The sequence below is a fragment of the Capricornis sumatraensis genome, chromosome 12 (assembly GCF_032405125.1).
Source record: "Capricornis sumatraensis isolate serow.1 chromosome 12, serow.2, whole genome shotgun sequence".
Lineage (NCBI taxonomy): Eukaryota > Metazoa > Chordata > Mammalia > Artiodactyla > Bovidae > Capricornis > Capricornis sumatraensis.
Window position 1 is genome coordinate 87,126,405 of NC_091080.1, and position 59,836 is coordinate 87,186,240.

At 42.6% G+C, this 59,836-nt stretch overlaps 3 protein-coding genes across 5 annotated transcripts; 1 reads left to right on the forward strand and 2 right to left on the reverse strand.

Annotated features, from left to right (window-relative positions):
- Window positions 1-1,007: 1,007 nt before the first annotated feature.
- Window positions 1,008-7,509, reverse strand: TEX30 (testis expressed 30). The gene is made up of 6 exons (XM_068984598.1): window positions 7,474-7,509; window positions 4,392-4,465; window positions 3,684-3,914; window positions 2,752-2,803; window positions 2,039-2,244; window positions 1,008-1,391 (listed from the first exon to the last, which is right to left on the reverse strand). Exons 2-6 carry the CDS (start codon window positions 4,404-4,406, stop codon window positions 1,218-1,220), a joined length of 678 nt encoding a protein of 225 aa, XP_068840699.1. The 5' UTR covers window positions 4,407-4,465; window positions 7,474-7,509; the 3' UTR covers window positions 1,008-1,217.
- Window positions 7,510-9,083: 1,574 nt separating this feature from the next.
- POGLUT2 (protein O-glucosyltransferase 2) lies at window positions 9,084-24,435 on the reverse strand. 2 transcript variants are annotated; one of them, XM_068984572.1, is made up of 10 exons: window positions 21,514-21,931; window positions 19,719-19,924; window positions 17,464-17,669; window positions 17,216-17,293; window positions 16,686-16,858; window positions 16,327-16,564; window positions 13,725-13,934; window positions 12,947-13,036; window positions 11,432-11,539; window positions 9,084-9,181 (listed from the first exon to the last, which is right to left on the reverse strand). In XM_068984572.1, the coding sequence occupies exons 1-10, from the start codon at window positions 21,693-21,695 to the stop codon at window positions 9,164-9,166; spliced, it is 1,509 nt and encodes a 502-aa protein (XP_068840673.1). In that variant the 5' UTR covers window positions 21,696-21,931; the 3' UTR covers window positions 9,084-9,163. The 2 variants fall into 2 exon arrangements, with proteins under 2 accessions (XP_068840673.1, XP_068840674.1); XM_068984573.1 differs by lacking the exons at window positions 17,216-17,293; window positions 17,464-17,669; window positions 19,719-19,924; window positions 21,514-21,931 and adding an exon at window positions 24,421-24,435.
- A 10,355-nt stretch (window positions 24,436-34,790) lies between these two features.
- Window positions 34,791-57,105, forward strand: BIVM (basic, immunoglobulin-like variable motif containing). Of its 2 annotated transcripts, none has more exons than XM_068984659.1 (9): window positions 34,791-35,265; window positions 38,935-39,061; window positions 42,728-42,823; window positions 43,359-43,463; window positions 43,682-43,776; window positions 51,595-51,727; window positions 52,351-52,437; window positions 53,386-53,482; window positions 55,250-57,105. In XM_068984659.1, the coding sequence occupies exons 1-9, from the start codon at window positions 34,791-34,793 to the stop codon at window positions 55,541-55,543; spliced, it is 1,509 nt and encodes a 502-aa protein (XP_068840760.1). In that variant the 3' UTR covers window positions 55,544-57,105. The 2 variants fall into 2 exon arrangements, with proteins under 2 accessions (XP_068840760.1, XP_068840761.1); XM_068984660.1 differs by having other exon boundaries at window positions 52,354-52,437.
- Window positions 57,106-59,836: the final 2,731 nt, after the last annotated feature.

Genomic DNA, 59,836 nt, shown 5'->3' on the forward strand with positions numbered 1-59,836 from the left:
TATTTTTTATGTTAATATTTTATTCAATCTTGTTTTAAAAGTATTAATTATACACTTTTTAAAAATTAAGGCATCATTCAAGAAATTTAGTCAAAAAGTAACTATTATACACTGAGTGACATGGAAATTTTGATTTTGTAATAGTACATTTGATTCTAATATTCACATTATATCTAATATACACATTAGATAGTTATCTAGATTTTTGTTCTTTATGCACTATTTAGAAAAATTAAAATCCATTGACTTCATCAGGGTAGGAGAAACAAGGGACCTGAAAACTCTGAAAGCTTCCTAGGCTGCCCTGGCTGTCGGAACGGCCTAACCTGAGGTCAGTAGAGAACTCAGGGAGTTAATTTCCTACTGTAGAGAAACCACTGCTCACTACAAATTTATACGATAGATCATCAGCCTCATCACATTTTTTGCATTTTTTATAGGAAATATAGAAACTAAAATTTTCATATCTAACTAATACCATTCAAGTCTAGTCCAAGTGATACCTGCACTTCTCAAAGCAAAATTAAGAGCCCTAACTCTGTCTAGATACAACACAGATGTTAGTTCCACTATTTACTCATTTCATTCTCTCCTTAATCAGAGAGCTTTAGACATCAAGTTCCCCTACTATATTAAACTCCAAATGTTTACTCACTGTTGTAAACCTAATGAAGCTTTTCCTGTAAACTTCAGTAAACATTTATTCAATAAAAGTTACTTTATTCTAAAAACAATGTTCAGAGTCCTCATATTTGAAAATGTATCTTCATCTATCCCTTGAGATTTAGCAAAACATTAGGTGACTTAGATGTATACATTGTATAAAACTGACTACATTTACTAAAGCATTGTTTTTCCTTCATAAAGACTACACTGCTCTGCACAATTAAGAGCACTTTGAGTTGCACTGCAATAAGACAAAAGTTCTGTTGTAACAAAATTCAACGTTTAATTTTTCAAAACTTATTAAAGAAAATAAATTATATTTAGACCACCTTCAATATTTGTACATCATCTTTATACAACTATAACAGTACTTTCAAGAGACATTTTATAAAGAACATTAATTTCACAATTAAAATGTTTTAAAAACAGGGGAACATGAAAGAACATTAAATTAGTCTGAAATATATCTCATAATGCCGAGAAGTATGCTCTTCTTTAACAAATTAACTGTATTTGTATTCAAAATAACATAGCCTTTAACTTATAGACAATTATTTCTTGTCCGTTTCAGTAATTTCCTGGATCCAAAACAAAATCTGTGTATTTATTTCTTTGAAAACATCATTTGTTGATCGTCCTTTCACTGCCATGGAATGATTTGCCTTCTCAATCCAGTGGATTTTATGAGGAGCTTGCATTTTCTGTGCCACTTTCTCCAACAAGTTCTAAAAGGAAAAAAGAAGATGATACTAGACTAATACCCTATTGGTGTTTCATAAAGATTTACTCTCTCCTACCCTGCCTATACTTGGCATCCATTCACTAAATATTAAAACCTACTCTACAGATAACTTCTGAGGCAATGGATTGTGCAAGAAGTAACAATACAGACTTCTTACATATAGCAACACCATAGAACAGATCAAGCATTCATTCTTGACAAGTCAAAAAATTCTTATAAGAAGTATTTTTCCCAAGAAAATTATATATTCTGGGAAAGACACTAAAATTTAGTAATATGTACAAGTTACTTTTCTTCAAGGGTCAATTTTATAACAAATTTGAAGAATCTGATTAAATGTTGAAATGATAAAACAAATATACAGTCTAGTAATCCCAAATTCACAAGATGCAGATATTAATCCTTCATTTGCTAAGTAACAGTTTGTAATTTATACCTAATTACAAGGGTTGAATATTGTCAGTATGCTCATAGTTTTAGATTCCCCTCAGTAACAGGGTACCAAAGACACAAAAGCAGCATAGTAAAATCAGCATCTTTTTAAAGAGACTGAATGTTGCAGGTAGCATCTTGTTCCCAAGATGTTTCTTTCATTCTGTTTCATTCACACAAATAGCAAGTCATAATCACCTTTTCACACATTTCATCTGCTGAGCCTGACACAAATAGTACAGGATCTTTTATACGAAAGAGATCTTCATCTCTAAGTTTATGCTGCTGTTTTGGATGGTGCAGTGGATAGGAAATACAAATGAGACCTCGAACAAAATCATCAGCATCATCAGGCTCAATATGACACAGTACAGAGGCAGCTGCTCTTGAGCCCATTGAACGACCTAAAATCAATTAAAATCAAGTTCAGTTTGAAATACAGACATTCACATAAGTAGTAGTGATGATAATGGCAGATTTAATTTACTATGCATCCATCATATTGCTTATCTATACTTAACCAACAGAAGGTGGCAATTAACAAGCCACAATACCCAGACTTGTGAAGAGCTAAAAACTGATCCTAAATCAAATCTTAAAAAAATAATAATAATTATTTATTGAAAGAATACTTAAAGAGGTAAAGACAAACCTTGTGAAGGGATCAGTTCAGAGGATGATTCAAGAATATAATAAAAGGAGACGTCTTTGGGTTATAATACATGTGTATTTGGCTTAAATTCAATTTAAGTATTAAAGTACCTTGATGTTATTATACCTGGAAGTGACTTACCAAAACAAAAAAAAAATCCTTAACTCTATTCCTGTCATTAATTTTAATTCTTGATTACCTATTCCTGTATTAATGTGAGTAGATTTTAAAACAAGTATTCACAAGTATTGCAACTTACCTCCAAGGAAAACACCTGTAAGTTTGTATTCTCCTGAGGTCTTTAGGTAATTCTAAAAAAATCAACCAAAAAACCATCAATTCTTCTCCTATGAAATATTCCACTGGAAAAACCAACACATATTTCTCATCATTACTAAAGTGTATAAAAACTTTTACAAAGACAACCACAACATTTTAAGCGATTCTACTTGGAAGAGGTAACCAGTTCTTTGCTCTTGTGGTCATGCCTTCACCATCAAGTCATATATTGGGTAATACACGCAAATATGTGGGGAAAACAAAAACACTGTCTAAAAAATTCAAGTACTAAAACATTTTTAAAGAAAAAATTTGGAGGGAAAAAAAAGAGCCAGTTAAAAGCTTCCAACTTCGATGGACACGAGTCTGAGTGAACTCGTTGGTGATGGACAGGGAGGCCTGGAGTGCTGCGATTCATGGGGTCACAAAGAGTCGGACACGACTGAGCGACTGAACTGAAGGCAAAATCTGATAATGCTACAACTAACATCTGATTTAAAGCTCTGAAAAACTTAGCACGCTTGAAGTAATTTGGATTAAAAGAAATTTCGGGTTTCATCCAGGGATTTCAGTTTCCAACATGGAAATCATGCTATTTGTACACTCACAGCATATGAGGCTGTCTAGAACTGTATATGCTTAAGTTATATAATTCCAAGAAGGAAATTACATCATAAGTAGATGCCTTGGCAGTATCATGGAGAAACATCTATGACGTGAGCACTCATCCCTATAGAAATTGATGGCAAAAAAGAGCAATCTGACCACTACCCAGCCTTCACACACTATTGAGTTTCTAAGACTATTCATTAGTGTTTTTAAAATTAAACCAAATGACTAATAAAATTTGTCAATTTACTGTGCATTTAAAAAATAGAATTGTTTTAAGTAAATATAAAGAAATTTTCTTACCAAAACTGATTTATATGCCTTAATTCTATGTACAATATTAAGGCCTTTACAGGTAAACCTCAGGCAAAAAAACCCATGAGAGGCAAGATGGGATGCCAGTGACGTCAAATGAGGGAGATTCATATCTCCTGATGCTCCATGTGTAAGAATGACTCCATATGTTAAGCTCTTGTTAGGTACCAAACAAACAGCATCTAGCAATTTATTTCCAAAAGGTATTTTTAATTTTACCTGGAATTGAAGAGAATAAAGGGGTCAAAAATTACTTCCATGCCTATTCAGACAAATGAATAACTATATAGGTTTGTTCTGTAATACAAATGATTCAAATAGCCTCAAAATAAAAAGCAATATTAATAATTTATATTTAAGTACTTATTGTGTGTCAGATATTATCATAACTGCTCTTTATGTATTAACTCATTTAACCTTTCTAAGAATTCTGTGGTAAGTACTGTTACAATTTCCATTTTAGAGATGAGAAAACTGAGGCACAGTACGTTATATCATGTGCCCAAGGTTATATATCCACTAGCCAAGATCCAAATTCAGGCAGTCTGCTCCAAAGTTCTCACTCCTAATCACTAATGCTATATTGTCTCTCACAGTACAAGCTGAAAATAAAATTATTCTGGAGCCACATGACTACAAAAAGAAAAAAAAAAAAAGGAATCCTGAAGATGCAGAATGTATGAAAATATGTATTACCTCTGTATGACTCATTTTCACTGTTGAATAACAAACTTTAAGTGCATTACATCTGAGAAGCAAAGGACATCTCCCTGAAAAGAAGATTCTATTGTGAAAGGTGGGTTGGCAGACATGGATATGATACAAGAACTATTAATGAACGCATTTAGTAGCTAAAATAAAGACATTTATAACTACTTTAAGAACTGATACCTTTACATGTACCTTATTTATTTTCATTCCTATGGTCATTCAGAATTGGTTATAGGGCCAGGAGTGGGGCTGGCAGATGTTATCTAAGATAAAGTCAATGTGATACCATAATATGCATTCTGTAAGAAGACTCGTATCAAAGTTGGATGCTATATCTTGGTACATATAAATATGTATTTTTCCTAAGCATCTTTATTCTCAACCAACTATCTTCAACCTAATTTCACAGCATCTTTCTACTAACCCACTTCCTTCGTCTTTACTGGTCCCAATTCTTCCTTCTACCCTGCAATGGAAGCATTCATCCACATTCTTTGTCCTGAGACTGCGGAAACCTCCCAATAGACAGAATGTATATCTCCACACTATTACCTTTGGGCTTGACTATGTGACTTGCTTTAACCAAAAGATGTTTCAGTGCCACTTCTGAGCTGAAGCATGGCAAATTTTCCAGAAGTGCTCTTAAACTCTCACCTTCAGCCCCAAGAAAAGTACGCTCCATGTATTTTTGCTTTTTCAGCCCAGGTTCCACAGTGAAGATACATGGAGCAGATCTGAACTCAAAACTGAAGTCTGGAGTCCAGCCTAGTCCAATCAACATCTAAACCACTGAAGAACCATGAAATGTCTACCTGAAGAATCAAGGGCATGAAATGCTGTGAGCCACTAAGATTTCAGGGTTGTTACACAGTATTCTTTCTTGTAGTAAGAGATCTTTTATTGTTGAGGATATGCTTAACATCAGGATCATTAATTTTTTTCCTATTAACATTTACTAATTTATTCAATGAATAACATGTTCAAAATGTACAAAAATATACAGTGAAAAGTCTCTCCCTAATTCCACTTTTGCCTTACCATCCAGATCTCCTCTTCAAAGGCAATCAATATTCTGCTTATCTTTCAGGTATTTTATATACATATATACATACACACATCTTTTTATAAAACTAGTAATTATATTTTTCTGAACCCCCTCCCCAACATACATCTTTGTGATTACTCTTTTTTATACAATGAGCTTATTTCACTGTTTTTTTATGACTACAAAATATTTCAAAGGAGGGTTGTACAAAATTTATTTTACCAACCATCTATTAATGAAAATTGAGACTGTTTCCAATCTTTTGCTAAAGCAATATTGCAATGAGTGGCACCGTACTTAACATTATTTTACACGTGTGTAGACATATCTATAAATTCCTGTGTCAAGGGGTGTATTTATTTGCATTTAAGAAACATTTCATTTTTGAATAGGCAATATATGCACATGGTACATTATTTTAAGAGAGTAAAATGTGTGAATAGTTAAGTCTCTTCACATTTTTTCCCCCCAGCCACGAAGTTCCTCTTCCTTCCAAGAAGCCATCACTGTGACTAATTTATTGTACAGATCCTTCCCTTTACGTGTATGTGTGTGTAGAATTTTCATACAGAGCCTGAAAGGTATTAGACCAGCTGCAAAAAGTTCTGGGATTTAAACTGGAGGAGGAGGATGAAGGGTTTCAGCCTTCACTGTCTGTTTTCACAAATGTAGCCTCGTAATTGCGCCTGGGGTCCCCAGGTTCAAAGATCCTGTTTTATGTTCTCAAGAGAAGAGCCTCCAGTCTCCTGGTGGGAGAGAAGCAGTATCCTACCAGTGTGAAACGGGGAAGGAGAGCTTGCTATCTAATTACTTCTCAGACAGACCTCACCCAAGTGGTCTTTATTTGAGCCATCCACACCCATCCCCAGCATCATTCATTGCCAGCTCCCAAAGTGTCCCCGTGCTGCCAGTTTCTGCACATTTTGAAGATTTTGTTTCTTATATATTGTACGACGCTTGCTTTCTGGAGCCCAGTATTTTACTGCTATTGTTTCTTTCCCATTTTCTTCAGCTCTGTGGGTTTGTGTCTTTTTGAAAATCCCTGTACTGTACTTTCAGTGAGATTTCAGGGAGTAAAATTAGATACACATCCTCAACCCACTCTCTTAACCTAGAATGTTCTACTATTCCTCGACAAGTAGGGTGTTCGTGGTTTTTTTTTTTCTGGCAAACGCCACTCTCTTGCGTGATGGACAGTCCTTGCCAACAGTGCACACACGTGCTGGACTATAGGGGCAATAGTGAGCCGGCACTAGGATCTAATTCCGACCTGCTCTAGCTAATAAATCTCGGGTTTAGCGGGTCAGAAGGGGCGGCGGGGTTGGAGCCTGGCTGCGCCTCGGTGTCTTCAAAGGCAGCAAACGCCACCAACTTCGGAGAGAGGCTGCGACGGTTCACCGTCTGGACCCGCGTGCCCACGCTTGTGGGCGTTTTCAAGAGTGATTTGTGTGACTACTGTCGTCAGGACGCGACAGAGACCACATCCGAAGCCGGATGATCGGATGCCACCACCCCTTAACTTTCAGTTGGAAAAAAACGTTCGGGCGTTATCCGCCTTGTCCGGGCGGAACGTTGGAAATCGCTAGGCAAACGCAACGGCAACTGTCAGACTTCAAGTTCTTCAGGGGGGGTCGCGGGTCCGGGCTGCGTCGACAACAAGCGGAACAAGGGCAGAAACTCGAGGCCAGGCTTCCCGCGTTGGGGACCCAAAGGCGCCCGAGGACCGTCCGATTCCGCCCGTCGGGGCCGCACGGTGGCCGGCGCGCGGGAGACCCTCCTCGCTCGCCCCGCCCGCACCGTCCCTTCTCGGAGCCTCCCTACCGGCCGGCCGAAGCCCCAGCGGCCGCGGCCCGCGGGACCTAACCGACGCCTCACGCCTCACGGAGCCGCCCAACAGCCCCTGAGGGGCAGCGGCCGCGAGCCCGAAACGCCTCTGGAGGGACCGCGGAAAGCCCTCGGAAGCCGTTCCCAAGTAGCAGCCCCGACCGCTGCCGCCGCCGCCGCCACAGCCGCCGCACTTACCAGGGACGGGAAAGTGGCCGGCAGCACCTAACCGTCCTCACTCCCTTCTGGGAGCGAACTACCACACTCGAAGGGACCGCCTCGCCGCGCTCGCCAGCGCGTTCCGCTACAGCGCAGGCGCACGCAGGCCCCGCCCCCAGGCGCGCGAGCCGGCGCGCGGGGCACGCTGGGAGCGGGAGTTTTCCCGCCCCTGCCGCCTCTGCTCTGGCGGTGTCTGCTGCTCAAACCCAGGGGGCGCTGCCGGGCCGCCTCCCCTCGCTGCTCACCCCCGGCTTCCTCAGGATCCTTCGGCGTCCCAGCCATATCTTCCAGCAGTTGCACCGGTCATAAAACTAAGACACCGCATGCCGCGTGATCAGAAGAAGATTCCATCCATATTGTATCTTATCTAATAGTACTTTGTTCCTTATAACTCGTTTCTTTTCATTGCTGAGTAGTATTCAAGTTTACGGATAAATCCACATTTCGTTTATCCATTCACTGGTGGATGGCTATTTGGATGGTTTCCACTGTTTGACTTGTTATAAAGAACAGTGCTGCATCACTCAGAGAGAGAAGGCAGTGTGATGACAAACAGATTTGAAGATGCTGAGCTGCTGGCTGGGAAAATGAAGGGGCCACAAGAACCAGACAAGGCATTCTGCCCTCAGAGCCTCAGGAAGAGACCAGCCCTCCAAATACATCGCCATTGTCCCAGAAACACTGATTCCTGACTCTCAAATCCAACCCTGAGATTGAATTCCTCTTGTTTTAAACCACTAAATTTGTGGTATTAATACTTTGTCACAGCAGCAATAGGAAACTAATACGAAACTATGGACACCAAAACTTCCATTTAAGATAAATTTTGCATGTCATTATTATTACTCTTTTATTTTTTTCCAACCATTTAAAAGTTTTAAAATCATCCTTAACTTGCAGGCTGTCCAAAAATTAGTGGTGGGCCAGATTTAGCCAAATATTAGCATGATTAATCCATCCATGGATTAAAACAATACATAATTGGATGTACTAGTTTTTATAATGTTCTATGTTTCAAAATAAGAATAGCAATAATGTAGTTCATCATGGATTAATGGAACAGAATAAATCACCATAAAACATGAACATGTAAATAGATGCCTGAAAAGCATTTAATAAAATTTTAATGTGCTTCCTTTTTAATAATTGGAAATTTCATATTTTAGTAGTGGTTGTTAAATACTTGTTAAATAAAATCCATTTGTAATGGACACAGGAAGAGGCCAGATTACAAAAAACCTTGGAAGGTATATTAATTAGTATTCAGTTTGGCTGTGAGTGACTGATTATCTAAAATAATAGTGTAAACAAGTCAGAAGTTTACTGCTTTGTCCTGTAAACTGTGTATCTAGGTAGGTGATGGCTTTTGACATACTTCAGACTGAGTTCAGGACTCAGACACCCATTTTTTTTTTTTTTTTTTACTGCTCCATGGTCCAAACACAGCTAATGATGAGCACAACACAGGCCTTTAAAATAAAAGTGATTTTATTATAAAATTCTAAAAATGTACTTCCAATGACCATCGTGGAAATACTGCATAAGAAGAAACAGACCTTCATAATCCAGACAATCATAGAGCACGGAATTAGTATTTAGAAGACATTCTTCTTTTCACTTAAGAAGAGTCTTCAGAGCACCACTATTTGAAGGAAAGGTATTTTGCATATCACAGTTCATCTTTGGTCTGCAGTTAAGAAACAAAATATTTAGAGCCATCAAGAAGTGTTCCATGAGTAAGAAGGCTTACATTTAGTCTATTAATTACTTTCCCCTAAAGACAAAAGAGGCTTCCCTGGTGGCTCAGATCTGCCTGCCAATGCAGGAGATGCGGGTTTGATCCCTGCGTGGGGAAGATGCCCTGGAGGAGGAAATGGCAACCCATTCCAGTATTCTTGCCTGGAAAATCTCATGGACAGAGGAGCCTGGTGGGCTACAGTCCACAGGGTCACAAAGAGTCGGACACGATTTAGCAACTGAGCACACAAGCACACAAAGATGAAAGAAGGGATAAACAAAGCAGAGTCATCACTAGAGGACTTTAGGACTTTATTATTTGAATTTTAGGATTCAAATAAAATTTTAGGATTTTATTATATGAAATCATCTAAGGGTAAAGTCTCATTGGTGGGAACCTGAACATCTAAGGGTCTGTATTATGGTAAAGGCTTGTGTTCTGAACAGTATCAGTGAATGGCCAGAGTAGACCACGAGGGGTGGGAAAATCAATAAAGCTATCATTCTAGTCGTAAGTTCTACCAATCAGGGGAATCATTTGGCACGCCTGGAAGTCACTTAAGAGATAAAAATAAATTTAAAAAAAGAGGAGTGGTGTAAGGCAGTCACCCAGTTCCATTTGGAGCCAACAGACTCATTCTGATACCAAATCAAACTCCATGTGGGAGCACCTTCCAATTTTGGCCATTTCTGTTTTGAAACTGGTTTTCAGTGATTCTGTGGCCTTGTAGCACTGAGAGGAGTTATCACTGATGCTGTACCACTTCTGAAGGCTGCTGCTGCTGCTAAGCACTTCAGTCGTGTCCGACTCTGGGTGACCCCATAGACGGCAGCCCACCAGGCTCCCCCGTCCCTGGGATTCTCCAGGCAAGAACACTGGAGTGGGTTGCCATTTCCTTCTCCAATGCATGAAAGTAAAAAGTCAAAGTGAAGTCGCTCAGTCTTAGCGACCCCATGGACTGCAGCCCATCAGTTTCCTCCATCCCTGGTGTTTTCCAGGCAAGAGTACTGGAGTGGGGTGCCATTGCCTTCTCCTCTGAAGGCTAGCTAGGGGCAAATCCAAAACAAAACCAAATGAAGCAAAATAACACTAATTTCAGCAGGTGCTGGTTTCATGGTGTAAATACTGCAACCAGGTGTATTCCGAACTACCAAAGGTTAACCGCCATGCAGAATTCCAAAATATTTAACAATCAGTGAGCTTGTATGTAAATCCCATGGACTGAGGAGCCTGGAAGGCTGCAGTCCATGAGGTCGCTGAGGGTCGGGCACGACTGAGTGACTTCACTTTCACTTTTCACTTTCCTGCACTGGAGAAGGCAATGGCAACCCACTCCAGTGTTCTTGCCTGGAGAATCCCAGGAATGGGGGAGCCTGGTGGGCTGCCCTCTATGGGGTTGCACAGAGTCGGACACGACTGAAGTGACTTAGCAGCAGAGCTTGTATGTGACTTGCCCGGTGGCTCAGCAGTAAAGAATCCACCTGCAATGCAGGAGACAGTGGAGATGCAGGTTTGAACCCTGGGTTGGGAAGGTGCCCTGGAGGAGGGCATGGCAACCCACTCCAGTACTCTTGCCTGGAGGATCCCATGGACTGGACCAGCCAAGAGTACTGGAGTGGGTTGCCATTTCCTTCTCCAGGGGATCTTCCCGACCCAAGGATCGAACCCGGGTCTCCCTCATTGCAGGCAGACGCTTTACAATCTGAGCCACCAGGGAAGCCCAGTAACGTAGTGGTACTAACAGAGATCACGTTTAAATGCATAATCTATTAACATGAATAATCATGGTTATATATTTTTTCATCTCTAAACTGGGATGATAAACTTTGCAGAAACTATCTCACAGGGAGATGAGGCTATTAGATGATACATGTGAAAATACTTTGCAAACTGCAAATATCTATTCAAATGCCATGTGATCTGTAATTCTCACAATAAAAAAGGCCTCCCTCCACTTTGCTGGGGGCTCCTATGTATCTTCGCTTCACTGCATCTTAGCACCTGGTTTTTTTTTTCTTTTTTTCTTTTTTGCCTTTTGTTGGTAACTGTTTTTTCTGCCTCTGCTAGAATGAGTTGCTTAGAGGCTCCAGGAGGAGTTTGAGTAGTTGCTGCCTGACTGAATGAGTAAAGGGGAGAATGAGGACTCGGATCACGGTTAGTTCTTCCTGTGATATTGGCTAGGAGGTCAGTTCCGGTTACCTTCTTCCTGTGGCACGTGCAAGGAAAGAGGTCATCCTCGGTCTCTGGCTCTACCCTCATCATGCCCTCTCGGATCTGGGGCTCACTCACTTGTAAACTGGCATATTCCTGTACAGGCAACAATACGAAAGCATGTTTTATTTAGCATTTAAGATGCTGAAACAGAATGTCCAATACTCTGGCCACCTGATGCAAAAAGCTGACTCATTGCAAAAGACCCTGATGCTGGGAAAGATTGAGGGCAGGAGGAAAAGGGGGTGACAGAGGATGAGATGATTGGGTGGCACCACTGACTCAATGGACGTGAGTTTGAGCAAACTCTGGGAGACAGTGAAGGACAGGGAAGCCTGGCGTGCTGCGTTCACGGGGTCGCGAAGAGTCAGACACAATTCAGTGACTGAACAACAACGTAAGGCGCACTTACCAAATTAGATACACTGGAGTTTGCTAGAACTCGGTCTGTTTAATTCACCTGCGCCCAGTTACGAAATGCAAGGCCCTCCTTAAAACCCCACAACAGAGCTTCTGAGAGGTGACTGTCCTATTGCTAATGGTCCACTCCTAACTCTACCCTTCATTTATGACTCTTTTATGGTATTTATTTTCATCTTCTGCCACGTAGTAAAAATGACTGTGTTCCCATCTTCCCTTAACTGAGAATCTGAGGACAGACTATTTCTGCCTGACCCACCACAGCTGGTACAGCCTCAGTCACGTCTTCATTCATCATGGGCTTCCTTGTCCTAAGTTCTGGGCGAGGTGCTTATGCTCTAGTACATGTGAGTTGAATGAATGAACTCTAATAACCTGTGGCTCTTTAGGAATTCAGATTAGCAAATCCCCCCCAGTTCTTTCTATAGTTTACATATCACTCTTTAGGAAAGGTTACAAAGGGGGAGGGGATCAGCAATGACCAGCTTTGTTCTGTAGCAGAGCCTGAGACACTGGGCTCAATATCTAGAATTCTGCAACTCTATTAAAAGAGTCTAACTTAGAGCTAGAACTATTTATTAGCGAATTACATGCTTAAGACTGCATTTTTTAAAAAACAGAACCTTTCAAATTGTCAGATAGGCTTTGGCTACAATCCCTACATGGGTAAGTCCATAAAGGCAAATTGCAAGAAAAGTTATGGCCCATATGGGGTAAGCACAACAGGTCCAAACATAGCTTGCACTGTATAGAGAAAGAGACCGTAACACAGTAGCAGTTTTGTACAAAAAACAAATGAGAATCCTCGCACAATAACTTTCTAGGCTCAGAGACCACTTTTCTAACCACATGCCACACAGTTCTAACATTAACACCTTTCCCTTAAGGTTGTGGCATTCTCCATTAGCTATTCCTTGGCATCCTTCATTTTCACTATAATTTAATATTTATCCCTGACTTTCACTTACAGAGGTATATATGTATCTCCTTCATGAAAATACTTTTAGAAATTGTTCAGTGAAACATTACTTGCTACTAACATGAACAATTACAAATATTTCTATTTTCTTAGAAAATACTGACCTGGAAAAGTTTAAAATAATAACAGAATATGTCATCGCCCATGAGATTATTTCTTGCAAATTCTTGTCCTGTTTTGGCTATCTTCTTTGCCTATGGGAACAAGAATAATATCCTTTAATGAAAATATTTGTCCCCATGCAGACATATGCTAAGTGATCTTCCAAGCACATTTTGGTGGGAAAATAGTGGCTACAGTATCTTTGAAGTCTTGTGTGTAAAGGGAACATTTAATAGAGGAAGTGTGTTCAAATCAAAGTGAGATTTTTAAGACTTGATAGTTTAAGAAGTCATATTGGGCCTTCTAGAATGGGCCTCTCTGGGACAGAAAGGGGAGAGAAAATGAAGTAACAATGACTTTGCAAAGTCAATGCAAGATGAAGCTTAATGCACTGCCTGAATAAATTTTAGCAATTAGTTTGAAGCTTCTCTCATGCAATCCTTCATTTTAATCCACGGCACAGTTAGTTCTTCCCCTGCCAGGCTGACCATCTTTATCTTCATGTTGCTAGTGGAGGTGAGGCAGTGCTTGGAGCTCAGATCTAACTGAGTGAGACAGCAAAATCGAGGCCAAGGTTTAGGTTTTCGTGTCATGTGCAGAGTGCGCAGTTAATCCAAGCCACTATGCCTGGCTTTACCCTGAAGAGATCCGTGCTATGCATGGGGAGGTGGCTTCCCACTTACAGGAAAGGGTCTACATGTAAGCATGTTGAATGCTTTCCAGGCACAAAACATGGAAATGACCCCATGATACCTGGGGGAACAAAGAGACTGACCTTACCTCTTCATCGTGATCTTTTGCCCACTGAAGTTTCTCTAGGAGATCGCTCAGGTTGCTTTTAATTGGAATGTAGTGTTTCCAGGGCTGCAGTTCGTTATAGAAGTGTTCATAGTAGATGGAGTCCTGCTTCAGCACCACACTGTCACCAACCAGCAGATACGGCAGGCGGTAGGCTGCCACCGTGCCATCGACGTTGATCTGATATTTATGCTGCAAACAGCGGCACAGCAGAAAGAACCTCCACTGAACTCCCTTTTTCCCACTCTTCTTTATTCTCTTCCTCTTTCCACACATCAAACCACACCATCCTCAGATACAAACTGGCTAGATTTTGTCCTTGGCCCCTGCCACTTGGGAAGTGCTATTAATTATTTATATGTATACATAACACACAAGACCTAGATCTAGGGCCAATTTCGATGTTCCCCCAAATTTCAAGAAAGGGCGCCAAGTCTAACGCTGGAGCAGCCAATAAAATGATACAACTGTTGTCCAAAGCCTGCCAGCGAAGGAAATTAGATTTATTACGACTACTTCCCAGGTGGCAGTCACGGTGAAGAATCAAGCTGCTGATGCAGGAGACGTAAGAGACATGGATTCGATCCCTGGGTTGGGGAGATCTCCTGGAGGAGGAAGTGGTAACCCACTCCAGTATTCTTGCCTGGAGAATCCCCATAGACAGAGGAGCCTGGTGGGCTACAGCCCACAGGGTCACAGAGTCAGACACAATTGAAGTGACTTCGCATGCATGTGACTACTTTATCGATGGCATGATAGTACCTACTGAGGGCACATTCTAAACTGTGTTAACCACACCTTTGAAACATCAGGTGGCCACACCCAGGTCTTAAAGAAATTAACAAGCTCTGGGGCAAGAACATCTATGGAATCAAAATATTTCTAGCATGGCAGAGGTCAATAAGTATTTATCTGTTTATTTAACTGGGTCTTAGTTGAGGCACATGTGATTTTCATGCAGGCTGTCTAGTTGGGGCACACGGGCTTAGTTGCTCCCCAGCATATGGGATCCCAGATCAGGGATCGAAACTGCATCCCCTACCTTGCAAGGCAGACTCTTGACCACTGGACCACCAGGGATGTCCCAGTCAATAGTTTTAAGCTGTACAAATCACAACAGGTACAACAGAAAGAAAGCAAAGGTCTGACAGGACACTCTCAGAGGAGGAATGGCTGCCATCAGCTCTCTTTGGTTATAACCATTTCTTTCCAAAATTTCTGTGACATGCATATGGAAGAAAAACTGATTATTCAGCTAATGGCCATCTTTAAGTCTTCTTGCGCTCCATGCAGTAAGTCGCTTCAGCCACATCTGATTCTTGCGACCCTGTGGACTGTAGCCCACCAGGCTCCTCTGTACAGAGCTCATCAATCACTGACCTTCCCACCTGCAGGAGATGGCAGACTAGGCTTCAAAACCCCTTGGGGGGTCTAGAGATCAGGGTGGTATACCTCACTGCTTGAGAAAGGGGAGTTGTCAGAAAAAGGATCAACCCTGGGAAAATAGAAACAGCCCACATTCTAGACACGGAGAGAGTGTAGAATCCCCAGAGTTTTTGAGCAGAACAGCTGGATGGATTCCAAGTCATTTCCCTACAGAAGGGAAGAGACACCTGCTCTATATTCCTTCTTTAATCTATTGTGATTCTATGGCTCAGGGGAGAAATATTTATAAAATCACTTACATGTATTTTTTAATAAAAAAAGGGTTTGGAGTGAAAATATGCTTCTCTTGAAGGTCAGTTGGGAGGAAAAATTACCCAGATCCCAAACTCCCTTGGTGCATATTTCATGTCAGGTCTAGATACTGAGTCAAGGCTTCCCTGGTGGCTTAGACAGTGAAGAATCCGCCTGCATTGTGGGAGACCCACATTTGATCCCTGGGTTAGGAAGATCTCCTGGAGAAGGGAATGGCAACCCATTCCCATATGCTTGCCTGGAAAATCCCAAGGACAGAGGAGCCTGCAGGCTACGGTCCATGAGATCACAGAGAGTTGGACAGGACTGAGCGACTAACACTTTCACTTTTCTAGGTACTGAGTACAATCCAGGTTGCCTGCTAGGGGCTGGTTAGTCCCTGGAGCCCCATGCCTGGATGTTCCTAAAATTTTGTGCTCACCTTTCATCTTCTGTTGGAGAAGGGAATGGCAACCCACTCCGGTATTCCTGCCTGGAGAATTCTATAAACAGAGGAGCCTGGTGGGCTCCAGTCCATAGGGTTGCAAAGAGTCGGACACCACTGAGCAACAACTATCACTCACTCACTCATCTCCTGTAATTTACCTTGATTTCCCACCACTCAAATGCAGGTGGGACTTGCCAGGTGGCACTAGTGGTAAAGAACTTGCCTGCCAATGCAGGAGACATTAAAGACATGGGTTCGATCCCTGGGTCGGGAAGATCCCCTGGAGAAGGTAATGGCAACCCACTCCAGTACTCTTGCCTGGAGAATCCTCATGGACAGAGGAGCCTGGTGGGTTACAGTCCATAGGGTCACGAAGAGTCCGACACGACTGAAGTGACCTAGCACGAAAATGCAGGTATTTGGAAAATCACAGAGCATTGGCTCTGGATGATGTCATACCTTGAAGAAATCGAAAAATGAAATGTGCTTCACGATGGGACCATACAGGCTTTCGTCGTGTTTAAAGAAGAAGAAGTTGGTGAAAGCAGCGTCTATGAGCTCCGGGTGCTTCCTGCTCAGCTTAACCAGCTCCAGTCTCTCTTTCCGGCTGTCTCGCCCTCTCCACACAGCGGTAGAGTTTTTGCTTTCCCAGGGAGGACCAGTGTTGGCCTGCACGGACATCATATCCAGACTGACTCTGGAAGACAGACAGTGCAACAGGTGTTTCCCCCAAACCATCGCCTCGCAAGGGGTGTTGGGAAAAAACTCATCAAGGAAAGAAAACCAAGACTCTGGGTTGTCTGCGACCCATCTCTCACCGGCCCATGGTTTCTAAGACAGAGTCTGTCAAGTCGTAGGTGGGCATCACAATATCCTTGGAGTCTGTGGAGCCACACCAAGAAAAGATCGGATGGATGTGGGGACTGGATTTCTTTTTTTCCAAAGGCCAGTCTCCCAAATTAACAAAAAACTCCACATCAGGCATCTTCACCTAGGACAAAGAAGCCGAAGTGTTAAAATGATGGTATCATTTTTCGTATCAGCCATTTCACTATCACTGTCCAAACCCCACTGCGGTTGTCATTGTTTAGTAGCTCAGTCATGTCTGACTCTTTAGCGACCCCATGGACTATAGTCCGCCAGGCTCCTCTGTCCACGGAATTCTCCATGGCAAGAATATTGGAGTGGGTTGCCACTTCCTTCTCCGGGGTATCTTCCCAACCCAGGGATTGAACCCAGGTCTCCTGCACTGCGGGCAGATTCTTTACCACTGTGCCAGCTGGGAAGACTATGATGTAAAACCTGGATTTAAATTGTCCATTATACACAAGAGAAAAGAAATACTTACTTTTCTAGTCAAAGAAAGTAGTATGGCATCCATGAAAATTCTAAAACCTACATGTTCACCGTGAGTCTTGATATAAACCTGGAAGACAATTCCATGTTTATTCCGTTAGTCTAAAAGTACACTTTGGCTTCACTGAGAGCAAGCTTATCACAATGATAGGCAGGATATTTTTTAATAAAACTAGGTAGCTAGTTGTAGCCACATGGCCAAAACAAAAATTAATCACCAAGACAAACAAGCAACTGCACCTTGTTATCCTTCAAGGTATAATGACACAAGCTCTGTCTTTGTCCAAATCTTTTTGGGATTTCCGTTGCAATCTTTTCCGGGTCAACGGTAGGGAAATGCACCAGATCTCTGTGAATCTGAGCAAAGGTTTCTGGGCAGTTCATCTCCCGCAGCCAGGCTGCACTGTCTTCCAAGGGACAGTCACAGCTCTCGTGGTACACCGGCCCTGATGACACACGGAGCAAAGGGTACAGGCACAATCTCACTCAGTGTGTGAAACGTGTAACAGATATTTGTAGCACGACTTCAGATCCTGCCTAGTTAGATGGGGAGGGCAATTTGATGGAAAACCTATTTTAAAAAGAGAAACCTTTCTATTACACTGGGGTATCGTGAGTACATCTGTTCTGACGGCTCTTTACGGTTGGGTCTTAAGATCTTTTCACAGTAAAGTCCACTTGGCATGACTTCAAAAGAAAGCTAATGGTACTACATTTTGCTCTAAGTGGCTTCCACAGTCCCTCCATTACTCTTTTTTTTTCCCCACATGGCATGTAGGGTCTTAGTTGCCCAACCAGGGATGGACCCCATGTGAGTCTTAACCACTGGATGGCCAGGTAAGTCCCCATAGTCCATTATTCTTTTTTTTTAAATTAAATTTTATTGGAGTATAGTTGCTTTACAATGTTGTATTAGTTTCTGTTGCACCGCAAAGCATTACTCTTTATGTTTTGTGTACTTAAGAATAACCAAGCATTGGTAAAAGGATATCAGAGGCATATCCCTGTTTTAATGAAAGACAAAAGTGATAAGAAATTAATATTTCAATGGTCTGTTATACAAACCAGTTCTTAAAATGTCTAAGATACTTTTCTCAATGGGTAAATCATCCTAAGGATCAATACAAGTGGGAATTTCCTGATGGTCCAGTGGTTAGGATTCTGTGCTTCTGATGCTGGGGCCTGGGTTCGATCCCTGGTGGGGAAACTAAGATACTGCAAGCCTTGACATTGACACTGAAGTCGCTCAGTCGTGTCCGACTCTTTGAGACCCCATGGACTGTAGCCTACCAGGCTCCTCCGTCCATGGAATTTTCCAGGCAAGAGTGCTGGAGTGGATTGCTATTTCCTTCTCCAGGAGATCTTCCCGATGCAGGGATCGAACCCGGGTCTCCTGCGTTGTAGGCAGACGCTTTACCGTCTGAGCCACCAGGGAAGTCCAAAAAAAAAAAAAAAAAAAAAGCCTTGAGGTGAGGCCAAAAAAAAAAACAATACAAGTAAATAAAGCACCCCTACTATGGTTAGTAGGTTTTTAAGGATAATATAAAGAAGCAAAGTAATCCTCAAAACACCCATTTCACTAATACTATAATGAATTAATTACATGTAGAAATAATACATAACATAGAATCTGAATTGAGATTTCACTGTCATTTATTTCTATAATTCTCAGATTGTCACTTGACCCAGCAGGAGGAGACAATGGGACATCTTTTTAAGGTTTCACAGCTTATATGGTACCATGTGGTTCTAGTGGAGTGAGGGGAAGGAACCTAGACACTTTCTAGAAAAACGTTTGCCTTTCTTGGAGCAGTGGGTCAAGAAAGATTTGTGTGTCTGTATTCTCCTTGCTTCTCTAATATCTTAGGATATATGTCTGCTGAGATGGAATGATATGGCTTTAGGGAAGAAAGCTGTACGCTTATCCCATATAAGAAAACATTGGAGAATTTCTCTGGAAAAATAGCATTGAAACAAAACCAAAAAAACTACAGTCAACTTTCAAGTCAACTTGTCTCTGTCAAGCCCTTTCTTCCTGAAGTGACTGACCAAATTTCAGTGACACTCATCAGCTACTTAAGTCATATGTCTCTAACTAAGAAAGTGCCATCTATGACCATATATAGATAGATAGATAGATAGATAGATAGCTTGACTGTTCCTGCTAATGTTGCATCATCTGGAAGCAAATTCTCTATTACTAGAACTTAATACTATTAAGTTCATATTAAAGAACATATTAAGTTCTTTCCTCTTTAGTGAATTATAATTTCCATTCAAATCTTGCATTTCTTTCTTCTACCAGGATTCTCAACTTAGCTTTCAACTTCAGTCCATAGGGTCACTAAGAGTCTGACCTGATTTAGCAACTGAAACACAGTAACAAAATTTTTTTTCTTCCAGTGAAAAATATCAGGCTGACCTGCTTTTACTGACTGAATGACAGGTAATATTGTATTCAAACACTGTTGTTTTGAAATTATATTCCACATTACCTTTTAAAATATATGGAGATTTGGCCACATGTTGACCTTGGAATTTGACTTCTATCTTCAGGTTTTTGTAGCTGGCGTACATTCTGTATCTTACTATGTAGGACCCATCTTTTCGGTCTAAAACCTGGACCCCAACTCTAGTAAATTGCTCATCTGGGGCTGAGACTTTAATCTGGAACACTTTTTCACCTGGAGAAGATGTGAATCTGTGATGGGAAGAACAGTGAAACATAAAGCTTATTTTAAGAAACAAACGTACAAAGACTATGGTCTCCAGTCTGTGAACCTGACTGTTCTCTATATCCTCCCCCTAATATGTGCTTGTTTCCTTTTCCTTATACTTTCAGTACCGAAATGAATAGGATGGATCGGAGATTAAAAAAAAAAAAAGAAGAGGATGACAATGGTCAAGATAAGTTAAAACAGTTTCATTAGAAAATTACAAGGAGGTATTTTAAGACTACTAATCTCTGTAAACATAGAACATCCTTATGCATTTCATATATAAAAATAGTCCTATTAACCTACTATTTATTTCGTGTCCATCACATCTGGAAATCTGTGATCAAATGATGCCTCTAATGGTTTTCTGAAACATCGCTTTCAATGATTCTTTAAAAAAAAAAATCACTATTATAAATTGTACTCAGCCATGGAAAAAGCTAGTAGTTAGCATATTATCCAAGTGATGTTGTATAAAAGGTTTTTTATACAAAAGGGCATGCTCTTGGTGTTAAGATTAAGATGGTACTTAGTTTCCCAACCATACTATTTATAAACAAGTGACAAAATTTATAAGCTTCCTTTTCTTTGGAAAACTTATTCCCAAAATTTTTTTGCCAACAAAATATACACAGACAGCTTCAATATAAAAAGACAATCATGTCAGAGGTATGTGAATTCTACAAATAAGTTTCAAGTAAAGTGGAATAGTTGAATGCAGTAGGATGAAATAAAGTTGTAACAAACACATAGGAGATTCATATTTTGATACTTTCTGCCTCAACCATAAAGTTATGAATCCTGTTGTATTTTTCATTTTGAGTTTCAAAACACACTTATGTGCAGAGGTCTACCTGAAAACACAGCAGCACCGGAAAAAGGTGAAGCCAACTAGTTTCTAACAGCTGAGTTCAAATTCCTTATAACGATTTATGCAAAAATTAGAAAAGAGTTCCTTGTGCTAGGTTTTCATTAGTTATCTCTTTCATACCTACTGCTATTGGGATTGACTGTATCTATGTCAACCCCAATCTATGTAGTGCTCTGTGGTGACCCAAATGGGAAGGAAATCCAAAATAGAGGGGATATAAGTATATATATAGCTGATTCATTTTGCTGTACTAGCAGAAACACACAACATCGTAAAGCAACTATACTCCAATAAAAATTAATAAAAAAGGTATAGATCTAACTGAACCACTTTGTTATACAGCAGAAATGAACACACCGTAAATCTACTATACTTCCATAAAATAAATAAATAATAAATTAATTTAAATAGAAAAAAATTTAGAATAGCTTAAGCAAAGTACAGGGGTTTGTTTGCTCAGCACTCATGTAGGACTCCCCTTCAAAAGGGCCAGGAGAAGAGCTAATTGGAAACGATTTCTAAAGCTACAGAGAAAAATTGAGTAGGAGGGGGATAAACTTCCAAGGAGATGTGAATAGCCCCCAAGTGTCCTGAATTTTAAACTGCTGTGGAGAAACGAGTTCTGGGAGGACAGAACGCGAGGAGAGAAGCAGAAAGCTTGAACTGCCTTCCCAAATCGTCATGGAGCCATTGCGGACTTACTTCTCGCCAGATGTGTCCACCGCCTGAATGTAGAAATAGCGCGCGGGAAGGACCACGGCTGCCTTGAGTCCGGGACCCCATACTTCGCTCTTCTCGGGGCTCAGTCGCCTCTCTCCGCCGCTCTCGGCCAGTGCTGGAACGGTCCCCAGAAAGAAGCAGTAAAGTAGCAAAATGCTAAACATTTACAAGCTGGACTCAAGATGATCCACGGATAAATGAAGTGCAAGAGGTGGACGCAGCCAGCCGCGGCTCGGGCGGGGGCGCGTCGGCCGATCGCAACAGCAGGCGAGATTCTCGGAGGGGGTCTCTGGCTGTGCTGTTCGCGCGCGGAGGTCTCCCCCAGAAGGTCACAACCGGGGCGCAGGCTTGTCCAGCTGAAGGATGCCAGCAGTTCTGCTGAAACGGACAAGAAGCACGCCGCTCCTCTTTCTTGGGACAATGACAAACCGGCGTGACTTCTGTAACTGTAGCATCATTGGGGGCGAGCCCGTCTCAGGTTCCAGCCCAAGGTGCAGGGCGAGGGGATTGGCCCGCGCGTCGGCCGGGGCTCAGTAAGGCCTCCTCCGAGTGGATGGCCGAGTGGACACGCGTCCTGGCGCCGGAGCTTCCTGGGACGTGTAGTTCGCGGCTGGGCTAGCGGAAATCCTGCCAGGTTTTTTGTTGTTTTTTTTAACCTTCTCTCCCTCGTTTATTTACTTTGCGGTAGCTGCTTTCAGGGGACAGATAAACAGTAGATGCCCAATTAAGGGGCACGCGCCTCTTGGAGGAGCAGCTAAGATTAAAAAACAAAAACAAAAACTGCCACCATATCCTCCGCACGTGCAGAGGACAGGTGTAAAACAACATGAAAGGAAGGTGTTGCCCATGACATCGGACGATCGGTCGCCCGGCACGGCCGTCTGGGCGCTGGCCCCGCGCGCTCCGATGGGACGCGAGACGCCGGCCCCAGGCTAACCCGAGGCGCATCGCGGGCGGCGCGCTGGAAGCTGTGATCCCGGACCGGGGCTGGGCTCCGCCGCGACCGCCGCGGCCCGACTCCACCGGACAGGCCAGAGGTACCTCGGGCGGTGGGCGGGGGTTGAGGTGGCCGCCGACGACCCTGCGCCTTGCTCGCTGGGCCCGAGGCGGGGGGCAACTGAGCGCCGCTGGGCCGGGCCTGCTGCCTCCCACTTGCTCTCCGCGGGGCCCGGTGGTCATCCGAGCGGACGCCCCTGCATGGGGACCGGTCCTCCCGGGAAGAAGTGGGCGAAGACTTGGGCCGCAGGGTGGAAGGAAGCGTCCGAGAGAGAAAGGACACGTCTTCTCGGGAACAAAGCCCGGTTTGGAGGGGCGGCGGGGACACCGATGGCCCCCCGGCCGGCGCGGCGCGAGCCTCCGCGCCACGCTTGGCTGGGCCCGGGCCCGGAGAGCGCGGTGGCCGGGCCCCCACCCTGCACGGCCCGCGCGGTCGCCGGAGGGGTCCGGGCCAGCTCCGACCTCGTACCGGGAGCCTCCTCCTCTCCCTCTTCCGCCCTTCTCTCGGCCTAGTCGGCTACCCCACAAACTCTGATGAGCCGGTGGCCCCGCCAGCCAAAGCCGGGGCCCGGGCAGGGGTCAAGGCGAGGGTTTTCTGTACTGTTTTCTTCGGGGGGCAGTTAACATTAGTAATCATATCAACTTGTGCATTCAGAAACGCCAATCGGGGGCTTTCTCTTAGCCCGGGGACGGGACTGCCTTGCGCCCCAACCCGCTCCGCGCCCCCGGGCCCCCGCGCGGGCTGGAGGCCGACTGCGCGCGGGTGAAGGGCGGGAGGAGGGCGCGGAGGCCCCGCTGCCGGGCCCGGGGGCGCGCGGCGCCTGGGGATGCGCGGGGATGTCCGGCGGCGCGGGCTGGGGTTGCCCCGCTCTATTTCCTGCGGGCGGGCGCCGCCTCCGTCTCTGCTGGCGCCGGCTGCAAGCGGCAGGCCTGCGCCACTGTCGTGTTCATCCCGGGGGCCTCCGAGCCCGCCGGCGCCGCCAGCTTCGCAGAGAAGGGCGGTGGGGCTTCCGATTGCCTGCCCAGGAGCCGGGGCTCGCCGCTGGCTGGAGCGCGCGGAGAACCCCCCTCTCCACCCCACCCGCTGCCCGGCATCCTTCGGAGGCGGGCGCCTCTGCCTGGGCAGGGGCTCAGGTCTGAGCGAGGAAGGGGCCTGAAGGGCGTGCGGAGGGGGCTGGCAGGGGGCGGAGGGGGGAGACGGAGATTTGACCCCCTGGGCTTAGCGCGTCTGGCCCTCCAGCGTCTATTTCATTCCATCTTGTTAAGTCCTTCGCTGCCCTTGGTCTCAGCGACCTTGGGCAGAATATATAGATCACAATAGTGGTCCTACGTGGAAGTCTTTATTGGAAGAATTTTAAAGATACTTCGTTCTCTAAGCAAACCTGGTGCTTAAAAACAAGGATTTAAAATACAACCAGAAAAGAGTGTAACTGAGGCCATGAATAGTGTATTTCCAAATGTTTATTTTACCTAGCAGTTCCTTCCAGTGACAAAAATCTTTCCTCCAGCGGTGCATTTGAAGCTGGCCATTTGATGAGATTTTTTTCTACACGGAGCTAAAGAGTACTTTTGTTGCTTCTCATAGGATTTTATGAATAAATCATTAAGTCCTGAAGCTTAGGCCCTGCAATCAGTCTTACTAGTAAATCATCATAGAGCATGGCCTCCTTTACTGGATGAGGGAACCTCAGTTCTCACCGATGAGAGCCTGGGAGGAGGAGTCCTTTTGCCTAGAACTCCAGGTCCTGGTTGCCAAGGCCACTCCTGGTAAGCCCTCCTGGAATCTGGGCTCCTAATCTCGGGCTTTATTTTTTGGGGCTCCAAAATCACTGCACATGGCGACTGCAGCCATGAAATTAAAAGATGCTTACTCCTTGGAAGAAAAGTTATGACCAACCTAGATAGCATATTCAAAAGCAGAGACATTACTTTGCCGACTAAGGTCCGTCTAGTCAAGGCTATGGTTTTTCCAGTGGTCATGTATGGATGAGGGAGTTGGACTGTGAAGAAGGCTGAGCGCCGAAGAATTGATGCTTTTGAACTGTGGTGTTGGAGAAGACTCTTGAGAGTCCCTTGGACTGCAAGGAGATCAGCCCTGGGATTTCTTTGGAAGGAATGATGCTAAAGCTGAAGCTCCAGTACTTTGGCCACCTCATGGGAAGAGCTGACTCATTGGAAAAGACTCTGATGCTGGGAGAGATTGGGGGCAGGAGGAGAAGGGGACGATAGAGGATGAGATGGCTGGATGGCATCACTGACTTGATGGATATGAATCTGAGTGAACTCCGGGAGTTGGTGATGGACAGGGAGGCCTGGTGTGCTGTGATTCATGGGGTCGCAAAGAGTCGGACATGACTGAGTGACTGAACTGAACTGAATCCCGGGCTTACGATAATGCCTAGGATGCTGCAGGGGCTTAAATATATATCTATTAATGAGACTTTTACAAATCACCCTGGGGATAGAGTAGTCAGGAAAACCAGATTTGCAGGAGACAGACATTCATCATATAAACAAACACACGATCTAGAATTGCACCCTGGTAAGACCTGTGAAGTCTCAGGGTACAAATCTGCCTGCCAGCGCAGGAGACTCCTGTTCCATCCCTGGGTGGGGAAGATCCCCTAGAGAAGGAAATGGCCACCCACTCCAGTATTCTGGCCTGGAAAATACCGTGGACAGAGGAACCTCATGGGCTACAGACCAAGGGGTGGCAACTTAGCAACTAAACAACGAAAGACTTGTGAAGGGGAGGCACTGAGCTTGTACACGGTCGCCTGGTCTCATTGAAGGAAGGAAGCATCTGGCAGAAAGTGACATTTGACTGACATCCAGATGTGGCCTTCCCAGGTGGCTCTAGTGGTGAAGCACCCACCTGCTAATGCAGAGGACGTAAGAGACTCAGGTTCCGTCCCTGGCTTGGGAAGATCCCCTGGAGTAGGAAAGGGCAACCCACTCCAGTATTGCCTGAAGAACCCATGGACGGAGGAGCCTGCAGGGCTACAGTCCATGGGGTCACAAAGCGGTGGATACCACTGAAGCAACTTAGCGCCTAGCACACGGAGGATAAGGGGAATTAAGTAAATAAAGGAGAAAAGGGAGGAGACAACATTCAGAGAAGGGAAACATGATCCACAGGCAGACGAGAGTGAGGTGGAGGTAAAGAGAGAGAGAGAGAGCCAGTTTGGCTCTTTGTTTTCATAGCAGAGGGTTTTAGGCAGGGGAGTTACATGATCACATATGTGTACACGATTTACTTTCCATTATCTGTGCACAGGTCAGGTTAGAAATGTCAATGCATGGGAATGGGCAGGGACCTAGGAGCAGAAATAAATGGTTTATAAGAATAAGGGCAAAAGAGGATGTGATGATATCATGAGAGGTGAAGGCCATTCAGTGGAGGGACAGCCTGCCCCTCTGTACCTAGGCATTTCCTGAGGCTGTGATTACAATCTAATATATTAATTGACCTCCATCATGAGTCTATAATGAGTAATAATTTGTGTTTAGTTCATGTCTAAGAAACTCCGAGGATGCAATAACACCAGCGCCCTGGGCTTTATGGAGCTTTCACTGTCATGAGGAGAAGAGACACCGGTCAGACAGAGAAGCCGGGTGGGCTGAAGTTCATGGGGTCCCAAAGAGTCAGACATGACTGAGTTGCAAGCACAGGTAAATAACGAGGAAATCAACAGCAGCAGGGTTGTGGTCAAGGGGTTTGGATAATCTTCCTCTTTGGTGTGAAATCTTTTGGTAGTTTGCAACATTTTTCTCTAATTTGGTTTACTTAGGTGATAAAATTTATAAATATGACAACTTTTCAAAGAGAAATTTCTTTCTTTTTTTTAAAAAATATATTTACTTGGCTCTTCTGAGTCTTAGTTGTGGCATGTGGGATCTAGTTCCCTGGCCAGGGATTGAACCTGAAACCTGGGCCTCCTGCCTTGGTAGCGTGGAGTCTTACACTAGGCCACCAGGGAAGTCCCTCAAAGAGAAATTTCCATCTATAGCGATTCAGGTGAGAAAGTGTTCATACCACTCCCAAGTTTTACTCTTCGCTTGGTTGACAATCAATAGAAAAACATGTCATTTTGTTGATGATCTTTGTTGTTGTTGTTGTTGTTGTTTTGGTGAAAGTGCAACTAAAAAGATAATTCTTGTCAGTGACCATTATTTAAAAGCAAACAAACTCCAAACAAAACAAACCAGATTGTTACACTTTTATTAATCAAGTGTTACGTTCTTTCTGGTCTATAGCTTCCAGGAAGCTCAGCTCTACCTTTTATACACAAATGCAGCGATTTCCCTTTCTCTATGTTTCTTGTTTTTAAATAAATTTATATTAGAGTATGATTGCTTTACAATGCTGTGTTAGTTTCTAATGTACAGCAAAGTGAGTCACCCATACATAAACATATGTGCTCAGTCTTGTCCAACTCTTTGTGACCCCATGGACTGTAGCACCCCAGGATCCTCTGCCTGTGGAATTTATTTTCCAGGCAAGAATATTGGAGTGGGATGCCGATTCCTACACCAGGAGGTCTTCCAGACCCAGGGATCGAACCCAAGTCTCTTGTGTCTCCTGCATTGGCAGGTGGATTCTTTACCGCTAGCACCCACCTGGAAAGCCTATCAGTTCAGTTCAGTCGCTCAGTCGTGTCCGACTCTTTGTGACCTATGAATCCCAGCACAGCAGGCCTCCCTGTCCACCACCAACTCCTGGGGTTTACCCAAACTCATGTGCATTGAGTCAGTGATGCCATCCAGCCATCTCATCCTCTCTCGTCCCCTTCTCCTCCTGCCCCCAATCCCTCCCAGTATCAGGGTCTTTCCCAATGAGTTAACTCTTCGCATGAAGTGGCTAAAGTATTGGAATTTCAGCTTCAGCATCAGTCCTTCCAATGAACACCCAGGACTGATCTCCTTTAGGATGGACTTGCTGGATCTCCTTGCAGTCCAAGGGACTCTCAAGAGTCTTCTCCAACACCACAGTTCAAAAGCATCAATTCTTCAGCGCTTAGCTTTTTTTTATAGTCCAACTCTCACATCCATACATGACCACTTGAAAAACCATAGCCTTGACTAGATGGACCTTTGTTGGCAAAGTAATGTCTCTGCTTTTTAATATGCTATCTAGGTCGGTCATAACTTTCCTTCGAAGGAGTAAGCGTCATGGGAAGCCCATACATAGACATAAATGGCCTCCCTTTTAGATTTCATTCCCGTTCATTCTGATGTTTCTGATAAGAATATTCTCCTATTCTGTTGCTGTTCAGCTGCTGTCCTGTCTGACTTTTTGTGGCCTCATGAACTGCAGCACGCATATATATTCTCTTATATATGTTCCAGATTAGCTTTGTTCAGACATCGCCACCTTGCTGCACAGAGAGCTGGTCCCAAAGGCAAAACTCCATTTAATCTGAGGAAGGAAGCTCTGTCTAGTTCAGTTCAGTTCAGTTCAGTTCAGTCGCTCAGTTGTGTCTGACTCTTTGCGACCCCATGAATCGCAGCATGCCAGGCCTCCCTGTTCATCACCATCTCCCGGAGTTCACTCAGACTCATGTCCATCGAGTCCGTGATGCCATCCAGCCATCTCATCCTCAGTCATCCCCTTCTCTTCCTGCCCCCAATCCCTCCCAGTATCAGACAGAGTGTTTTCCAATGAATCAACTCTTCGCATGAGGTGGCCAAACTACTGGAGCTTCAGCTTTAGCATCATTCCTTCCAAAGAAATCCCAGGGCTGATCTCCTTCAGAATGGACTGGTTGGATCTCCTTGCAGTCCAAGGGACTCTCAAGAGTCTTCTCCAACACCACAGTTCAAAAGCATCAATTCTTCGGCGCTCAGCCTTCTTCACAGTCCAACTCTCTCATCCATACATGACCACAGGAAAAACCATAGCCTTGACTAGACGGACCTTAGTCAGCAAAATAATGACTCTGCTTTTGAATAGACTATCTAGGTTGGTCATAACTTTTCTTCCAAGGAGTAAGGGTCTTTTAATTTCATGGCTGCAGTCACCATCTGCAGTGATTTTGGAGCCCCCAAAATAAAGTCTGACACTGTTTCCACTGTTTCCCCATCTATTTCCCATGAAGTGATGGGACTGGATGCCATGATCTTCATTTTCTGAATGTTGAGCTTTAAGCCAACTTTTTCGCTCTCCTCTTTCACTTTCATCAAGAGGCTTTTTAGCTCCTCTTCAGTTTCTGCCATAAGGATGGTGCCATCTGCATATCTGAGGTTATTGATATTTCTCCCAGCAATCTTGATTCCAGCTTGTGTTTCTTCCAGTCCAATATTTCTCATGAGGTACTCTGCATAGAAGTTAAATAAGCAGGGTGACAATATACAGCCTTGATGTACTCCTTTCCCTATTTGGAACCAGTCTGTTGTTCCATGTCCAGTTCTAACTGTTGCTTCCTGACCTGCATACAGATTTCTCAAGAGGCAGGTCAGGTGGTCTGGTATTCCCATCTCTCTCAGAATTTTCCACAGTTTATTGTGATCCACACAGTCAAAGGGTTTGGCATAGTCAATAAAGCAGAAATAGATGTTTTTCTGGAACTCTCTTGCTTTTTCCATGATCCAGCAGATGTTGGCAATTTGATCTCTGGTTCCTCTGCCTTTTCTAAAACCAGCTTGAACATCAGGGAATTCACGGTTCACGTATTGCTGAAGCCTGGCTTGGAGAATGTTGAGCATTACTTTACTAGCATGTGAGATGAGTGCAATTGTGCGGTAGTTTGAGCATTCTTTGGCATTGCCTTTCTTTGGGATTGGAATGAAAACTGCCCTTTTCCAATCCTGTGGCCACTGCTGAGTTTTCTAAATTTGCTGGCATATTGAGTGCAGCACTTTCACAGCATCATCTTTCAGGATTTGAAAGAGCTCCACTGGAATTCCATTACCCCCTTTGCTTTGTTCATAGTGATGCTTTCTAAGCCCCCCTTGACTTCACTTTCCAAGATGTCTGGCTCTAGATTAGTGATCACATCATGATTATCTGGGTCGTGAAGATCTTTTTTGTACAGTTCTTCTGTGTATTCTTGCCACCTCTTCTTAATATCTTCTGCTTCTGTTAGGTCCAGACCATTTCTGTCCTTTATGGAGCCCATCTTTGCATGAAATGTTCCCTTGGTATCTCTAATTTTCTTGAAGCTCTGTCTAAGCAGAAGCTAAGTCTGAGATGAAGAGATAACAGGACAGGGCCTGGAACATTTCTGTCTATCCTGACCCACCCGGCCAGCCCCCTAAACCTTTGTTCACTGCCCCTCACCATGGCCTCATGCTCTGTTTCATGTCCCACCCTCCTGGAACCCACCCACACAAGCCCAACCCAGAAATTAGACCTCCCTCTATTCTCCACTGTGGCTTTTAGTGAAACACAGGAGAAAAACAGAAAAGAAGTAGGAAATACTTTGCTCGCAGGGAGCTATATTCCATATCTTGTGATGAACCATACTGGAAAAGGATATGTGTGTGTGTGTGTGTGTGTGTGTGTATACGTATATGTGTATATATATGTGTGTGTGAGCATAGCTCAGTCACTATTCTGTACAGCAGAAATTAATGCAACTTTGTAGATCAACTGTACTTCAACAAAATTTTTTAAAAAAGAAAATGCTTTGCTAGGGCATCTGCTAAGAGAGTAGCTTAGAGTTTGGCCTGTACAACCTCAGATACACAGAGCTTCTTCTCTCTCTTTTTTTTTTTCCATCAATTTTATTTATTTATTTTATTTTTGACTGCGCTGGGTCTTTATTGCTGCGTGAGGTTTTCTCTAGTTGTGGAGAGTGGGGGTGTTCTCTAGTTGTGGTGCATGGCCTGCTCGTTGCGGTGGCATCTCTTGTTGGGGAGCAAGGGCTCTCAGCCTGCAGGCTCGGTAGCTGTGGCTCGCGGGCTCTAGAGCTCAGGCTCGGTAGCTGTGGCTCACGGGCTCTAGAGAGCAGGCTCGGTAGCTGTGGCTCGCGGGCTCTAGAGCGCAGGCTCGGTAGCTGTGGCTCGCGGGCTCTAGAGAGCAGGCTCGGTAGCTGTGGCTCCCGCGCTCTAGAGCGCAGGCTCAGTACTTGTGGCCCACGGGCTTAGTTGCTCCCCGGCCTGTGGGATCTCTCTGGTTCAGAGATCGGTGTCTCCTGCAGGCAGCTTCTTTACCGTTGAGCCACCAGGGAAGCCCTACCCAGAGCTTCTTTTTGAATCTTCGTCCATCATCACATCAGGAGAAGAGGAAGAAGAAAAAACCGTCAAGGCGTCCTGTCGAGAGATCCGCTGCTCCTAGGATTTCTTGACCAAAAAGCAAAAAAAACGTGGAGGTTCCGCCTTTGGCAATGAAGCTCCCGCCAAACCAGCCCTCCTCCTGCAAATAACTGAACTCTGCATAAAGTACTAAAAAAAAAAAAAATCGCTGTCCGAAAGGTATGACTAGGGAGGAAGCATTCCTTCAAAAGAAAGAAAATAAAATCTTCCCTGGGATATGTGGGGGCTTTCCTGGTGGCTCAGACAGTAAAGAATCTGCCTGCAATGCAGGAGACCTGGGTTCAATCCCTGGGTTGGGAAGATCCAGGGGAGGAGGGCATGGCAACCCACTCCAGTATTCTGGCCTGGAGAATCCCGTAGACAGAGGAGCCTGGTGGGCTACAGTCCATGGGGTTGCAAAGAGTTGGACAGGACTGAGCGACTAAGCACAGCACACAGGATGTGTGGGGTCCTCTTTGTGTGGAGCTCTGTTCCGTAAATTCCACAAAGGACATGCAGTAGCTGTGCCGGTTTCTCCTCACAGACTCCAGGGCTCTTGTGGGAACCATCTTCTATGATTGCTTATCGCTTCCGTTGTTCAGTTGCTCAGTCCTGTCTGGTTCTTTGTGAATCCATGGACTGCAGCACTCAAGGCTTCCCTGTCCTTCACTATCTCCGAGTTCAGTTCAGTCGCTCAGTAGTGTCCGACTCTGCGACCCCGTGAATCGCAGCACGCCAGGCTTCCCTGTTCATCACCATCTCCCGGAGTTCACCCAGACTCACGTCCGTCGAGTCCGTGATGCCATGCAGCCATCCCATCCTTGGTCGTCCCCTTCTCCTCCTGCCCCCAATCTCTCCCAGCATCAGAGTCTTTTCCAATGAGTCAGCTCTTCGCATGAGGTGGCCAAAGTACTGGAGTTTCAGCTTTACCATCATTCCTTCCAAAGAAATCCCAGGGCTGATCTCCTTCAGAATGGACTGGTTGAATCTCCTTGCAGTCCAAGGGACTCTCAAGAGTCTTCTCCAACACCACAGTTCAAAAGCATCAATTTTTGGGCGCTCAGCCTTCTTCACAGTCCAACTCTCTCATCCATACATGACCACAGGAAAAACCATAGCCTTGACTAGACGGACCTTAGTTGGCAAAGTAATGTCTCTGCTTTTGAATATGCTATCTAGATTGGTCATAACTTTTCTTCCAAGGAGTAAGCGTCTTATAATTTCATGGCTGCAGTCACCATCTGCAGTGATTTTGGGGCCCCGAAAATAAAGTCTGACACTGTTTCCACTGTTTCCCCATCTATTTCCCATGAAGCGATGGGACCGGATGCCATGATCTTTGTTTTCTGAATGTTGAGATTTAAGCCAACTTTTTCGCTCTCCTCTTTCACTTTCATCAAGAGGCTTTTTAGCTCCTCTTCACTTTCTGCCATAAGGGTGGTGTCATCTGCATATCTGAGGTTATTGATATTTTTCCTGGCAATCTTGATTCCACCTTGTGTTTCTTCCAGCCCAGCGTTTCTCATGATGTACTCTGCATAGAAGTTTAATAAGCAAGGTGACAATATACAGCCTTGACATACTCCTTTTTCTATTTGGAACCAGTCTGTTGTTCCATGTCCAGGTCTAACTGTTGCTTCCTTCCCTGCATACAGATTTCTCAAGAGGCAGGTCAGGTGGTCTGGTATTCCCATCTCTCTCAGAATTTTCCACAGTTTATGGTGACCCACACAGTCAAAATCTTTGGCATAGTCAAGAAAGCAGAAATAGATGTTGTGCTCAAACTCATGTCCATGGAGTTGGTGATGCCATCCAAACATCTCATCTTCTGTTGCCCCCTTCTCCTCCTGCCTTCAGTCTTTCCTGGCATCAGGTCCTTTCCAATGTATATTTTTAATTTATTTTTTAATTGAAGGATAATTGCTTTACAGATTCCAGTGTCTTAATCATCAGTTTTTGTTATTCAGTATTTGAGGATGGGTTTTATATAATCATTTTCCTGTAACCTGGGAAAACTATTCTCATTTCTAGTTTTGCACGTAAGTGAAGGGGCAGAGACAATAACTGGTCACATTCCAGCTGGCGACCCGGGGTGGGTTTTATCTCTGACGCGGTCCCTTGGGAGGTGGGCTTACTCTGCTTGGGCACTTGCTTCAGGGGATCTGCCATATCACCTGGAATGGTTTGATTCACCAAGGTCTTCCTTTTGTTTAAATCTTCAACGTCCTCAGATAACCCTCGGTTGTTATTAAACTTTGTTTCCTTCCCCAAAGGCTAGGTGTGCGCCTGAAACTCAGTTTTTTCCTGAGACTGATCAGAAGTTAGTTACTATGGGCTATAATTCATTGTGGTGATGCCTGCAGAGTTTTGAGATATGTATACACCATGCGTGTGTGCGTGCTAAGTTGCTTCAGTCATGTCTGACTCTTTGTGACCCTATGGACTGTAGCCCGCCAGGCTCCTCTGTCCATGGGATTCTCCAGGCAAGAACACTGAAATAGGTTGCCCTGCCCTCCTCCAGGGGATCTTCCTGACCCAGGGATCCAACCCCAATCTTCTACGGCTCCTGCCTTGCAGGCAGATTCTTTACCACTGAGCCACCAGGGAAGCGTATATACCATACAATTCACTTACTTATTTATATCTATCTTTTTATATTTATTTCTTATTACTTATTTTGGGAGAGCACACAGAGAAAAAGTTGGTTTATTTAAGACAGAAACAAGACAGAGATACACGCCCAGAGAGAAAGGGGCATGGGGGTCTTCCCTAAAGAGGAGGAGCCCCTTGCACGTATTTAAAGTGTACAGTTCAGTGGCTCTTACTACATTCACAAAGTTGTGCATTCATCATCACAATCGGGGAATATTTTCATTCCTCCAGGAAGAAACCCCATCACTGCCAATCTCCTTTCCCCTCACAAGCCCTTAGGTAATCCCTAATCTAATTTCTGTTAGTGTAGCTTTTCCCAATCTGAGCATTTCATGTAAAAGGAGTTGCACTCTCTCTGGTCCTTTGTTACTGGCTTCTCTTACTTAGCATAATGCTTTCAGGGTTCACCCATGTTGTAACATGGATCAGTATTCCGTTTCTTCTTATTGTCCAATAGTATTTCATCGTTTGGATAGAATTGAGTAGTTTCCTTTTTCTTTTTTCAGCTATTATGAGTAGTACTGCTCTGAACATTTGTGTGGACAGACGTCTCCAGTTCTCTTCGATATATTCTGAGGAGTGAAATTGCTGGATCATATGCTAACTTCCTGTATAACATTTAGGGAGCTGTTTTCCAAAGTCACTGGAGCATTTTGCATTTCCACCAGCATTGTATGAGGGTTCCAGTTTCTCCACTTCCTTCTTGATCCTTATGATTATCTGTCTTTTTGATTCAAGCCGCTTGGATCAATATGAGGTGGTATCTCACTGTGGTTTTGATCTGCATTTCCATGAAGGCTAGTGATGCACATCTTTTTATGTGCTTATTGATCGTTGCTACATCATCTTTGGAGAAATGACTGTGCAGATATTTTGCCCATCTTTAAATGGAGTCATTGGTCTTTTTATTATCCTATTTGTTGTTCAGTTGCTAAGTCATCTCCGACTCTTTGTGACCCCATGGACTGCAACCTGCCAGGCCTCCTTGTCCCTTACTATCTCCTAGAGCTTTCCTAAGTTCATGTCCACTGAATCAGTGATACTGTCCAACCATCTCATCCTTTATTATCCTAAAGCATCATTTAAAAATAATTTTTAACCAGACAGATGGTCAGTGATCACAACTTAAGTGTACAGTAGTTGTGAAACAAATATTTATCGAACGAAGGCCTGTGAAACACTTAGAATATGTGTTTGCATTTTGCAGTGTCTAGTGGGTTGTTGATCTTTCTGTCTCCTCCGTCTTTCCTTAGGAGCCCATTTTTGCAGCTCTCACGTTTTTGCAGAATGCTGTAAACGATTGTCACAGCTGTTTCTCAAGAAATAGAAAGTGTGGCACCCTCTTCCTCACAACAGAACTTTCACAGTTGCATTCAATGCCTAACGTTGCAGAAGCAGAAGGGGCAGATGATTCTGGAAATGGTGAGCACAAATCCGAGAGAAGGTCTCCCGAAGAGAGCCTGCAAGGTGCCGTTCAATCTTTCTGCACCCGCGCCTCTGGAGAACCCCTGGGTCCCAGAGGGGATGGTCATTATCCGTGGAGCTGTCCAGTGACCCACACTCGGGAGAAGATTTACGCCATCTGTTCAGACTATGCCTTTCTCAACCAGGCCACCTCAATCTATAAAACTCCAAATCCAGCTCGTTCTTGCCTCTCCGATAGTACCTCTTTATCTGCGGCAAATAATTCCTCAAGGTACATTGGCATCTCAGCCAGTACGTCGGACATCATCTACAATGAAGAAAACAGCTTGGAGAACTTATCCAACAGCCTGGGCAAGCTACCTCTCGCGTGGGAAATTGATAAATCTGAATTTGATGGAGTGACCACGAATTTGAAACACAAATCAGGTGAGGAAGGAGCCTGGATGTTTTCAAGTGAAAATAAGGAGAAAACAAGCAATATCACTTGTTTAAACTGGCAATTAGGCATATTTTCTTGCAATACAGGAGACCCAGTTCTGGAAGATCCTCTGGAGAATGGAATGGCAACCCACTCCAGTATTCTTGCCTGGAGAATCCCCATGGACAGAGGAGCCTGGTGAGCTACAGTCTGTGGAGTCACAAAAAGATGGACACAACTGAGTGATTAACACTTTCACTGTGCTGTTTTTCATTATCACTTCAGGTCAGTTGCTCAGTCGTATCCAGCTTTTTGCAGCCATGTGGACTGCAGCATGCCAGGCTTCCCTGTCCATCACCAACTCGGAGCTTGCTCAAACTCATGTCCATTGAGTCGGTATTTCATTATAGTTTAAAAAAATAACCTTGGGTGTAAGACACTTAGTTGATTAATGTGTTGCCATTGGAAATTTCAAACTTAACCCTTGTGTTTTGAGAGCTTGGGCCAAATCTAAGAGTGCTGTTAAACGGAAGTATTACAGCTAAGTACACAGTAGTTTAGAAGTGGGTAATGAGGTGGCTAGAATAACATAGTATTTCTGTTTTGCAGCGATGTGAATTCATATTTCCCAATTAAGCATCTAGTTTTCTTTGTTACTATATAACAGTCTGACTTTTCTGTTGTTAAAAAGTTTTGAGCATTCAGCAGGGTCTCCAGGTGCCACCGAGTAGGTTGCCCACTGCACAATGTAAGGGGGTGCAGTGCAGTCTTCACTATCGCAACGTGGTAGTTCTGGAGCACATACTAATGCCCTTCATGTCTTTCTTTGGAACGCACAGTAAGACTGTAATTTTGTGAGGTAGGTCCTGTTGTCTTCATTTTATAGGTGAAGGAATGGAGGCATAGAGGGGATAAGTTTTGGGATACATTTGCACAGCTAGAAAGAGGCAGAAGTCAGGTTCGTATTATTTCTTGGCTTTTCGGGTCATTTTGTAAAATCTCTGTCCATCTGCTCGTTCATTGACAAAATCAACTCGTTTCACAGAATGTTTTGTAAATTTGTAATTCTTGGGGAGTCATCAGAATTTCACTTTGTGTCTCTGTTTGTGGGTGATTGGTCCATAATTTTTTTTTGGTAGTATCTGTTCAGGTCTCCTAAGATGTGTTGGGAAGTGTTCTTTCTTCCTGTTTTCTGAGGGGTTTTCAGAGGGCTGATAGCACTCTCTAAATACGATGGTTGAGCTGTCTTGTGTGTGCTGTATGGGCTAAGTCACTTCGGTTTGTGTTGGTCTCTTTGTGACCTTATGGACCTGTAGCCCGCCAGGCTCCTCTGTCCATGGGATTCTCCAGGCAAGAATACTGGAGTGGGTTGCCATGCCCTCCTCCAGGAGACCTTCCTGAGCCAGGGATCACACCTGCATCTCATGTCTCCTGCACTGGCAGGCAGATTCTTTGCCACTAGTGCCATTGGGAAGTGTCCTCTCATCCTGTTTTCTGAGTGGTTTTCAGAGGGGTAATAACAGTCTCTAAATACAGTTATGGAGTTGTCTTAATTCCCATAGATTCTGTCAGTTTAGTCTGTGCATTTCATCTACATTGTCAAGGTGTTGACATAAAGCTGTTCCTAACAGTTCCTTTTATCCCTCTAACACCTGTGGGGTCGTTAGTGATAACTCCTTTTTCATCCCCGATGCTGGTAGTTTATGTTCTTTTTTTTTTTTCTAGCGGTGGGTGTATCAACTTTGTCTTTTCAAATAACCAGCTTTTAGCTTTACTGATTTTCTGAATTGTCTGTTTTTGTTTCACCAATTTATGCTCTTTACTATTTTGTTCCTCTTATTTTGGGTTTATTTTGTTCTTTATTTTCTATCCTCTTGATGCAAGACTTTTCTGTGTTAAGTATTAAATGCTCTAAAATTGCTCACCAAGTACTGTTTTGGGGTTTCCCTGGTGGCTCTGGTGGAAAAGAATCTGCTTGCAATGTGGAAGACCCAGGTTCGATTACTGGGTCTGGAAGATCCTCTGGGGGAGGAAATTGCATATCACTCCAGTATCTTGCCTGGAGAATCCCATGGACAGAGGGGCCTGGCAGGCTACAGTCTCTGGGGTCACAAAGAGTCAGACACCACTGAGCAACTAACACTTTCACTTTGAGTGCTGTTTTTGCTGAAGACCATAGATTTTAATACACTTTATTTTCAACTGTCATTTAGTTTGAAGTATTTTCCAATTTCCCTTATAATTTCTTCTTCAATAAATACCTTATTTAGAAGTGTGCTATGTTATTTCCATATATTTAGGGTTTTTCTAAGTACCAATGTCTAATTTAGTTCCATTGTGGACAGAGGACATATGACCTCAGTCTTTTTAAATTTTTTTATTGAAGTATCGTTGATGTACAGTGTCATGCTGTTTCAGATGTACAGCTCAGTGGTAGGGTTGTACATACACATATATTTTTCAGCTTCTTTCCCCTTACAAGTTATTACAAATTATTGAGTTCCCTGTGCTGTACAGTAGGGCTTTATGGTTCCAGCTGGTTTTGGCTGCCAGATGGTTTCATTGTAGAGCATCTTGAATGAAGAAAATGTATCTTCTTCCACGTTTGTTTTCCAAACATGTATCTCTATAATCTATATTGTCTAATTTATGACTGACTCATGAAAATGAAATATTAGCTTTTATTTAATTTTTATAGCAGATTGATTTTGTTTAAAATGTAATATGTGTGAGAGATTTTAAAGTGCACCTAGCTAGGACTTCCCCGGTGATCCAGAGGTTAAGACTTTGCCCTTCCAATGCCAAGGGCGCAGGTTGGATCCCTGGTCGGGGAACTGAGATCCCACATGCGGGTGAGATCGAAAATAAAAATAAAGATATAAAGTGCACATAGCTGTTTGAAATGTTCATGGTGTTTTAGTGAAATGAGGCTTGGATGTTAATTAATAATATTTTAATTTATATTATTTTTGGACTGGGTGATCCACTGAATGGAAATAAAAAAGTATAGAAATCAAAGAGTATAAAAATTCCCTTTTGTTTCCCCTTGGTGAGGCTCCCAATTTTCCCTCCCCCCCATAGATAACCACTGTGTTGCCTTTTGTGTCTTTTAGAGAATGTGTGTGGTGTCTGTGTGTCTGTCTGTGCACACATATATACCTACTTGCACAGAAAGGAGACTTTGTTTTCCATTCTGGCTCCCGGTGCTAAAGTTGCATTTTAATAATGTACTTGTATGCATCATTCTTAATTCATTTTGTGGTTTCTGTAGGCCTGGAGCTGTTTTTAAACATCACATCATCAGATTATTGGATCTGCTGCTTTTACTTTCTCAGCAGAGTAATGTTAATGTGGTTTTATTGTTTTTTAGAAAGGAAATTTGATTTTCTAAATGTGGCTAAGCATTTTGTGATTGATTCTTTTGCTAGCTAAGTGAGTAGTTCAGGGATTAAAATATAAGAACCTGATAGGAAATGACATTCATGGTTGTTTAAATGTATTTTTATTCTCTATCCCTTTCTTTAAGGCAGAGGGTATTCTTGAAGATACATACAGTTTTGAATATGTTTGTGAATAGCATTTTTAGACCTAGCTACTTTGATATTTGTTACCTAATTAATTGTATTGTTTAGAGAGCTTACTTCATCTTACCTCATTTTTATACTCTTGTGTTCCAGGCAATGGAAAGAAGCAAGTTTCCAAGAAAAAAACATCAGATAAGAAAGGAAAACATCAAAGGGAGTGGCCTCAGTATTCTCCTCTTGAAGATATTAAGCAGCGAAAAGTATTAGACCTCAGACGATGGTAATCGCTAAAAATTGACTTTTTTGCCTAACCACAGTACCACTGTCATACCTGATGAAGTTAACAAATATTTCCTTAGTATTTCATTTTTGGGCTTCCCTGGTAAAGTGGTAAAGAATCGACGTGCCAGTGTAGGAGATCAGGAAGATCCCCTGGAGAAGGAAATGGTAACCGACTCCAGTATTCCTCCCTGGAAAATACCATGGACAGAGGAGCCTGGAGGGCTCCAGTTCATGGGGTCCTAAAGAGTCGGACATGACTGAGCTACTGAGCACACACAGAGCGGTCCTTGTAACCTGGAAGTTAGATGTAAAGACATGATTAGATTCTGGTTGAATACTTGGGGGCGAGAATGCTGTCTTGGTGACCTTGTGTCCTTCATACTGCATCCCATCAGAAAGTATGTGGAGTCTGCTCATTCGGGATTAGAGCTTCTAAGAGTGGTCCCTGGAATAAGGGGGCCGCAGCCTCAGCCACACTGTTAGGCCCCATTCTTCCCTCTGCAGCTGTCAGGTCATCACACTGCTGACAGTGGCTTCGAGCTCACATCTAGACAGCCATCAGCTTTTCATCTAGTGGTTTTAACCAAACCCACTGATGACCCCTTCCTGAATCCTGTTATAAAATGGTGATTTTTCAAAATTCTCTCATTTCTTCTGCCTTTACTAACTGGCATTCCTTTAATGAGAAGATCTTCCACTTAGCAGCTCGGGCTATTTGGTGGCCTTAACATAGAGTCCCTATTCTAAAGAAAAGGATGTTTAAGTCATGATAGTTTTTAGGTACTACTAATCTGTGATTTGAGGTTTTTAAAAATTCTTTTGTGTGACGTTTTAGAAATATTAGATTTCTTTCTCTTACTTTATAACTATTGGGCGCTTTGCTGTGGGCTGAGTACAAAGAGGCAGAAAACAGGACTTTATTTTCCAATCTAGTTGAGAAGAGAGAAAAATGTAAAAAATCTCAGGAACTTGGTCAGATGGTGGGTGGGAATAAAGAACCAACTTGAGAGGAGGTATGATCACTGAAGCGCTTCACTGAGGAGCTGGGGCTTAAGAAAGGAAAATGAGGGGGCAGAGGGTCTAAAGGTCTTTGAATGGATGGTAGGAAAGTGTCTGGCAGGTTGGTAATGAAGAGTAGACTGATCTGTCTGGAGGGAGGTTCAGAGCAGCTAAGAAACTTACCCAACATCACATGGCAAATACGTAGATCTTGCATTGAAACTGAAGAGAACTGGACTTCAGAGTCCTTGTTCTTTCTTTATAACACCTTTCAAAGTCTATTTCTTGGATGTCAGGTTAAGGATTTAGAACTTTTTTCCAGGGTAGAGATAATCCACTGATGCTTTCTTAACAAAAGCATATTTTACACAGATAAACTGGTAGACTGTATTGGATAAGTGACACAGATAAAAAACATTAACTTTAGTTTCTTTGGAGTGAGGTTTTATGCATTTTGTTCTGAATCCCTTTGACTTAGGATTTCTTATAACCACATATATGAGTAATTATTCTTAGTAGTGTAACACGTAAGGCCATAAAGACTTGGATGAGGAAAGATAGATGTGAAAAATAACCTAAGGGGAAAAATTACCTGGATGACAAGTGTATTTCCTGGAGAATGATACAAGGTTAGAGATGGAATGGAAAGACCCACAGAATGTCAGTAAAAGTTTTAAGGTGGTCATGAACAAGACTGGTAAACAAGTTTGGACTGATGAAGATGTATGAAAAATCTTAACAGTCCCTAAGCTTGATCCTAAGGATTTGTGAAGAAGTGTGTAAGATGGAGGAGGGAGATTGAACCATGACAGAATAAGGTCTTTTTACTCCACTCCTTCCCTCAAACCCATGAAAACAATAACAACAAAATGAAAAACAGGAAATCCTCTATCTTCCCCGAAACAAAGAAATAGCAACATCTCCAAACCATCGGCTCTAATACATACTCATCAGATCCCATACATTCTGTATTAACAGAGAGGAGATACTGAGACCTCATAGACTACTGCTGGCCTCGAACAATGCAGGTTGCTCTATGTTTCAGGTGACGTCCCCCAACCATTTGGTGACTCTGGTTAAATCTAGGGGTATGAGCCGTGGAGTGAGAGGGGAGGAATCTGAGTTCTTTGAGGAGATCCAGGACAGCGCTACAGAAATGCAGGGAGGGTTTCAGGAGAAGACACTGTACTGATATCTACCCGATTATCTTACCCCCTGTATGCTAGCTGAGGACACTGCCTCTAGGGATTTACAGGAAAGGTGGTGCTTACAGGAGGGCAACACAGGCCATACACTTCCTGATTTCAAAACATATTACAGAGCTACAATAACCAAGACAGACATAGACCAATGGAACAGAATTGAGCTTAGAAATAAACATTCACGCAAATAGGCAAATAATCTTTTGCAAGGGTGTCGAGACCACAAGATGGGGAAAGGATGGTCTCTTTGGAAAAGAGTGCTGTGATATCCATGTGCAAAAGAATGAAACTGGACCCTTACTTCACAACATACACAAAAATTAACTCAAAATTGATTAAAGATCTAAATGTAAGACCTAAAGCTATACGATCCTAGAACATAGGGGACAATCTTCATGACATTGGATGGCAGTGATTTCTGGAGTATGACATGAAAAGGACAGGTAGCAAAAGCAAAAATAGACAAATGGGACTGCATCAAACTTAAACATTGCTGCGCACCAAAGGAAACAATCAACAAAGTGAAAAGGCAGCCTGCAAGGTGGGGGAAAATGTTTGCAGATCATGTATCTGAGAGGGGATCAATATCCAGAGAATATATAGAATTCCTATAGCTGAAGTTGCTAATAGTCATTCATGTAGCTCAACTAGGAGTTTGCAATGAAATTTTAGGAGCTGGCATCTAAATTTATATATTTGTAATTTTTTTCCATTGATTTGGGTAGCATTCACTTGAACTAGTCATACTTCAGAGAAGGCAATGACAGCCCACTCCAGTACTCTGGCCTGGAAAATCCCGTGGACAGAGGAGCCTGTGAGCTACAGTCCGTGGGGTCACTAAGAGTTGGACCGACTGAGTGACTTCACTTTCACTTTTCACTTTCATGCATTGGAGAAGGAAATGGCAACCCACTCCAGTGTTCTTGCTTGGAGAATCCCAGGGACGAGGGAGCCTGGTGCCGTCTATGGGGTCGCACAGAGTCGGACACGATTGAAGCGACGCAGCAGCAGCAGCAGCAGCAGCAGCAGCAGTCATACTTAGCCATCATTCTTAAAAAGCATGATTTATTGTTATGCATTTACAATGCATGCATGCTCAGTCATGTCCCACTCTTTGCAACCCTGTGGACTAAAGCTCTTCAGGCCTCTCTGTCTATGCGATTTTCCAGGCAAGGATACTGGAGTGGGTTACCATTTCCTCTGCCAGGAGATCTTCCCAACCCAGGGACTGAACGTGCATCTCCTGAGCTGCTGCACTGCCCGGTGTGTTCTTGACCATTTGAGCCAGTTATGCATTTATAATGTGTTTAACAAATATGAAAATAAATGAATAAATATTTAACATTGATTTGAATGATCAAAGTTTTCGCTATGCTAACATGCTCAGTTGCCATGAGTGTTCTGTTTTTATATGCGTATTTTGTGTTTATTCAAGTGAAGAAGACAGTCTTTTATTTTTTCAGGTATTGCATAAGCCGACCACAATATAAGACTTCTTGTGGCATCTCCTCGTTAGTTTCTTGTTGGAATTTCTTATATAGCACAATGGGAGCTGGAAAGTAAGTTTGATAAGCTATCTCTAAACTCCAAATTCAGGAGTTCTTTGGTGTTGCAAAAGCAAACCAAAGATTTTGAAATATGGAATAATAATTTTGAAGATTTTGAAATATGGAATAATGAAAGATTTTTTTTTAAATATTCTTTTTAAAAATTGTATTTATTTATTGACTGCATCAGGTCTTAGTTGCGATGCACAGACTTAGTTGTCCTGCAGAATGTGGGATCTTAGTTCCCTGACCAGGGATTGAACCCACATCCCCTGGATTGCAGGTGGATTCTTAACCACTGGACTGCCAGGGAAGTCCCTATAATGGAAGATTTTTAAGAAGAGATTTTTTAGAAATTGGGGGGAAACTGCCATATTTTGTTAGAAACCTTTTAGCTAAAAATATATGCATGCATTGTTTCTGATAAGATAAAAATTTTAAATGTTAGTAAAACTGTTTGCAAATGAGACAGACATAGTGACATTGAGACAGGCTGCATTTGCGTCTGATGGAAATTGTCAAATGAAAGGCTGTATTTCTTTTGTAGTCTTCCAGCCATCACTCAAGAAGAAGCTTTACATATTTTGGGCTTTCAGCCTCCATTTGAAGATATTAGGTTCGGCCCCTTCACTGGAAATACAACACTTATGAGGTATGAAGCCCGTGCTTAGAGGAAGACCTTATTTCTAGTTCTGCAAAATAATAATTCTGTAGGGGTACATTGATAGTAAACCATGTATCTGACTGCTTGAACCCAACTTCTGATAGATATGCCAGACTTGGGCTCTGCCCGAATTTTACTGAAATTAGAATAGCACTTTCTTTGTTATGGAATTGTTGCTATGAGTGAGTCTTCTTGTTATTTTTCAGGTGGTTTAGACAAATTAACGACCACTTCCATGTAAAAGGCTGCTCATATGTTCTGTATAAGCCTCATGGGAAGAATAAAACAGCTGGAGAAACTGGTAAGTAAATACATAGAAGATTTACACACACCCGCACATAGACACACACACGCACACACACACACAAACACACAGGTATATGCTTTAGGATTCATCTCAAAGATTGGTTTTGATTCATGGGATATGCTGTAAACTCTAAATGCAGTCTATCACTCTATCTAAGAGGAAATCATTATAGATTATATTGATAGTAATATATAGGGCACTTTTCAATATACAGTTTAATATTTTTTAGTTCTTTTCCTCTTTGAGTGTAGAACTTTTAAAACTTCATGGCATGTCATAAACACTGTTTTAGCACAGTGTGTTTTTTGGGCCCATGGAGTGTGTGTGTGTGTGTGTGTGTGTGTGTGTGTGTGTGTGTGTGTGTGTGTGAGAAAGAGAGAGAGAGAGAGAGAGAGAGAGCTTGCTGCTACTAAAATCCTTTGAGGAAGCAGCACGGAATTTGCAGTTCCTCTTCCTGAAAGGGAATGCAAGGATTTTAGAATATTTGTTGTTAGAGTGGCATAAAAATACATAACAACGGGACAGCGAACTGTGAAAGTGACACAGTTCTGTTATAAAAGGGTCTTGGTTGCTACAAAGAATAATGCAGTCGATCTTAAGGACTGTGTTAGTTATGTGCTAGTTAAATAATTTGCATTATTTGAACATTTCCATTTTTTAAATTTCACGATCATCTTTTGAATTTACGATCAGAAACCTACAACACAGTGTTAAATAAAATGTTCTTCCGACACTTGTCGAAAGGGTAAGGAAGACTATTGAAGACTGTCGTAATGGGGAACTGGGTCATGGGGGAGCAATCGGGCTCAACCTGAAACAACAAACCAACTCTCAAAGCGAGGGTTCCATGGATGGAAGGTTATTAAGAAGAGACATCAAGGGTCCTTGCTGAGCCAGTATAACAGGTCTTATCTCAGGCAGTCTAATGGTTGGGCTTTAAGAGTGAAGGATAAGGACCTTGATCTGGTATCCGGGTGGGGGATTCTCTCTCAACTGACTTTGGCAGAATTTTTGCTAAAACTGGATTCAGCCGGGATGGACACAGAAGCCCAAGGTCCAAGCCTAGCTGAGAAGAAGGCTCAGTGATGCCTTACTTGAGGTAGGATACAGGTGGACTCCAAGTTGGGGAATTTACAGTCAGCCAGCCTCCTCTTTGGATTTCTTGACATCAGAGAGAGCTGGGCTCCTGTTGAGGAATTTACAACCAACAAGAAACAGGATAAATAGCCAGTCTTTGCTCTTACCTCAAGGGCATAATTATGGCCAGGACAAAGAAAGGAAAAAGCCCTGTCTGATAAGGGAGATACTACCCATGCTCAGAAAGGCTCCTTGGAGTCAAAAGTCAGAAGATAATTCCAGGCCATAATGAGTCGTGTTCCTCCCAGAAGCCTTCACTTCGAGATCTATCCTGGCTAGGGTGTGCGTGCACATCCCAGGGGACGGTCCTAAGACATATTAACCAGGGGGGATAAAGCAAGGTGACTGGCCTGAGGGCAGATCTAGATCCAGAAAATTGCCTCTTTCTAAAGGATTTAAATTTCCCAAAGGCACCACTGTCTCTCTGAGTTCGCCCATGTGCCTTTCCGCATGTACTTTTCTTTTCAATAAACTTTTTACTTTAGTCTTTATCTTCTGCCTCCTTGCCTGAATTTGTTCCTGACTAGGCAGGCAAGGCTAGGAACCTTAACCCTATCTGCTGGCTCCTGTGGCACGGTGGTTAGGAGTCCGGGTCTGAGAAACTAAGCCCCTGCTTCCAGCTAGCACTCGCTGCTGCTTGCTGCCAGCTGCCACTTACTGCTGCGTGCATCCGAAATCAAGTCTGAAGTCTGCTCAAGCAGAGGCTTTGTCAGCAGAGAGGGTACCTGGTTTACCAAGCTCAAGGTAACGGTAAATAAACAGGGTCTATTTCTGTTGCCTTTTCGCAGGCGTATCCAGCTGCTTGTGAGGCAGGCAGACTTGGAGTCCGAATAGTGGTTTCTGCACATCCTGGTTCTGTGATCTGAATGAGGCGCTTAAACTCTCACTCACTGAGCCAGTGTAGACTGTTATCGTACTGAGCCAGTGTGGACCTTGTCTCCATACTTTCACCCCACGGGGTCACTGTGAAGATAAAAGGAGACGTATTTGTAATACACTTAGCCCCTTGCTTGACAGAGTAAGGACTCAGTCAGTGTTAATTTTATTCTTATTGACTGACCTCCATGCAGTTGCAGGGGGCCTTTCTCCATGGAGCCTCCCTGGTCAGGCTCAGATGGTAAAGCATCTGCCTGCTGTGTGGGAGACCCGGGTTTGATCCCTGGGTTGGGAAGATGCCCTGGAGGAGGACATATCAACCCATTCCAGTACTCTTGCCTGGAAAATTCCATGGACAGAGGAGCCTGGTAGGCTACTGTCCATGGGGTCACGAAAGAGCCAGACATGACTGAGCGACTTCACTTTCCTTTCCTTTCTCCATGGAAAAGGGAGCCTTAAATGATGTTAATAATTTTTTCTGTTTCCACGGTGGCTGTCAACACAGCCTCTCTAAGTAATTGATCAGGCGATGGAAAGCTAAGAGAGGATAGACTTTGCAACACACATCAGTGTTTTTCCTTCGAGGAATAGGCTCTTCTCTCCATCCCTCCTCTTTTTTTTTTTGATGGGAGGAGAAGAATTGTTTCTATAATTTCTTCAAATAAATTTCAATACTGTATTTTTCTAATTTTGTTCTTGTTTTCACTTTCCCTGTTATAAGACTTGACTCCTCAATGTCTCTTTTTCTACGTGTGTTTTCCTGAAGAATAACTGATCCATCTTCCTCTTCAAGCCTCAGTAGTCCTTAGCAAGCCCTGCCTTATGTCTGACACTCGGATTCCTCTTAATTTCTGTAATACTGGTCATTTTTGTCTGTTGTTTGGCATTTGGGACATGCAGCCTCATATGATGTTGTATCTTTTCAATGTGTGTCTGCCCTGCTCCTCAGTCATAGGGACTTCCCTCAGTAGCCCTTTGATTCTAAATATGATGCCCTCTGACCTTACCCATGTGACCCTTGGGACTTCTGATTGTATTCTGAGTGGAGAATAACCTGTGTCGAGCAGAAGTTGTTCCTGTTCCATCTCATTGTAAAAGACAGAGTTGCAGAGAGAGGCTTTTCTCGTTTGTCTCTGGGATATTCAGTAGTGAAAACAGTGGCCAGTTGTTAGTGTGCATTTAAAAAAACAATTTGAAATGTATCTTTTGTTTGTTTAGATTTTTTTTGTGGGGTGCCCTGTGGCACAGCATGTGGGATCCCAGTTCCCCAGCCAGAGACTGAGCCCACACTCCCTGCAGTGCCAGCTCGGAGTCCTAACCAGTTAGCCACCAGAGGAGTCCCATGGTTAGATTATTTTTAGGGCTCCAGGCCTGTTTTCTTCCGCAGGCTTTACATTTTCCTGGTGACTACCCTTCTTAGATTTTGGAACTCTCTCTTTTCTGGCTGACTTGCTCATTTCCTGTGGGCCTTCAGGAAATGTGAACCCAGCTCGTGCATGCTCAGCCATGTCCAACTCTTTGCAACCTTGTGGACTGTGGCCTGCCAGGTTTCACTGTCCATGGGATTTCTCAGGCAAGAATACTGGAGTGGGTTGCCATTTCCTTCTCCAGGGGAGCTTCCGGACCTGGGGATTGAACCTGTGTCTCTTGAATTGGAAGGCAGATTCTTTCCTACGGAACCACCTGGGAAGCCCTCACTCATGGAATAAAAGCAAAATCCACAGATATTAACAAAAATTAACAGATTTGACTGTGAATATGAGTTGAAGCATTTTTTAAGAGCTGTATTTAATAATAACTCACAAAATTCTGTGCCAGGAGTTGCCAACATTAATGTCAAACTATTGGTTCACTTATTATTATTCACTTCCTATTATTGTTACTTATTAGAGTAAAATGTCAAACTGTTGGTTCCCTTAGTTACCAGCTTTTGTGCCAGGAACATCTAGATTCGTTTGTTTTTAACAGCTAGCTTGAAAGTTACAATAACATTCCGATATTTAGTTTTGATTCTTCTAGTGGATATCTGCCCTATCCCTACATAACTACCGGTTAACTACAGTGTCTTAGAGCATCTTGAGTGGACTGGGCATTTGTATTCTGTTTTCCTCATCTTCTGGTTTTCTCCAGTTCATATTAGACACAAGATCAAATAAATCTTTTCCGTGTGTGGCACTAATATATCCTTTCCTACTTTGGGGACGCTGTGTAACTTGCTGAAAGCGTCAAGTCCTTCGCACCATTCCAGGGGAGAGCAGATTGGTCTTTCAATGCTGTCCTGCATGTACCAGTTGAATTTAGAAGATTCACGGGTCTAAGAACCTTGCAGGATGATACTGTGTTGCTAGATTACAAAATCCAGTTCTTGTCTTTGAAGGCGTAAAAACACATTTTGATAAGTTCTTTTAGAGTTCTCTGGAGTTCTGTTCTTATAGAATAGACTCTGACTCAGCAGGCTCACAGAATATCAGAATGCTAATAGATTAACTGAGAGTGAGAAATACAGTATCAAAGGCACCAGCATTTCCTCGATGGCTGCTCAGGACACACACTGCTCCTCAGGGGTCAGGGGTCTGGCACCTTTTGGTATTTTTTATCTGCTTTCTCTGCACCATCCGCATCATGGCTCTGCATTTGGTAGTGGCTGCTGTGTCGCTGAAGTTTCAGATTCTTGATGTCCTCTGGCTTAGACACCACATCAGTCTGAATTTAGTTTCCATCTGTAACGCATTTGTTTGTCTTCTCCTATGTAGCATCGCTGTCTTGGATGACTGCCTTAATGTACTAAGTGGTGTGTTGACTGTGGTGTGTTTTATTTCAGAAGGTGATCTTTTTCTGACCTTACCCTGAGATTCTGGGGGTGCCCTGCGAGAGGCCTCTCTGCGTGCCCTCCATTCTGGACCAGACGATGAGCTCTTCCCTGACTGTCTCCCTCCCATGCAGTAGTGTGCTTTTCTCCACATGCTCCTTCCTCTGGGTTCTCAGAATCCTGCCATTTGATTTTGTTCTGTCCTGAATGCCACCCCCTTCTTGATTCCTTAAACCCGAGGTGCTCTTTCTCCTTAGAATTACATCCCCCCTTTTATTTCGTGGCATTTTTTCCACCCTATATCCAAGTCACCTCTTTTATCTTCTCTACGAGGGCAGCTTGAGGTACTGTGCATTCCTTGCCTTTTGTTTCCTTATGGTTCCTGATAGATTGGGTTGGCCGAACAATTCAGGTTTTCCTGTTACCGAAAACGTCATGATACAGCTTACAGAAAAGCCTGAACGAACTTTTTGGCTAACCCAATAGTTGGTAGCTGTTCATTAGTTTGCTTCCTAAACTGAGTGCAATAAAAATTTCCTGTTAACCCTAGACCAGTGTCTATCCAGATGTGACCCCTGGATGAATATCAGCATCACCTGGTAACGTGTTAGACATGCAAATTGTTGGTCCCCACTCCAGACCTACTGGGTCAGTCACCGAGGGGGTAGGTATCAGCAATCTGTTATTTAACAAGCCCTTCCTGCTCAGGTTCGAGAACTACTGCTGTGACCTTTCTGGACTTCCCAGGTGGTGCTGATGGTAAAGCCTGCCAGTGCAGGAGATGTAAGAGACACGGGTTTGAATCCTGGGTCAGGAAGATCCCTGGAGGAGGGCATGGCAACCCACTCCAGTATTCTTGCCTGGAGAATCCCACGGACAGAGGAGCCTGGTGGGCTACAGTCCATGGGGTCGCAAAGAGTCGGATAAGACTTAGTGACTGAACAACAACAACAACCTAAGTCCATCAGAACGTTGTCATGTACTTTGAAATAATAACAAAAGACATACCCGAGTAGCATGATCATTACTTCATAGAAGAAAACCCACCTCGTGTCCTCTAGAAAACGAGGACATAGCCGAAAAGTATTTGTAGCAGGTGAAATAGTATGAATATTAATGATGGCAAATTTTTCATTCCTATCTCATTTGCCCCTGAATATATTCCAGACATTAATGTGACTCCTATTCATAATCACAATAAGGAAATCAGCTGTTTTGGATTATATTTGACTTAAGCAGGGAAGTGTGAAATAAATATTTCCATTAAAAAGTTACAATAGAGTTCTTTCACAGTAAGTTTTAGTTATCTGGGGTAACTTTTTACTTGGCATTTTCACAATCTGACAAAGATTTCAAGAGTTCTTCCTAAGCCAGTTATGTGTGTAAGAATCTTTACACACTTGGATTTATGAGGAGTCCAAATCTGTTTGCATTTGCTGACTATTCTGGAATATATCTACAACCAAGTTCAGCTATGGAAATGAAATACTGAGCATCTTCTTAATTTTAGTTCTTAGAATTCATTTAGAACTGTCCTCGGGTGTCGGTTTTTAGTTTATCTGGGGAACTCAGCCCAAAACAGCAGAAAGACTTATTTATTATTATGAAATAGAGATTGTAGTAGAAAAGATTGCCTTTCATGCAGGAATGCACATAATGAAGTAAAAATCTATGGTGAATCTATGAGTAAAAATCTCCTAGCTGAAACCTTGGAGAAAGAGTTTAAGACAGAAATGTTATGGTCTCCATGGAACTCACAAATTGTGTGTATCTCTGGGGGTTGAGGGTGGGCTCCCACCTTCTTGGCTCGGTTACAGCCATTGACCAGCTGTTCTTGGGCTTCAGCTATTTCAGTGGCCAGAAAGTCCATCAGAGAAGCCATAACTTGGAAATTTTTTTCTACTTCAACCATTTTTAGTATTTCCTGTCTTAATGGGCTGTTTGTTCATGAATAATTTAGCCTCTTCCAGGAGATGCAAGTTAATGAAACTTCAGTTAATGGCTTTAAGTTTTGAGTGGTGGTTAAAACCTGGTTTCTTTTTTCTTTTCTTTTTTTTTTTAATTTTTATTTTTACTTTATTTTACTTTACAATACTGTATTGGTAAAACCTGGTTTCTTATGTAATACTTTTGAAATTACTTTGTCACTAATACACGCAGCCATCGGAAAGACACAAGGAGAAGCAGTTATAAGAGGATGCAGTTTTTCACCAGCCAGTCTTTAGAAAGGTGCTCTTACCACTTGGCTTGTGAAAACTGTTCCTCTAATTTGGGTGACTTTTGTAGAAAGGATTGTAATGTGTATTAATGGGAGAAAGTTTTCATCTTTGGAAATTGTTTGGAGTTTGTATTTGTTCACATATTTCAGTGGTTTCCAAATTGGGATGTTTGCATATGACAGCTTTGCAGAGTGATCACTGTGGTCTGGGAAGAATGTATTAGATGTCTACATTTTAATCTAATTAAAAATTCCTATTTTTGTGTATCTTTTATATTAGTACTCAATATACATAGTTTATAAACAAACATGCTTATCATGGACATGCTTACTTAGAAATTTCTAGTGACAGATGTGTGCAATCAGAGAAGTTGAGACCCTTGCTATATATACTAAGTATTAACATTTGTAGACAAGCATGTGTGTTATTTGAAGGTTTTGGTAATGAAGGACATATTTCAGTTATTTAGTTTGCTATTCAGTTTATTTGAATTTCAGTCTAAAGGGTAAGATTGAAATCCATTAATTTTTTAAAAAATCTATCAATAGTTATTCACTTTTTCCCCAGCAATGCCCCTTTGTCCCAAGTAATGTCTTTTCTGCCTTTGAGTCCTTAACTAATTGTTTGTATAATTACTTGTGTGTGTGTGTATATATATATATATATATAATTGTATATATAATATACAATATATATATTATATAATTGTTTGTATGACGCATAGACAGTGCTTTATGGTCCCTTAGTTGGTTTGTTTTTGCTTTTTTGTAGCATCTGGGGCCTTGTCGAAGTTAACTCATGGATTGAAAGATGAATCGTTAGCTTATATCTATCATTGCCAAAATCATTATTTTTGTCCAATTGGCTTTGAAGCAACCCCTGTTAAGGCGAATAAAGCATATAGGTAAGCATTTTTATATTTTATGTGCATACTTCACCAGAAAAATATATTGTTGGAAGCATTTATGAAATATTTGGTTTATTAGACATTGGAAGACTTGATGATTTGCTTTCCTTACATCAAGTAAGACTATCCTTTTAAACATTGTAGCTTAATCTTTTGCAGAATTGTGTTTGGTTTGTTAGGCTTTTCTCAGGATTCCCTGGTGGCTCCGTGGTAAAGAATCCGCCTGAATTGCAGGAGAGGCAGGTTCCATCCCTGGGTGGGGAAGATCCCCTGGAGAAGGAAGTGGCAACCCACTCTAGTATTCTTGCCTAGAGAATACATACCATGGACAGAGGAATCTGGTGGGCTACAGTCCATGGGGTCTCAAAAGAGTCAGACACAACGTAGCAAGTAAACAACAACATTTTATAACAAGGGATCAAGCCCTACCCTAATTTATGCTTCCTCTTTAATGGCCTCTGGAGTTTTGTTCAACCCTTAACTCCAGTTCTATTCTAGTGCTAATGAATGCTATTTCTGCATAAACCTCAGTGTATGTTTTATCAGTATATAATTAAAGTAATATTTTCAAGGGAGTGAATGACTTTATGAAGCTTACTGTGAATGTATTTTATATCTAGCAGGGGTCCCCTCACACCACAGGAAGTAGAATATTGGATCTTAATTGGAGAATCGAGTAGAAAACATCCTGCTATTCACTGTAAAAAGTATGTTAACCCCTCCCTCTCCACTTTTTCTCAATTTCTGCTAAAAAGCCTGTTGGAATTTTAATTAGAATGGAATCCATAGAATCCATAGTTTAGTTTGGGGAGCATTACATCTGAATAATGTGGAGTTTTCTCTTTATAAACATAGACTGTATCTCCACTTAATTAGAGCTTTAATTTCTCTTGGCAATGGTATTTCTCAGCATAGAGTTTAATATATATTTTGTTAAAAATTTTTCCTAAGTGTGTATATTTTTTGATGCTATTGTAAATTGATTTAGTTGAAGTAATAGTTGAGTTACAATGTTGTGTGAGTTTTAGGTGTACAGTAAAGTGATTCAGTTATATATATATTTTTTTTTCAAATGATTTCCCATTGTAGGTTGTTACAATATTGAATATTGTTCCTGTAAACTGACTTTTAAAACATTTTATCTCCCAATTATTTTCTGGTAGTGTACAAAAATATAATGGATTTTTCTATATAGGCCTTAAATCTTACACCTTTATCAAATTCAGTTGTTAGTTCTAGTAACAGATTTGCAATATAAAGCAATTTGTAATTGTTTTGGATTTTCTATACCATCAATCATGTTGTTTGTGGATGAAGGCATACTAACTTATAGGACTTTTGAAAATGTACTTGTCTCCAATTAAAAAGAAAATATAGAATGTTTCCACACTAGCCCGCAGGATGTCACTTAACAGGTTGATATATATTTTTATTTCATATGGAGAGTAACCATTTTTAACCTTGGTATTCATTGGATAAAGAGAACTGTCATTTAAAAGAGGATTTATGAAAACCTAATAGATGCAATAATCATCTGATGGAAGAATTATTGCCATGGAACTGTTGTAGCAAATTGCTCATGTGAAAAGTTCCATTACTTTTTAAAAGTATTTTAAACCTAAAGAAAATTGTGCTTTATTCTTCCTTAACAATAGATGGGCAGATATTGTTACTGATCTGAACACTCAAAATCCAGAATATCTAGATATCCGGCACTTAGAGAGGGGACTGCAGTATCGAAAGACAAAGAAGGTAAGAATACCACTGTGTGGGAAAGTATTTCTCAGCTGGCCAAAATGCAGTTATTTTACTCAGCACTCTAGGTTGTAAATAACAGAAACCCAGTTCAGACCATTTTAGACAGAAAAGTGAAAACTGAGGACACGTGTCTTTAAAAGGAAATTTGCAGTAGCTAGGACAGGGAAGCAATCTAGATGTCCATTGACAGATGAATGGATAAAGAAGTTATGGTGCATATACACAATGGAATATTACTCAGCTATAAAAAGAAATGCATTTGAGTTGGTTCTAATGAAGTAGATGAACCTAGAGCCTATTATACAGAATAAAGTATGTCAGAAAGAGAAAGACAAATATTGTCTGCTAACACATATATATGGAGTATAGAAAGATAGTACTGATGATTCCACATGCAAGGCTGCAAACACAGACATAAAGAAAAGACTTTTGGACACAGCGGAGGAAGGGGAGGGTGGGATGATTTGAGAGAATAGCACTGAAACACATACACTACCACATGTAAAGTAGATAGCTCGTGGGAATTTGCTGTATGATGCAGGGACCCCAAAGCCAGTGCTGTGTGACAACCTGGAGGGGTGGGACGTGGGTGGGAGGAGGGAGGGACGTTCAGAAGGGAGGGGACATATGTATACCTGTGGCTGATTCATGTTGATATATGGCAGAACCACCACAATATTGTAAAGTAATTATCTTCTAATTAAAAATTAAAATTTAAAAAAGGCAAGAAGCCCAGCTGGGTGCCAGGCAGAAATGTTATCAGGGGCAGGGAGCTAGTCTGTCTCGTTCTCAGCTGTCTTTCTGTTTGCTTCCTGAAGATCATCGTCTTTCAACTTAGGTCTCCCTTTCAGAAGAACAGTCTAGACTGAGATGGGCCTGCCTCCAGCCCAGTTCTGTAGCTGTGGCCCCGTTGGAGTCAGGTGCTGACTCCTGGGGCATTAACTGTGGCCTTGGGGCAGAGCTGTGTTTACCAACAAGGCCAATGGGGGCAGTTCTCAGGGAATGGTATGTTCTGTGGGTTGAGGAGACAGCCCATTGCTATAATCCCACTAACATGTGAAGAACACATAGCAGGGAGAGGAAGAGGAATGATCTCGGTGTTTGGATTAGGCAATGTGGGAGGGCTGAGCCTGCGTGAGAGGTAGAGAGGCATTTGGGGATGGGGAAGGGGTCTTGGCTCCTGTGGACATTGTTATTTATATTTTTGTAAAGGCAGCTGGTCAGGAAAGATGCTGGGTATTGTGATCTGATGATGCTGGAAAGGATAAATACTATTTAGATGCAGATGACAGCAGGGAAAAAATCCCATGGACAGAGGAGCCTGGTTGGCTACAGTCTATGGGGTCGCAAAGACAGCACAACTGAGCATGCATGCATGCTGCTGCTGCTGCTGCTAAGTCACTTCAGTCGTGTCCAACTCTGTGCGACCCCATAGACGGCAGCCCACCAGGCTCCCCGGTTCCTGGGATTCTCCAGGCAAGAACACTGGAGTGGGTTGCCATTTCCTTCTCCAATGCATGAAAGTGAAAAGTGAAAGTGAAGTCGCTCAGTTGTGTCCGATTCTGTGCGACCCCATGGACTGCAGCCCACCAGGCTCCTCCATCCATGGGATTTTCCAGGCAAAAGTACTGGAGTGGGGTGCCATTGCCTTCTCCATACATGCATGAAGGAGGGAAAATAACAGAATTCATTGGAACCCACATATTATAACTAGTTTCCTCTTGTTTTCTGAACCCAACATTTTTTTTTTCCCCTTCTCAGGTTGGAGGAAATTTGCATTGCATCATAGCATTCCAGAGACTTAGCTGGCAAAGATTTGGCCTTTGGAACTTTCCCTTTGGAACCATTAGACAGGAATCACAGCCTCCAAAACATGCCCAGGGAATTGCCAAATCTGAGAGTGAGGACAATATCTCCAAGAAGCAGCAGGGGCGCCTGGGCCGGTCTTTCAGTACTGGTTTCCATCAGGACTCGACGTGGAAAAAGATGTCCAGTATCCACGAGAGAAGGAACAGTGGCTACCATGGTTACAGTGATTACGAGGGGAATGACTGACCACGCTGGGTCCCTACGATGGCACACAGCTGGTCGATGCAGGACTGCGTTAAGGCAGTACGAGATTTTAAGTCTATGTTAAATAGGAACAGATCTTGTGGGGCAAAACATAACCTTGTAGTTCCTCCAGTAAGTAAGCTTGCATATGAATACGATGGGTGATTTCAGACATATAAACAGATAAGCACAGATTTTTTTTTTCCTTTTAAAATTAAGAGTATATAAACATTCTGGACAGTTTTGCAAAGTCCGATAAAATTACATATAAACAAATCAGACACAGTTTCATTCAATAGCATCATGATTTGAAATACTTAAGCATGAAGGGATTTCTCATGACTTGACCCCCAGATATTTGTTGCGGTTTTATTCCTAAGCTCAAAATTTAAGGTACTCTCTCTCTGCCCTTTAAAAAAAATTGGGGCTGTTGACTTCTAGTTTTTCTCTTGTGGTTAAAGCTCATTTCAAATAATTTAGTGAGTCTAGAAATTCTTTTTTACTTGTAGCGGTAACTTGCCTGCCTCGTATTTTTCCTGACTAACTTTCTCAGGATTCTCAATAAAGAGGCAAAAGAGAAAAGACTCCAGGCACTGATCTTTTCTGCTGGTGCAGATGGATGACTTCCTGCATCAACTTAGGTGTTCTGGACTTTCTTGGTATGTTGTTGTTACATATTGACAAGAACTTTAGGTCTTGAAAGACTTCTCTAAGTCTACAATAAACCTTGGTTTAGGGATAGAGTTAATGAACAAGTGGGTTTCCCTGATGGCCCAGTGGTAAAGAACCCGCCTGCCAATGCAAGAGTCAAGGGTTTGATCCCTGGGTTGGGAAGATCCCCTGGAGATGGAAATGGCAACCCACTCCAGTATTCTTGCCTGGGAAATTCCATGGACAGAGGAGCCTGGTGGGCTACAGTCCATGGGGTCGAAAAGAGTCGGACATGACTTAGCAACTAAAACAACAAAATAACAAGTGGCATCTGAAGTTTCTACACCCAAAGTAACCTTTGAGATGAGATCTGATATTTGACTGGTCCCCCCATATGGAGTCATGTGTTGATAAACAAAAGCGTTAAGGATGTGTTAGGACTGCCCATCACTCAGAGGGCAACTATCCATATTCCGGGCTCTGAGCTCTTTCCTTTTGTAAAACCATATAGACTATTAGCTATTTGAAGTGAGTGTGTAATCGTTCAGAACGTGTGGATTTCATGTATTTGAGCTCCTGTCCAGTTTTTCTTCTTCTGCCAACCTGTGACTCATGAACAACTAGGATCTCTTGTTCTTTCATTCCAGGGGCTGTTCCAGGACTCCAGTCAGTAACTTGAGTATTACAAGGTGCTGAATATGTTGGTAACCATATTGCAATACACCTCAAGGAAAGGGTTCAGATGTTTATTTTGAAAATATTTTCATTTCCTTCTCTTTTGAATTTTATATCCATGTATCCACTCAGATACTCCTAGCCTACAGATGGGGATATTATGAAATGGGCATTTTTCTGAATAGAATATTTTGCTTGAAAGGCCAAGCACTGAAAGAGATTTGTAGGTTGTTGATTTTGTTACTTCATACTGGAACTTTTAAGAAGTTTTCATCAATAAAGTTTTGTTTTCTACTTTTAATCATGTGAATGTTTTGAACTTTTAAGGATGGAGTGGCCTTATAATTTGAAGTATATGACAGAGGTACATGACAGAATTTGTCAATTCTGCCTGAGTAGCATAAGAAATATCCGACTTTTATAATTAGTGAGACTATAGGCATATGTCTGTAATTTTAGATTTTTGTAAGACTTTATAACAGGAAATAGAAAACATAATTCTTTAGCTTGAACCAAATGAAACTAATTTCTAGACGTAAAATCTTGTTGATTTCATATAGCTCAGCCAAATATTTCAGAGAAGAGATTGGTAAAGAATGGAGATGAATGCAACATAAAACAGAGAACACAGTGACATTTAGGAAAAGAGGATGAGTTTATACATATTGCTTATTGGCCATAATCAACTTTTATAAAACATTTAATATACATGATCACTTAATAACTTGGTTTACAAGTTTGGCAGTTATGAGGAGCACACTGAGGTTTATAGGGACTGTTTTTCCAGAATCTGTAAGCAAGGGACTGAACATTGCTCTTTGAAGCTTAGTAACATTCCTGTTGTAATTTCTTGGTCAGTTTTTCTTAGGGGTCTCCATAGAAGTAATGAAAGTTCATATTACTGGCTCGCTACTAACTGGCTGTTATCATCTTGGGCAAGTTAAGATTGTTTTTCTTGTGCATAATTCCTCACTGGATAAAATGGGGATAATAGTACTTATCTTACAAACTGTTATGAAGAATAAGTAAGTTAATACATGTAAAGTGTTTTGCACAGTGCTTTCTAGATAGGAATTGCTATTTAAGTGCTTGTTATTATTATTATTTGCCTATATAATGTGTATTCTCCTGTCAGAATCTTGATAGAGAGCCCTTTGCTGCTGCTGTTGCCAAGTCACTTCAGTCGTGTCTGACTCTTTGTGACCCTATGGACTGTAGCCCACCAGGCTCCTCTGTCCATGGGATTCTCCAGGCAAGAATTCTGGAGTGGGTTGCTGTGCCCGCCTCCAGGGGATCTTCCCGACCCAGGAATTGAACCCATGTCTCTTATGTCTTCTGCACTGGCAGCAGGTTCTTCACCACAAGTGCTGCCTGCGAAGCCCTTTAAACAGCATCCAAAGGAACCAATTCCTTATTAATCAAATGAACACTCCTCAGTTGATGTTCCTGCAAAAATACATTTTGTATCCAAGAAATGTTGTTCTGGTTTTACAAGCACTTACAGTACTCAAATGCTCACATTAACTACTTGTTTTTACCTAGCTCTCAGGTAGCTTCATTTAGATCAAATCCTGAAAGTGTTCTTTTTCCTGCTACAATGCCCCATCATTAGGGCAAGCTGGTGCAGCAGCTATAATGCCCCTCAACTTGCCTTCCCCGGACACCAGAGGGTTTCAGGCGAGGTGCTCTGCAATTCAGTCACATTCTGTATTTCAATTTTGCTCGTGGTGTTCTCCCCCTCAGTCATTCACTCAACAAACTAATGGGGGTGTCATTACCTACTAGGTGTTTCATGTTAAGTCACTGATCTCAGAGAAACTGCAAAAAAGAAGTGCCATCTCCATTTTATTCAGATTCTCAACATTGAACAAATGTGTCCAGGATCCTAGATGTGTCTGCTGGGGCTACCAAAATGAAGACTGGTAGCTTACACAGCATTTATTTTCTCATAGCTCCAGAGGCTAGAAGTCAAGATCCAAAATTTGGTTTCCTGAACCTTCTTGGTTTGCAGCTCCCTGTGTCCTCACTTGCTTTTTCCTCTGTGAAAAGAGCCTTAGTGTCTGGGTGTCCAAATTTCCTTTTCTAAGGACACCAGTCAGACTGATTAACTTACCCTAATGGCCTCATTTTAACTTTAAAAAGGCCCAGTTTCCAGTTGGTCACATTCTGAGATACTAGGGGTTAGCGCTTCAACATTTGAACTTTGGAGGACACAATTTAGCCCATACCTCAGGATTATTACATGGCTCTGATGGGATCTGAACTTGTGAGAAGATTTAATAGGGTGCAAGATGCCCTGCAGATTTAGATTTGAGGCTGGGAAAGTGGTCATTTAGACAATATTTATAGAATTCCTGCTAAATATAAACAGTGGGGTATACAACTGGTGGCTCAGAGGATAAAGCATCTGCCTGCAATGCAGGAGATCCGGGTTCCATCCCTGGGTTGGGACGATCCCCTGGAGAAGGAAATGGCAACCCACTCCAGTATTCTTGCCTGGAGAATCCCACGGACAGAGGAGCCTGGTGGGCTACAGTCCACGGGTTCACAAAGAGCCGGACACGACTGAGCGACTTCACACACACACATACAACAGTCAACAAAACAGTTGTTGGTTCCAGTAACTTTACAATCTACTCTGTTGGGCGGAGGAAGACACAAATAGGTAATCATATTAATTCCGGCAAAATACATTTAGGAACAAAAGTTCCGCGTATAATTTTACATCTGGAGGAAATGCAAGTACTTTATCAGGATTAGCCCTGAGAGAAAATTAGTTGCAACTAGGTCGTGGGGGTAAAGAATCTATGTGACACAGGAAATGCAGATTAGATCCTTGGGTCAGGAAGATTCTAAGTTAGGAAATAGCAACCCAAATCATCCGCCTGCAATGCGGGAGACCAGGGTTCAATCCCTGAGTCAGCAAGATCCCCTGGAGAAGGAAGTGGCAACCCACTCCAGTATTCTTGC

Bases quoted from the DNA above. Each gene is read 5' to 3' on its own strand.
- TEX30 (XM_068984598.1), bottom strand. The intron at 2,245-2,751 runs GTAAGTTGCAAT...AATTGATTTTAG, and splicing joins TACAGGTGTTTTCCTTGGAG to GTCGTTCAATGGGCTCAAGA. The intron at 1,392-2,038 runs GTGATTATGACT...TTTTCCTTTTAG, and splicing joins CAGATGAAATGTGTGAAAAG to AACTTGTTGGAGAAAGTGGC.
- BIVM (XM_068984659.1), top strand. From the start codon at position 34,791: ATGCCTAACGTTGCAGAAGCAGAAGGGGCAGATGATTCTGGAAATGGT. The intron at 43,464-43,681 runs GTATGAAGCCCG...GTTATTTTTCAG, and splicing joins GGAAATACAACACTTATGAG to GTGGTTTAGACAAATTAACG. The intron at 52,438-53,385 runs GTATGTTAACCC...CCTTAACAATAG, and splicing joins CCTGCTATTCACTGTAAAAA to ATGGGCAGATATTGTTACTG.
- POGLUT2 (XM_068984572.1), bottom strand. From the start codon at position 21,695: ATGTTTAGCATTTTGCTACTTTACTGCTTCTTTCTGGGGACCGTTCCA. The intron at 17,670-19,718 runs GTAATGTGGAAT...GTGTGTCATCAG, and splicing joins ATCTCCATATATTTTAAAAG to GGCCGGTGTACCACGAGAGC. The intron at 16,859-17,215 runs GTAAGTATTTCT...TCTTTGTCCTAG, and splicing joins TACTTTCTTTGACTAGAAAA to GTGAAGATGCCTGATGTGGA.